Here is a 72089-nt window from a genome sequence, read left to right as displayed (position 1 = left end):
GTGTTTTGAGCTCCAGGCCAAACAAAGACAAAACAGAGCGACACGCTGAAGCAGGCCGACTAGCAGGCTATGAGGGAGCATGGACAATCATGCAGAAGAACCAGAAAGCAAATGAAAACAAGAAATAGGCTGGATGGATGTTTGCATGGCTTTCTATACTACATGAAATAAGCTACATTATGCCCACATTTGCAGAAATCAACAGTGTTGAAGGGTCCATATACTAAATTCTTCTTGTTTTTTATTTATGTTTATGCATCTGGCAGACACTCCTATCTAGAGTTATTTATAATTTAAGCACACTCTTAGAAATGAGGATACCTTGCAGGTACATTTTTCATTCATGAAGGTACAAATAGTGTAACTGTACCCACCAAACTAGAACAGCTGTTTTAAGGTCCAGTTGTGTACCCTAAAGAAGTTTTTTCCTAGTGGTATTTTTTCATTACCTCATGTTTTAAAACAGAACAATAAAATAAAGCCTGGAGACGAGACAGAGTGTGTGAAGTCAATACACCTTAAAAAATACTATTTCGATGGATTATGGTGCAATTATGTTCCCTGGCTAAAGGTACTAAGGTATCCCCTTGAGGGGGTGACAAGTGTGGTACTGCCCCAGTGATAGTTTCGTACCATTTTTGCATGTAAGAGATGAAGGAAAATTTAATGTGTTAGGAATCTTGCACAAGGACCCAGAACCCAAATCTGCTGCTTGTGGCCCATACAGGGAGCAGATCTGTAACCTACAGCCCATTTCACTACCAGTCTTAACATGACCTCACCACCTTAAGGGCTGTTCTATTACTTTACTAACTCAAATTTATTAGATGACCCATCAGAGAGTCAAAAGATTGAGTGAACAGAAATGTGAACTGCAGCAAGAGAGCTTGCCCAGAAACACTGAGACCTGATACATTTTCCTTTTCAAATTCCCCAGTAATGGCAGACACATCTTTTTATAAACCATAGCGCTAAGCTGCTTTGAAATGGTTTTTATCACAAAGCTGTAACATTTGATCTGCATAGGCTTCAGGTTGCAAACCACTACATGTCTTAGACATGAATACTGACACAGCTTCATCACTTTTCTTGATGGCTAGTTAAACTGCGCCACAGTGTACGTCAAGCTTATATCCAGGTAAAGCAATTGTTCACACATTTCTATGCAAGTTATGTTAAAAGTTCTCAAAAAAAGAAAAAAAGAAAAACAAAATAAAAAACTGGCTTAAATTAAAAGGTTTGCATGGCTAGAACTTTGGCTCCCTGAGGCTAGCCTGCGGAGGTGTGTTTCGATTGAAAAATGTTCTCCTCTATGTTCCTTCTTCCCTTTCTGCCAAGAGTGACACACATCTTAGCGATGAGTCAAAGTTGGTGAGGGCATGTTCAAAAAAAAAAAAAAGTATTTTAGCACTATACACTCTAACCAGCTGAGGTAATTGAGCTGAGCTATTCAACCCCCACCAACCCCCCCACCCCGAGGTCTTTTTAAAAGACCAACCTCACTTTATCCCTTAGAATTAAACAAGCCTCACTGTACCTTCAAGACTGATAAATATAAACGGCCTCAGTTTTGTGACTCTGTATCATGCGCTATGCAAAAAGCAGTCTGGTCTGAAATACTACTTACAACTGGAGCATGAATGGGTGAAGCCTGTTATAGCCTGAATTGGCTGATAGAGGAGTTTCAGATATTTTGGAAAACTAATAAATATTATCAATTCAAATGGCAGCTGATGGTTTATTAAACAGGGGAATTAACTAATTAATTAGTTAGGGAATTTTGCTAATTAAAAGGAGTAAAATAATGGCTTTTATTATTCAGAGCCTACAGCCTATGTGCCCCATATTACAATCTCATTTCCCAAAAAGTTGGGACGCTGTGGAAAAATGTAAATAAAATCAAAATGCAATGATGTACAAATCATTTAAACCTTATATTGTATTAAAAGTGCTTCAAAGACAAATAGTAAAACTGAGAAATTGTATTGTTTTTCAAATAATATATGCCCATTTTGATTTTGATGGCAGAAACACATTAAAAAAATGGGATAGGGCAACAAAAGGCTGGTAAAGTTGTGCAGTGCTTAAAAAAACACCTTTAATTGACAACAGATCAATAACATTATTGGGTATAAACTGAGCATCCCAGAGAGGTTGAGTCTTTCAGAAATAAAATTGAGGAGGGGTTCACCACTCTGTGAAAGACTGTGCAGGCAGATTTCATTTCTCAATGAATAATAGCAAAGGACCTTTGCTTTTCATCATCTATGGTACATAATAACATTAAAAGATTCAGAGAATCTGGAGAAATCTATGTATGTAAGGGATAAGGCCAAAAAACAGTATTTGCTGGCCATGATCTCTGGGGCCTCAGATGGCACTGCATTAAAAATGGACATGATTCTGTAGTGGAAATCACTGCATGGGCTCAGAAAAACCACTGATAAACAGGATCCAGAAACACCGCCACCTTCTCTGGGCCTGAGCTCATTTAAAATGGACTGAGACAAAGTGGAAAAGTGTTCTGAGGTCCGAAAAATCAACAAATCAAGTTCTTTTTGGTAATCATGGACACTGTGTTCTCTGGGCTAAAGGCCACTTTAGTGTACTATCAGTTCACAGTTGAAAAGCCAGTATCCATTATGGTATAGGGGTGCATTAGTGCAGATGGCATGGGTGACTGGCACATATGTGAAGGCACAATTAATACTGGATGATATATACATATTTTGGTAACATATGCTGGAATCCAGATGATTTCTTTTTTCAGGGAAGGTCTTGATTATTTCAGCAAGGCAATGTCAAACCACATTCTGCATGTATTAGAGTAGAATTGTTCCATGTTAAAATAGTCTGGGTGCTAAACTGGCCTCCCTGCAATCCAGACCTGTCACGACTGAAAACATTTGGCACACTATAAAATTAAAAATACTAGTAAGCTGTCCCTGAACTGTTAAGCAGCTGAAATCCTATGTTAAGCAAAAATAGGAAAACATTTCACTTTCAAAACTACAGTAGTCGTTCTCCTCAGTTCCCAAACGCTTAAAGAGTGTTGTGAAAAGAAGAGGTGAGCATAAGTGAAGCATAGTAGTAAACATGCCCCCATCACAACTTTTTAAAAATGTTTTGTTGGCATCTAATTCAAAATGGGCATATATTTTTTGAAAAACAATACAATTTCTCTTAGTGTTTGGAAAAACAATAAAGTTTCTCATTTGATTGTTGTCTTTGCATTATTTTCAATGAAACATAGGGTTTAAATTATTTGCACATAATTGAATTTTGTCTTATTTACAATTTGCACAGGGTCCCAACTTTTTTGAAAATGGGATTGTACCATATTTACATGCTGTGATGTTTTACCTGAACACACTCTAAAACAATGAATGGAAAATGAACAGGTTTGCACATTGCAGATAAAGTATCGACTGGAGAATGTATCATTTTCAAACCTCATTGCTCCAGGCTATAACAGTGTTCATGCAAAAATCATTCAAGGACAGAAAAGCCCCCTTGCAGAGAGCAGTTGGTGGCCATATGGAGGCCTTTGGGTGGCCTGCTGGCCCCTTAGTCCTATGAGACTCGTAATCAGTGTATTGCACCTGGCTCTGGGTCTGTCAGAGATTGGGTCAGCCGTCAGACCTCTGTCCATTCCATATGAACCAAAACACTCTTTGTCCATCTGTGCATACATTGTAATCTATCAGGATGAGTCTAGGTAACAGTTTAGATAAATGGGTGACCAAAACTAGCAATGTTGTTCAAAATGTGTTCTTGACGCTGGTGATTCAGCATCATGATTCAATTAAGGAATGCTGAAAAAATGCCAAATAAATCAGATTAAACCAGCAACTAATGATGAATATTGAAAACCTAATCAAATGCCTGTCTATTCAGAGAAGTTCTGCTTAAAGTACCTGGTAATATAGAAATAATCTACAGGCATGTGCGTTTGTGTGCCTGCACAGCATGAATTTTAAATTATATAAACTGTAATAAAGTTCTAATTGTAACTAGAACATTGTGTCTGGCTGGATGCTGAAGAGGATGTATGCAGTGAGCATGAAGCACGATGCAGCTGACCTACTTAATCATATCTTTTAGCTCTGTTCCTGCATGTACTACATAAGCAAGCAGGCTAGTGCTGTGTCATCCGTCCATTTCTATTCATCTCTGTTCCAATCTCTTAATCAGAGAGAGAGAGAGAGAGAGTGAGATAGAGAGAGAGAGAGAGAGACTTTGTATGAGTTTTTTGTCCCACTAAAGCCTCTTTCACACGTACCAAGTGAAGCATGATAGTGAATTATCAAACCAGTAAGCAATTAGGTAATTTTAATGCTGTCCTAATTAAGACAAATGGGGGTCAAACTATGTGATTCAAACTGTTCTGTCATTCTTTGACCTCAAATTGTCACATGTGAAGGCCTCTCTTTGTTTTAATTTCCTCCATCCAATCTAAACATTCCATAAATTGCTGCTTTTACCCATTAAATCCCTCAGGTGGATTTAGGACAATCAGCACTTTGGGTATTCTGGGCTGATAATAACCTATTCCTGGATTTGTTACCCTTTTCACTGAAGAGTCATTATTTCCAGGATGATTTTCCACCAGGTCTGTGTTTAAGCTATGTCTAGTTGTACCATTGCTATTTTATAGCAATAAAGTCAGTCTGTGGGGTGAGAATGTGGTTTGCACAAGAACGGATTAACTATTTCTATTTATATCTTCTCTTTGGATTATTTGGTTAAAGCGATAGTTAATTGTTGTACATATTTGGTGTATTGGAGCTACAAAGCTAATGTAGCTCATAGAAGCTTCCGGCAAAGTCTGTTCACTCGGCAGCCACATTGGCAACTTATGGCGCAGCAGCTATTTCTAGCCATACAGACCAGACTGATTTATCTTTGAATAGGGAGAACCCTAAACACTTGAAACCAAAGGTCAAATTACAGTTTCAAATACATATTTGAAATTACTGGTAAAATCTGACAAAACTCCTCATAAATCGTTTGTAATTCATGGGTTGTTCTGGCTACTGCACTTGCACAGATCTCCACGATGAGGAGGAGGCTTAACCAGCAAGATGATTGGCTCAATTTATTGAAGGATGAGACTTTTCCTGTAAACACACAGCATGTTGAGCATTATGAGCTATCCATTTATATTTCAACCAGTGACCGGTCTCCTCCTGGGGCAGTCATGGGCTGGAGGTTAGGGAACTAAACCTGTGACCAGAAGGTTGCCGGTTCAATCCCCTTGGCTGACAGTCCAAGGATAGGGCTGCCCATTGCTCCGGGCAAGTATGCTCACTGCCCCCTAGTGTGTGTGTTCACTAGTGTGCATGTATGTGGATGTTTCACTGCATGGATGGGTTAAATGCAGAGGTCTGATTTCACAGTGACAAATGGTTGTAAATTCTAATCTCCTTGTAGCTGATAGTTAGCATTGTGCAAACTGCATGACTAAACACTTCTTAGACTCCATGGAGTTATTCAGTAATCTCTAATGGACTTGCTTATAAGATTTCTGACACTACATGACATACAGTTATGTATTAAAATGGACAAACTACACACATTATAACTGATATGAGGCAGGCCAGTACCAATTTAGTCAGTTTGCATGATACCTATTCTAAACTTCCAGTATACTGGACACCTTCCCCCAGGTACTCTAGCTCTGAAAAAGCATGTATGTCACCATACTCACCTTTGTGTTTCTACAGAGCTCTGTCTTTCTATTCATTGGTCATTTATTTCATTTATCTCATAATGAGAAAACAAAACCAAACACTTTCACAACCAAATTACACACGGTTTCTAAATGATCCTGCATCTATATCAGAAATGTTTTAGTTTGTATGTCGTTCTAGATGGTTCTTCTTGTGTATAGTTCAAAAAAGAAACAGCAGATATTTATTTGTACATACACAAATTTTGAGATAGGTTTAATGTCCAATAATCTGTACATATGAAATGAGGCACAGTAACTACTTTGAAAAGCAACCACAATTTGTGCTTTATTCATCTAGAAAACAAAACAACAACAACAACAACAAAACTGTTTTTTTTTTTTATTTGCAGAGCAGGTCAGACCTGTCTGAACTGATGGGAGCACTTGATCTGCCATTATCCTAGAGGTTCACATACTTTTTGCATTAGTGACCTTGATTCTTTAAACTATTTGCTCATTTTAGAAACTGTAATGTAAATCATTGCGTATGAGGAGTTAAAAAGATAATTCTTTATTATTATGTTAAGAAACTTATTTAATATTTTAGGATCCATTCCTGCAGAGGTCCAGGTAGTTCCAAGAGTTGAGAAACTTTTTCATGCTGTACATACAGTAAATACAGGGAATGTTAAGTGTTTACTTTGTGTCTTGTTATATTGGTGATATTAATTGATGAGGTACAGGAGCACATTCAGTGCAAGACTCATTCTACCGAAATGCATCACAGAGCAGCACAGGAAGTCATTCTTACCTGTAGCCATTAAACTCTATAACTCCTCCCTCTATGTACAATAACTCAGAGGTTTTATACAGTATGTCTAATATTTATTATCACAGTCACTGCCACTTTATTGTATTTTTTGTATTGTATTGTAATTTAAACTTGTACATATTGCAAATTTCACTTGTTTGTCTTAAATTATTAAAGTCTTTATCCTTTTAAATAAATGGTTGCAACAGTAACAACTGCAATTTCTCTCTGGGATCAATAAAGTATTTGGATTATGATTTTGATTCTGATTAAACATGTTCCTTTTTTTTAACTGTATACTGGTCACTGAAAACTGAATGCTTCAGAGTAAAAAAATATTATGTTACTTAGTAAGCAGCAGTCAAAATGTTTTTACATGTTAGCTCCATTAGCCTTGACTACATTTGGATGAAAGAGAAAACTGTGTAAATTGGATTTTAAAGACTGGTTCAGACCCACATCAAAGCCACCATCAACGTCACTGTTGATCCACACCAGTATGCGTACAGGAGGAATCAATCCACAGAGGATGCCATCTCCTCTGTGGTCCACACTGCCCTCACCCACCTGGAGCAGAAGGATTCCTATGTTCGTATGCTCTTTGTGGACTTCACATCTGCTTTCAACACCATGATTCCTCAGACCCTGATAACAAAACTCTCCTCACTTGGACTGAGCTCTTCCATGTGCAACTGGGTCCTAGACTTCCTGACCAACAGGCCGCAGTCTGTGAGGATTCACAACATCTACTCCCCCACCATAATCCTCAGCACTGGCTCCCCTCAGGGCTGTGTGTTGAGCCCCCTCCTGTTTACACTGCTTACATATGACTGCTCACCTATCCATCCAGGCTGTCATATTGTGAAGTTTGCGGACGACACAGCAGTGGTTGGATGCATCACAAACAGGGATGAGTCCAACTACAGGCAGGAGGTGGAAAACCTGGAGGGCTGGTGCAGAGAGAACAACCTCTGCATCAACGTAAAGAAGACGAAGGAGATGATTGTGGACTTCAGAAGGGGCCATCATGACCACCTCCCTCTGCACATTGGAGGTTCTGAGGTGGAAGTGGTCGACAGCTACAGGTACTTGGGTGTGCACCTGAGCAGCAACCTCACCTGGAGCAACAACACTTCCACTCTGGTCAGGAAGGCACATCAGCGGCTCTACTTCCTCAGGAGGCTGAGACGAGCTGGACTCGGGAGGGCAGTCCTCACCTCCTTCTACAGATGTGTGGTAGAGAGCGTCGTGTGCTCCAGCATCAACGTGTGGCATGGAAGCTGCTCTGCTGCAGATAGGAAAGCTCTGCAGAGGGTGGTGAAGGCTGCACAGAGGATTGTTGGAGTCAGCCTCCCCAGCACCACAGACATTTACACCTCCAGATGCAGGAAAAGGGCTACCTGCATCAGGAAGGATCCCACCCACCCAGCACACACACTTTTTGTCCCGCTCCCCTCAGGCAGGAGGCTGCGGAGCATCAAGTGCAAAACAACCAGACTCAGAAACAGCTTCATACCAGAAGCTGTAAGGCTCTTAAATTCCAACTAAACACACTGCACTGACACTTACAAGAACAATTACTGTTACAAACACTGTCACTTTAAACCGCACTGAGACACTTTATCATGCTGCTATAGCAAACTTGCACTCTGGACTTCATATTGCTGCTAACTGCCTACTCTCCTACTCTCCCTCTCTTGTGTATTTACCTTATCTATTTTGTCTAGTCTTTATCTATTCTGCTCTATTCTATTTTGTGTTTTTTTGTATCTATTTTGCTTATATTTATCTATTTTAATAACAGCTCTTGGGTGTAAACTGGACCATGAGATCTTAATTTCGTTCCACCTCATGTACCATGTGATGCGAATGACAATAAAATCTCCTTGAATCCTTGAATCCTTGAATATATGTGAATATCTTTGCATTCGTTTGACATGATGGTAAGAAACATACCAATACATTAAATCCTACACATATCTGTATTGTGTCTGTGAACTTCTAGAATTTTAAATCCAGCAGGGGGGTAATTAGAGTCAGGAGGTTCAATCAATAGAATGAAAATTAAGTGTGACTTTGGGTGATCCTGCCCTGCTTAAAAGACATCAACCTCTTCACAGTCTAGTCTTTGCCAAACAGATCTGTGAGCGCACACCATTCTTCGGTCAAAGGAGATTTCTGGGGATCTCAGATAAACAGCTGTTGATACTCATCAGACTGGACGAGGTTACAAAACAATTTCTGAAGATTTTGAACTTCACCAACCCACCATTAGCCAGATAAACTACAAATGTAGAAAATTGAATGTTACTATTACTCTTCCCAGGAGTGTTCATCCAACAAAAATCACTCCAACATAATGGTGTATAATATTTCTGGACATCAGAAAGAAGCCCAGGGTATCCTCTGAGAATCTGCAGGCCCCTTTTGAACTAGCTAATGCCAGTTTTAGCGGTACATGATCAGTCAAACACTGAACAAGAATATTGTGCATGGGAGGTCAGCACAGAGAAAGCCACTTCCTATTTAAAGCTGAGCCAAAGGACTAATGTAAGAATTTTAAGTGGACGGATGAGTCAACACTGAAACTTTTTGGCTTGAATGAGAAATGTTATTTTTGTAAAAAAATGATCACCATTCCAGCACAGCAGACTCATCTCAAGTGTGGTAGTATTACAGTTTGGATCTAAGTTGCCGCCATGGTTTAAGAGCCACCTTCCATCATCAAGGGAGCTATAGATTCTGGATTGTATCAGGAAATTCTACAGGAGACTGTCAGGGCATCCATCCATGAGCTAAAGCTGATCAGAAGGTGAGTCGCGCAGCAAGACCACGATCCTAAACACACTGGTATATCTATGGAAGACTACTTGAAGAAGAAAAAAAATAGTGTTTTGGACTGACTAGACCTGAATCCAATAAATCTGTTATGGCAGGACCTGAAGTGTGGAGTTCTGTAATTCTGTAAGGAGGAACGGAACAAAATCAGGTCAATAAGTGGTACTGATTAAGCAGTTAGAGGAAATATTTGGCCGTAGTCACTGCATCTTAACGGGGTCACACAAGTTACTGTTCACATACTTTTTCCTTCAAATACATTTAATGCTGGACTTTATTCAAGAATACGATTAAAAAGTGTGCAATTGTGTGTGTTTGTTTATTGGGCTGTCTTTCTATTTTTCTAGTATTTTAGGTCACATTTATGCAGACATTCAGAGAATTATAAGGAGTTCTAGCACCACTGTAGTTGCTCTCAGTGTTTGAGAGTTGATTAATGAAGTATGAAGCACAGAGAAGTAAATAAAACTGTGTCTTTGTCCTCGGTGCTCCTTTATAATGGAATTATAATTCACTAGTAAGTAGGACAAGTCTTCAAGCTCAAATGGATAATAGGTTTAAGTTGTTTTTCACGGAAGGTCTTCTCAGATCTGAATGTTTCTTTTACATGTAAAGGTTCTGACAGTGCCATCTCTTGGAAATGGGCATTAGGGGTTTTATGCGACCGAAGAGTCACTCTTGTTCCTTGCGGGCAGCAGCGCTCTGGTGATATTTACTCCCCTCTTCATTACACCCAAAGTGGCAGTCTTTGTGTGCGTATGTGTGATTCATCTCTCACTTCTCAGTGACTGGTGGACATTCTGGCTTGGCTCTGTCACTCGGCGTCATATTGTTGAGGTCAGTCTTGCACATCCTCAGGCCCAGACTTGTACAATATCACCATGACCTTCCAATCTACACTCACCACAAACTGACCTAAGAAGGCAGGACTAAGTGGCAGTTTTAGGCCATGAGAATGATGGATGGTGATTTGGTTTCACTGGGCTACAGCCTGCACACAACACTCTTTGCCATGACACACAACACATAGGCTTGCATTATATTCTTGATCAATATCATCTTCTGTAATGTGAAAGAAATAGTTCTGTGACTCAAATCAAATGTACAAAAATTCCCTTTAATCTAAATGTAGTTGATCAGCCAAGCCATGTTTGCTTCTTTTCTTTAACACTGGAGCTACGATGCTAACTTCGCTAATGATTCAGGCATGCAGTTTGCATGATGCTTACTGGTGACTGTAGGGTATAAGGGTGTTTCAAATTGTAGGTTAACAATGAGACCATGCCTTCAACATGGTGGTAGTATGAGGGGGGAGATCTCTGAGAACTTGGGGTGGAGCTCTGGGCAGCCTCTGGCTGTAGCTAGAAGGTGAGACCCTCCCCCCAAACTTGATCTAGGCTGAGAAACTTTCAGAGCAAACTTTCACAGATTATATTTTTTACTAGCTATTCCTTTACAGTTTATTTTTAAGATACATTAGGTATAAAGGCACTTATGTCTAATTTATTGGTATTATTTTATTATTTCAGCAAATGATGCTAAAATGGATAGACCCTCAGTGATATATACATGTGGCAATTTAGATACAGTTCAAGTGGATATGTTGTAGTCGACATGGGATTCATGGTGTATAAGAAGAAATGGACTGAAAATGGGCACAGGACTGTCACTGGGTGAGAAATAAGTCTTTTCAGGAATGTCCCTGCACGCGTTGTCTCCTAGTGCAAGAGCTGTGGACGCAGCCTCTGCAGTCAGTCAGTCTACAGTCTTCAGTGCAGACTATGTGGCTATGTGTGTGTGTGTGTATGTCTCGTTCTCTCTCGCTCTCTCTCTCCCACACGCACCCATCTCTCTCTCTCTCTCTCTCTCTCTCTCTCTCTCTCTCTCTCTCTCTCTCTAACACGCACCCATCGTCACACACAGTCACTCTAATTATGGCTGTCACTCTGTTTGCCGGGGAGGGTGATGTCATTGCTAGTGGCAGGCCAGCAGTGCTGGGACAGTGATGATTTGGGACGTTCGTGTAATAGCCTGAGTCGAACACTAGGGGGGGACGCGTTTACACAATGAGTAGGAGCTCAATTATTGCCATATCATCCTACTGTCCTTGGGGAACACAGCCTTCACAGGCTTGCTTAAAAAATGGGTAAATCTGTGAATAAGTAGTGAACACATGCAAATAATAATAATAATAATAATAATAATAATAATAATAATAATAATAATACATTTGAATTTGAAGCACTTGAATTAAAACCTTCTTACATTTAAAATTAAGAACATTTTGCCTCTTCCTGTAAAGTTGCCATTATGTAGATACGTGTTTTTGCACAGGGATGTATTTGTTTCCATGCTAATAAGCCCTACAGTGCTGAAAGCCGTTAAAGCTGAAGTATAAACAGCTCAAGTAATATGAGCTCACACCTTTAAACCAATACAAGCCAATTAAACATGTTCTAATGTGCAGAACTGCCTTGTTCATCTGCAAAGTGCTTGGCGCCCCCTACAGGACCGCCGCTCTGAGAGCATTAAAACGGAAATAAGGCGAGGGACATGTTCTTTTGTTCTAGATGTAGGGTGTGTCAGGCGAAGCAGCTGTCATCTGTCAGTCTTTTCGCTTTTGGCCGTCTGTGTCTAAGGCTCAGCTGACCTTTATACGCAGGTACAGCTGCGGCTCAGACAATCGGGCAGGCGGCCTGAGGCCCAGTGACCCACAGTGACTGTCTGTTCGTGAGGACAGTCCTGTCCTTCCTTCTGACTCTCAGACATCATCCCTGTGGTGGAACCTCGGTTGCCATGTGCGTTATGTAGGACGATAGCGAATATGGCTGGACGTTACTGTGGCCTTTGCATAGTTGTACTAATGACCAAATAAAACCTAATAAAACACTTTCATTAAAGGCGTTGCTGGAATTGCACAGGATTCTAGGACGCATATCAGGCTGAGGTCAGCCTAGATATCGACTTGCCTTCAATCCAGCTCTCCGTTTTACTGCAGCGAGTGACCACTTCCAGCACCTCTGCCACCTGCCACACCCTTCTGTTTGAAGTCAGGGTGCCATTTTTGTCCTTTTTCTTGATGCTCCCTTTCTCCACCAGCAGAGGGAAACAGAAGCTCGACTGTGAGATGAGGCCAAAGGTACAGGCAGGGCTTATTAGTGTGGAGGTCTCATTTCCCTGAGCTGCTATTGTTCTTTTCTATAAAGAGTTTGTAAACACACAATACTGATCGTGACTAAAATGTATTAGTTTATCATTTTTTTAAAACTCTATCAGAATTGAGATTCTAAGTGTGAATACGGATGTCATTTTAAGCTGGTTTTGTTATAATAACTTTGATAAAGATAAGCTTTATCTCTGAAAGAGGTCTAGACTTCTAAAGGTTCTAAAGTTCAAGTTTTGTGTAGAAGCCTTAAGAGCTTGAGAGCACATTCTTGAGTCACCTCTTGCAGCAAAAATAGGCAGCTTTGCTGAAAAGTTAAAAATGAAAACAAAGCTCCAAACACCAGGATTGGCAGGAAACTTTATTTATTAAGATCATAGCTTTCCAACAAACAAGCGTTGCCCAGGCAACAACTGACCAACCCACAAAAACTCATAATCTTGCACTCTTTTCTGGGCAAGGAAGGGACCCCTCCCAGATATTTGATATGATCTTTACTCATAATTTCAACATTTTTTCTTATCAAAAATTCCAAGTAACTTATTTTTTTGGTTTAAATAATTACAGGCCAAGGCCACAATCAGCCCTAGATCTTTATACTTTAAACTTTTCTCAAAGACATTGTTATAAGGAGCAAACAGGTTCTTCTCTGTGTGTGTGCTGCTCCTAGATGAGACCTACTTGGGACCCACCATGCAATTTGCAACACATTCAGGGTCACCCACAGGCCCACACACACACACACACACACCTATACAAAGGGAGAAAGCTGCATTTACATTTAAAATGATTAGTAATTATTAAAATAATTTATTACTTTTAATTAGCCTATTCTATAATTTTTGCACACATCATTTGACATAATTCGTTTTGGGGAAGAGTTTCAGGAAAATAATTTAGATCTGGAAATTTTTGGTTTTGACGCAATTTACTTTGCTCTAATAACTGCATGTCAGTATATCACTTGGAGCAGGGATAGGAACTGACAGATGTTTAAATTATCAGGTTTATAAGGTTAGTTTTTTCACCTTTAGCCTTCTGTCTTTGAAGCTGACAATCACCAGGGTCTTTATTCAGCTTTATAGACTATATAATAGGAGACACTACTTAACTATATTATCTGTATCTCTGAGGGTTGTTGCGGAACAGTCACTCTTAATCCTGGTACTACTACTCTGCACATTTGAGATCCCCTGATCCCAACACACCTGATGCAACTAAGGAACAAATTTTCAAGCCCTTCCCAAGGTGAACTGGTTGTATTATAGTAGGGAAAATGCTACAACATGCAGGGCAGTGGTTCCAGGATTGAGAACCACTGCTCTACAGCATCCTTATCCATGAAGGACCAGTGTGGCTACAGGTTTTCAGCACTCCTGGTTCCACATGTTTAATCAGTTGTTCTGTTCATGTCTTTAAACAACTAATTAAGTGTAGAAGGTGTGCTCATGCTTGGCTGGAATGAAAACCTGCAGCCACATTAGCCCTTTGCAGATAAGAGCAGTGGACAGTAACCCTCCTTCTGGAGACTTTCAGACCACTTTCCTGAAGCGTTTGGTTTCAACCTGCACGTAACACTGATATTTCCGATCCAGCCAGTAAAGGACTTCTGAAGAGCTTTTTTCACTGGAGCAGGTGTGGCAGACTGTGGTTGAAACTAGGCTTCGCAGAAAAGCAGATCTCCAGGACCAGGGTTTGTGACAGTCCCCCAGCTTTTGCCTTCCAAAGTGTGAGCTGCTTAGATGCAAGAGGACCATTTGAGAGAAACTTTACGTTCACTTTCATTTATGGATTTCTGTCCACATCTGAGCTGTTTTGGATCACTTTATGGCCCTGATCTCCTCTAGAGAGACTGGAGTGTATGTCATTTGATCCACAGGCTGGTCAGTCACTTCATGACTTCAAAATAAACATTTATACACAACAGTGGACAAAATTATGTGATAAAGCTGCACCTCAAAAGACTATATACTGATCAGCCATAACATTAGCCATAACACCATCTCTTTGTTTCTACACTCATTGTCCATTTGATCAACTCCACTTACCATATAGATGCACTTTGTAGTTCTACAATTACAGACTGTAGTCCATCTGTTTCTCTGCATACTCTGTTAGTCCCCTTATACCCTGTTTTTCAGTGGTCAGGACCCCCATGGACCCTCACTAAGCAGGTACTATTTGGGTGGTGGAGCATTCTCAGCACTGCAGTGACAATGACGTGGTGGAGTGTGTGTGTTGTGCCAGTACGAGTAGATCAAACACAGCAGTGCTGTTGGAGTTTTTAAACACTTCAGTGTCACTGCTGGACTGAGAATAGTCCACCAACCAAAATATCCAGCCAAGTGTCCTGTGACCACTGATGAAGGACTAGAGGGGGATCAACACAAACTGTGCAACAACAGATGAACTATCATCTCTGACTTTACATCTACAAGGTGGACCAACAAGGCAGGAGTGTCTAATCAAGTGGAGAGTGAGTGGGCAGTGTTTGAAATCTCCTGTGGGTATGCAGAGCAACAGATAGACTACAGTCTGTAATTTCAGAAATATAAAGTGCACATATATAGCAAGTGCAGCTTACAGCACAATACGAATAGAAACAAGGAGGTAGTTTTAATGTTTTGGCTGATTGGTGTATATTATTGGATGGTGACCACTGCTCTAGGGTCTCTTAAGACTGATTATCTGGGTTTTAGGTTCTAAAAGGGAATATATTGGGGATCTTGTGGAGTCCTGGTGGGTTGAAGGACAAATTGCTCTAGTGCCATGTCTGGCAGCTCTTGGAACAACACAGCATCCACATCCGTGCCACCTGTTCCTGGCACAGTAGTGCCTGTGTGTGGCACTGCAAGCTGAAAGCGGGTGCCATTCTCATATATATTTTGCCACAGTGAACTATTAGACTAAATTAGACTTATCGGTTCATAAAGTGTTTGCTGTTTCAGTCCAATGCATTTTCCCTCATTTGTCAGAATGGCATATGTAGTCAAAGAGTCTGAATGGCAAAATTTCAGTTATTTTTGGTTAGATACAATAAGAATGGACTAGAAGGTGGCTAAATGTGCCACTTATAAGAAAAGAACATAGACAGTATACATTTAAGAACATTTATTTCCGCATTCAGTATACGAGTACATTTTAAGTGCAAATAGTTAAGAGTCCATGGCTAAGAAGAACTACACTCAACATAGTACAAAGATGGACAGAATCACCAAGCTGGCATTCATTCGCTTTACGCTTCCTCCTCCTCCGTCTCTCTTGTTCATGTGCATTTTACTTAAAAGAAGACTGACAACAGTACCTAAAACCATGAGTCTTGGAAGTTACTGTAACGAGTTATATATATGTATGTGTATATATATATATATATATATATATATATATATATATATATATATATATATATATGCGTGTGTGTGTGTGTGTAAAAAAAAAAAGAAACACACTACAAGTTAGTTTATCATACCTATTCAGAACATTGCTAAATATTTGCCACACAAAGAAGGTAAACCTCAGCAGGTCCACGCATCTAGCTGTTATTTAAGTAATATGTAGGTATATTAAGAGAAGAGAAACCCCACCCGAAGCCCCAGAGACAAAAAAGCTGCTTTTTTGACTTTTCTTGAAGAAGAAGAGACTATCACAGGAGAGCACTAAAGCTGAAGAGATCCTTCACACACTACAGAGAAATGTCTTCAGCATAGCCGAGAAAGCCAAGAACAAAGAAAACCAGAGGAAAAGAAGAAATGCATCAGCACTTAAGACTCTTGACTTCATGCACTTAATAAGCAACACAAAAAAACACATTTTTTGTCTTTTTTGTTTTTTTTTGTTTCAACTTGTTCCTATATTTCATTGATTGTTTTTCTCACTAGAGCTTAGTGCTTGAGTGACAATGCAATGCGTTTTGCTTTTTTTTTTTCCTCTATGGATACTGGGCAAGGGTGGGACTTCTTCTGAACGGCTTGGCTGTTGCTCTAGACACCACAGTGTGCACAAAGTAGAACTATGCTCCAGTAACTTGTACATTTGAATGTGTATATATATATATATATATATATATATATATATATATATGTGTGTGTGTGTGTGTGTGTGTGTGTGTGTGTGTGTGTGTGTGTGTGCTGGGGAACCCTCAGACCAACAGTAAGCTCTCCCTGTAATAAAGCAAGGGCTGGTCAGGGCCTCCTAGCATTCTCCAGCTGCCCTTTGGACTTTACTCAGCCTTTCGCTTGGCCCCGGGAATCTTTTCCTGGATCCTGTGGAATGCAATACACATGTAACACACACCGTAAGGTACAATTACCTTATGCAAGATATGCAAGATAAATATTTCTGGATGAATGTAGTGACACAAGCAGAAATACTTACTTTCCCACTACTGAGTTTACTTGAGTTCTTATTAGGCCCAGATACTGGTCAATCTGTGCCTAGATAAGAGAGAGGAAGATAAGGTTGATCAGAGAAGACAAACTAGAGGAGCATCTGCAGTAACAGGTAGGGTGGGGATATCGTTGTGTTTTTCTGAACTCTGCACACAGTGTTTTTAATGCCACATCTGGCTGGGCTTTTCCTTCTGATGCACAGCACTTTGTTCACAATGGATGTGCTTTTTGTTCTAGCCTACACAAACCTACACAGTCCAATGGCCCCTTCCTATTAGTAAGATAAAACTGCAAAATGCACTAGACTTTTTGATGACAGGCTTGCAAGAGTAACAACCAATATGCCTTTCTATACATTTGAATGGTCAGGACAGCAAAAATGTTCATGGCATAGACTACTTGACTGCTCTGAGGTGAACTTTATTCTAACTAAGGTCATCTGGAGTGCCCTGCACAAAACCACAGAAAAGATCACACTGTTATCCCCTTCTTTATATAGTGTAGTAATATCTGCCTTTTACCTGGTATTTCTCATAGACCACAGGCATGGAAAACATGGACACCACAGCTATAGAAAAGGAGTGAAAATGTTCAGTTCCACTAATAATTAATGGTGGATTTTGTTAATTGAATTAATGTGCATATGACTTGAGGTCTCACCCATGATGAGCAGAGTGAGGCCATTGAAGAGTGCTCCTACATAGGTCAACAGCCACATGAGCACTGCAAACTGAGCAATACAAAAACTATGTTAGATAGTGCAAGCAGTGGACTCATTTTCCTGATGAGCATTCCTTCATACTGTTGTTGTACTCAGAGCAGACACTTAGGCTATGAAAGGTTACCTTTAGTGAATCCACCAGGTCCTGCACAAGAAACAGTCGGCGCAGCTCCTTCAGAGTGCTGTTAATGTAGTGCTGGGTGTTCTCTGCATACCTCTGCATCTGATCGTGGGACAATGAAATCTCCATCTCCAGATATGACCTGCACAGGCACATAAATAGTGTTTTCAATAGTTTGAAATTGCATAAAAAATGTATTAAAGATCAATCTATGAAATGATTCTAACATGAGGTTGTGCCCAATAATCCCCATATATGCAGACCTATGCATAAGTGTGCTTACTTAAAGGGGTGTCCCTCATCAGTCTTCTGCACGGCCTGAAGCACAGACTTGTAGACTCTGAAGCTGATGGTGGCGGAGAGGGCAGCTAGGGCCAGGTAGGCTACTACACTGACCACACTGAACTGTGTCAGAGAGAAGAGCAACAACAACACACCGCCAAACACCAATCCCGTCTGCTTCAGGTCTCGCCAGTACAACAGCTCCATCGCTACAGAGAGAGAGAGAGAGAGAGAGAGAGGGAGAAGGAGTGTGTAAGTAAATCAGTTAATCATCAACTTGCAAGGCCCCCAGAACCCCTCCAAAAATAAGCGAATAAGCTCCATTGCTACATAGAGCTAGATAGAGAAAGTAATCTCTATTGAATATATACTCCACCTATACTTCAGACTGACTCATATTATTTCCAGCAATTACATAATGTTTTGCATGTCAGGTTCTTTACTGTACTTCTTGTCTCATCTTTGAGTCATGACAGCACTCACGCTGCTGATTTAGATCAGTGGTCATCAACCCTCCTTATGGATAAATACATCACCTTGCAGCTTTTTCATCTTTCATCCTAACTCTTACACCCTTGATCCAGCTAATCAATCTCTGTAGACAATGATTTGATGGATCAAGGGAGGATTAAGGTTGTAGACTCTGTAGCCAAACAGGACGGTGGTAGATGTCAAGTTAGAAGGATGATAACCTCAACCTCAGATGCTCTGTCCACAGATCTAAGATGGCGATAACTATCAGAATTTTGTCGGTTACATTTTGATTGGCTATTAGCATGAATATTTATAGAATCACCATTATTATCTAAACTCACCATAATCATCTTTATTTGTATTCACAGGTATTGTCTTAGTGCTCATATGTGATTGTTAACCCATTAAACTCCCATGCTTATGACATACTAGGGCTTATAATTCAGTAACTATTTGAACTACGATGCAAACTAGCTGACTTATTCTTAGGTTATAGAAGTATGTAGTAAACCTTTGGGCCTGTGGCATTGGCCATTCAAACGGCTAATTTATAGCTAGAAACAAATTAGTTAAAATCTTGAAACGCTGAATTGAAAATAGTCCAATTAATATTTTTCTCTGTAGTATCTAGTAGAAACAACCATGCAAATGGACCCAGTGGTTAGGCCTTCAGGAGCTGAACTAAAGGCCTTACATACTGAATTAACCTCCAACACAATTAGGAACTGTCAGTGAAATCTACCATCATCAACATGTTATGATGTGCAAGAGGATGTGCATTATACCATGAAGAAATTACTTTAAGTCTTATTACCAAGAAATATTTTTCTTTTGAGCTGCAACTAAGGCTCATATACTGGGCAGAGTCTGAACTAAAAAAAAAAAAAAAAAAAAAAGGGGAGAGCTTTACTGCCTATTTCAAGATCTAGAGCTGTATTATGAAAGACTTCAAAGGTATTTTTGTATGTCATGGGGGGAATTTATTGCACTGGTTCTGCTCACAATACGAGCCATAGTTTAACTGTCAGTCAGGTGCATCTATGAAACAGCAGTATATATATATATATATATATATATATATATATATATATATATATATATATATATATATATATATATATATGTGTGTGTGTGTGTGTGTGTGTATATATATATATATATATAAAACAGCCAAAAATGTGCACCAGCGTCAGCTTAGTGCTATCGTACTATTACAAATCCCATAAGGGGCACCAAGAACTATTGTAAAGGTGTTTTTTCGACCCAGTTTTCATTTCATGAAGGCCTTGCTCTAAAAGTCACAGTTCACCACTAGTGCAACAGGAAAAAAACATTTACAAGCTCTTGACTTCTTTCTACAACAACAAGCAAAACACAGCTTCTAGACAGAAAAAATATCAGCATAACTCTTTAAATCTTATTCAGGAGTTATCTTTAAAGCTTCTAGCAGCTAGTAAGATATCGTCACATATTTGCTTCATTGACATATACTGCTTCATTTTTACAAGTTTTTGTTGTTAATTTTGACAATCACCCTACATCACACAAAAATAGCCAGTTGTGGTTGGTCATGTCACACATCAATAAAAATGGCCCGTTCTTGTCCAAATATGCTTCTTTTGACCAGATTTAGCAGCAAAACCCACTTGACTCTGTCTGTCTTGCGTGACTATGGCTGGCAATCACTAATCTAAATCAACTTTTGAGTCAGCTCTGCCATGACTTGACCATAAAACAGGAACTGTAGTAAAGAAACTGACAGTTTATGTAAGTGCTACAAATAATATGAGTCAGTCTGGAGAATATGTTAAAATCCAAGCAGGGGGTAATTTTACTTTATATTTTCACCCTACTTCTCCATCTGTCTCTCCATTTTGTTTCCTCGCTCTCTCTCTTTGGCCTCTGCACATATTCCTCAGTCTCCCTTGGAGGAGCCTAATCCTCGCCTAAGGGCAGCACGGTGGCCATGGCAACAGACTGGCACCAGGTACTCAGAACTGAAAGCTACCATGATTTAATTTGTGCAGTCCTATATGCCAAAGGTATGGAAATACATCACTTTATTGTTAGCCAAAATAAAATTCTCTATGTATTGTCAAATGTAAAAAAAAAAAAAAAATAGATGTTCTGTTTTCATTGACTGGGCAACTGTGTAAATTTTTTGGATTTTGATGAAGTGATCAAATCAAATTGTGGTGAAATTTGAATTTTCAAGGTGCACTGAGCAATTTTCCAAAGAATCATCATTGTGAGTTATGTTTCTGCAATGGTTCGGCTGTGTGACATCATGCCTCAAAAATGACACAGAAATCTCATGTTTGATATGATAGCACATTTAATAAACTGAAGAGTAAAGATTAACAGAAAAAGTGGAAAGAATGACCACGCCTTAACACACAGCTCATTAATAGCTCCCCATATGGGACTCATCTGTTGTATCCACCTCCCATCCCAGTCTGCTCCCTTTTTCTTTGTTACTATTATGTCATTATGCAGCCTAAAGAACAAATCTTCCTATAGAGTAGTCAAAAGTGAAAACAGCATCCTATCAAAAATTCACAACATCATAATCAATACTGTGGTCGATAATGATCCATTAGTACTGATAACCATTTAGGTGCAGCAATGATTAAATCACAGTCACTGACCACACATTTCATATTCATTATCTACACACAGATCTGTGTCAATTTTCTCTCTCTTCTAGCCAGCTGAAAACTGGAGCATTATTTTGGGCGATACTAAGCTACTGGCTAATGCAGCTAATGCTCCAGAAACCTCCACAATGGTACCACCTGGGTTTCCACAAGCTTGTCGTGGTCCTTTGTGAGTGTGGAACAACAGGGTGTGGTCAATACCCCATTATACATTATGAACACAGAGCTAGAGCATTTATTATTTATACAGGATGGTTTATTTTAGCCAATAATAACTTGAAACGTGTTTCATTACAATTCATAAACTACACCCATGCACATAACATTCAGTTCATACTGTGCATGTCCATCTTGTAGTTCAGTGCATGATGCATTAGGAGACAAATGCACATACATGTCCAAACCCACACATCCTCAATCCCAAACATCAATGGTTCTCCAGTGTTCACAGCATTTCACATAATTTCGCATTAAAGTGCGCATGGTGAAAATATGTTGAGGAGGAGGAGGCTCTCCTCTGAATGGCGCTCCGTCGCCACAGAAACGGGAGGTGGGTGCAGTGGAGCGCCGATGCAGTTGCCATAGTGACCGCGCTCCATCCCTCTCTCCATACCTCTCTCTCTCTCTGTCTCTCTCTCAGTCACACAGAAAGATCTGCCTGCCAGACGGAGTAACGAGGTGCTGATGAAGTGAGGGGGAAGGGAAGGATCAGGCAGGATGGAGGATAGAGTAGGGAAGCACAGGGATATGGATGCTAATGCAGCTCCCAATCAGTCAGACAGTGTGGCATTACTAAAACTCTCTTAGGGCATCACAACCACTGACAGTATAGCCCCGAACTGTCAAAAGCTAAACACGAAATTAGCTTATTACAGCTAATCTAGAGCAATTAAAAATGCCCCACATGAAAGATGAAAAGCATTAGTATGTAACCTGGTACTGACACTAATGAGGTGCTAAAGGTGAAGCAATTATAAAAAATTAGAGCTAAAAGCGAAGGTTTAAAGACTTCAACATTACACAACATAATAACCCCAGAATAAAATATGTGCATCCCCAGAAAATGTACTAAACTCTCACACACAATAAATCTACGCAGGAATACTGGCCTTTTGTATTAATGTTGCTTCCATGTTTATTCATAAAAACACACACAACAGTATGAACCAAAAATTCGTCTGGATGCTTGATTAACAGAACATTAAACTCTGGTTAAAAACAATTCATTTTAATTATTGGTAAAATATGCTTGATAGATAAGTCACTTGAAAATTGACATTGTGACATGGTTTTCTCAAGAAAAATGATACACCAGCTTATGCATTTTGAACTGGGCACCCCTTTGAAGAGTTTAAACAGAAATTGTCCACATACGCTTTCACATATCATAACAGCTATTGCAAGACTGTTCCTTTTGGAATCACGAGGACTGCATGCATGCATGCTATAGTCCTGATCTTCCAGTGAAAAGCATTTCTACCTTTGTGTTGATGTTTATGAAGCCAAGTAAATGGAGCACAGACAATTTTCCTTATTTATGTTGCAATATGGCAACAGCATAATCAATGGAATTGCAATTTGCAATGCATTTAATGGGAGCAAACCAATACACTGCCACTGAACACTGCCATATTCATTATTCCAGCCTGAAAAACATGGTCATGCATATAATGGCCATATATGCATAAATTAATTAAGAATATAAAAAATATATTTAAAAACTGCATCGAAAAATATGTAAAATAATGTAAAATAGTAGCAGAAATGACATATTGCAGTTTTATGATGGAACAATTACATTTTATCAGTTTATATGAAATTGACAGCATCTAAACTAGTTTATTTATGAAAAATAAGACTTCCAGCACTAAACCTCACCATGTAATGTGTGCATGAAAAAAGAAGCACAAAATGCAACAGAGATATAAGGTCACAAAATAAAGTATACATTATAATTTATAAAGTTAACTTTAAAATGTAGCCAAGTAAAAATAAATAACTAAATAAGGAAACAAACAAACAAAAAAAAAACAACAAAAAAAACAATTGCCATATAACAATACCATGCAATGAAGGGGTAAAAAGCCCTTACCACCATTATCACTGTCAGATCCAGTCATAAAAAAACAAGTCTAACACAAGTACTACAGCTTCTGACACAACCCAGGCCACCCTAGGTTTGCCTGGGTCACAATACTTTTACAATGTGTTCTCACAGAGCCTGAAGCACTGCTTCACATTATAGAAGCATAACAGCCCAATTTCCTTGTCAGCTGAGGAGAAATACTAACCCTTTCAATAGAGCACCAGATAACTCCATCCTTGACTAACATAATTACACCCAACTAATTTGAATGACAACAGCCTTGGCAGGAGACAGAAGGGCTGTAGAGGAACACTCAGAAAACAGCAAGGCTCAGCTGCCAGGGATGACATGCTGCTTTAGAGAACCATACCACGTGCTGCAATATCAGATTATAGATTAACAGAGCAAAACAAAGACAATAGCATCTAGCAACAGAGCATCTAAATATGACATGGCATATTTCTGTCTTGCAGCACAAAAATGAACCACCTTTCATTTCTACACTCCACTCCACAGCAGAAACACACATCAATGCTCGTAAAATTGATAAATTAAACTGTTTTGTGGCTCTAAATTGGGTGTCAATGGTATTAGAAAAAGATTTTAAATAAGCATCAAAATGTACAAAAGTGGTATAGTAGTAAGTTTTTTTTTGTCTTGCTATGTGAAGCAACCTTGGGTTTGTGAAAGGTGCTATATAAATGTAATTTATTATTATATTATTATTATATTTCCTGAATAGGTACCACAGAAATGAGCAAAACACACAATGCACAAAACACAGTACACCAGCACCTACTCTTTATAAATAATTTAGCCAAAAGCAGCGTAAGTGGTAACGCTACAACATACTCCATAGCTGGGCTTAACTGTAACAGATGTAGGGACCTCGTTGTAACTGTGGCTAAAAATTTAAAACATTTCAAAATGCAAAACACCATTATTTAAAAATAATTCTGTGATGCTTGAGCCAGATGAGTGGTGCAACCAAAATACGTAAAAATACATTAATCAATATGAATTGATCAATGAAAAGAGAGCATGTCAAACATGATAAATGTATGATTAAATAACAAAAAATGAAATAATAAATAATAAAATTTTACTATTTTTTACTTGCATTATGTATATAATAAGCTTTTGATTACACTGACTGTTTTGAATTCATATGGGGGCAAATAGACTTGTCCAGTTGATGTGTCCAGTGTAACACTGCACTACAACTAACCCCACCATGTGGAGGCTGTACTTTAGCCTGGCTAGCTTGTGCTATGAGTTATAAGGTAACTTTGTGATCGATATATATATTTTTATAGTACAAATATAGAGTGCTTCACAAAATACCGATATGAAAGCTATAAAAATATCACCAAAAGCATGTACTTGAACCTGTTTAAATACATAAATATCCATGTTGTATTTCACCCAGTATTAGTTTGTGCCCCACTCTCCTAATACACACAATTTATCATATACAGTAATATCAAAGGATACAATATACAGTTTGAATACACTGATTAGATGACATAACATTTACTGTATCTTATAGATCCTTGTTTTTAACTTGTATGTTTGGACTTCAGTTTGATGGTGAGTGTACAGAGCTGCCGATCCTGTGATCGAATACCCATTAGAACGAGGTCAGTTACATCACCTGTAATTAAATGCCCAGTTTAATCACTACTCCAACCACACATGGGGTTTGAGCTTCGTGCCCTCTATGGGACTGAAGATACTTACTTCTTTCCTATGGTTCCCTATAGTTGCAGAGGAAGACTAGCATAGGCATACCATGCATATCATGCAAAAAGCAATACTGTCCAATAAGGAAAACAAGTTCTGGCTTTCAGAGCCTGCGGCCAGACACTGCAGCTTTAGTGCTGTATGATTCAGCATGGCATGTTCTGAGCTATGTGTTATGAAATATGAATAGTGCCAATGTTTGCATGGGGGCTGGGAGACATAACTTTTGCATTGGTGTCATGAGGTTCTGCTGTGTCTTGTGCTATGTTATCATCTTAGGAAGGAGCCTACACCCTTAACTGATGGTTCCTCTTTGATCTTGAAAAAACGGTTAGTGACTTAAATTGATTTATGGCCAAACATTTCAAACACTATCATTGCTAAGTTCTCCTAAAAATGGAGCTATCTTAAAAATAGTAGCTCACAGCTTGTGTTCTGACCCACCTAACTCTACCACTGGAACTGAGCGCAAAACAATTAATCACACCAATGTTGTAATAAATGTCCTTACCAAGTATTTAGTGTTTAAATTGGTGTTGTGGTTGGTGAGCTCTGCTGACAAACATTAAAACTGGTGCAAGTTGTTCTGCCTCTCTGGATTAAAACTAGCAGTCAGAGGGTTCCTCCACTTGAATTCTAGGTTAGCTGCTCCCAGTGGAGATCTACATTTAACTGAATTGGGTGAAATCAAAGTCAGTGTGTGCTTCAACACAGCAGTGTGGAGTGGCTGATGTTTTCTCCTTCTGTTGACAGGAGAGGGATCTCTCAGTGTTTGATGCGATCTCCCCTGACGCAGTCTCATCTGTTCTACTTTGGTCACTCTCAGTAAGAATTGATCTATGGGCACTGGGCTCTAAAAAGGTCCAGGGTAAAGGTCCACTTATGTTCATAAATAGTGAGAAAATCATCTTTTAACACCACATTGTAGAGATGCACTGATTTAAAATTTTTAGACTGATGAAGGCAACTGATAATTTACACATTGTTGTAGTTCACATCAGTACTAATAACTACTGATTGCTCTTTTCATATATAAGGGATATTTAGTGTATGACAGGTTAAGCTTATACAGATGCTTAATGTATTTTTCCTCCAAGAGAATCAATCCTCTGATTTTCCCCTTCTGGGGTAAATTGTGTCACTGAGTCAGTTTCAAGGTAGTTAGCAAGCTTGAAAATAACGGGAAAGTCTATTCCCTAATGAGAATATACGTGTCATTGTATGAGGAAAAAAGTTTTATAGTTTTTATAGTTTGTTATAGTTTTTATACACTGATACCTTAATTTTGATACCAAAATCCTGAATGCTGATACTTTTTCTAATACATTCCTTTTTAAATACAAATAGAAAGTTGGAATGAATGAAATTAATCTGAGGTGCAGGAATTGGGTGTATTTACTGACCATGAAAGATTACACACCAAGAAACGCTGACCTTAGTAAAATGTGTACAGAATGTAAACCAGATACTTAGATCAGCAGTCTAGATTTTGAAAAATGCCTATTGGCTCACAGATGGCAAGAGTGACTATTACGTAATAAAATTTGAATGATACATTTTGAATTTTGCCACCCAGCCCTATATATCATGTATCCCTACTGCATTGTGTTTGGATTCAAAATGATTTGTGTCACAAACACATGGATGAAGACCTGGTTTCAGTGGTTAGTGTCTTGAATTCTACTAAAAGGATTTTGTGTCCTTTATGAACAGACATAACTCCATTTGTGCCTGGCACCACTAGAATGGCAGTTTGTGATAGAGCCAAGTTCTAAGCTCATAGCCCAGGTTTTTTTGGACAGCTTTCCTGAAAATTAAAAGAGGCAGAAACTGCAGATCTACGATCCAGCTTGATCTCTCCGCTGAGGTGTGTCTCTCTGAGGCACAGAATCAATACACAGAGGACAGTGACATCACACGATTAGGCTGATATGTAAAGCTATGGTAAGCTTCATGCATACGGAAAGGCTTCTATAAAATGCTACATCTTTCCTGCTAGGTAGATTACATAAGAAATAGGGTTTGGTTTTATTGGGTGTTATGTTTATTAATGTCATTAATGTCTCAGTTCTCTAGTGTCAAACTAAAGAAAGTGAGAAACTAAAATATTTTGACATCTTGACAGATACATGTCAAAAGGGTGTCAGAGATTAACCACTTAGTATGGCAGCATTGTTGAAAAACTTTTGCGAAAGTATGGAGAGGACACTAACATCCAAACCTGCAAAATAGGTCAGGATTTAAAACTTATGTTTGTGAAATATGAAAGACTGTCATAGTGTTCACATAAAGCACTACTGATTACTTACATTCATCTTCTATAATCATGAACAAACTCCCAATCACAATCGATACTACACCTATTCCAGACTCTATAAATACGCAGGACCTGCAGAGGCCCAAAATTGCAAGCAGACAGCAACCTGACCATAAATCCAGACAATTCTGATCCTCCTTGAATGACACAAATGAGAAATTAGGTGAGGCCAGCTGAGGAGCAGAACAAGCCACAGCAGTGACAACTGTCAAAAGCCTCTTCCACAGAACATTCTCAGATGGCTGCCTGTCTACTCCAGGATAGTTTTCTTCCATAGGCAGCCAGGTAAATAAACGACAGCTATTAATAGCTCTGTATACACACATGCTTAGAAACATGCCTGGAAAAGCCGTCTACACAATAACATTAGGCTGACAAATATGCTGATGGCACTGAAGCTGAGTGTAAATGAAGATAGCCCTGCTATAGGTAGCCACACCCCAAACTCCTCTGGATCACAGCTGCTCGGTCGCCATGGCGTCAGATATGACAGGCAGCCAGACACAAAGCGGGAGGGGTACAGCTAGACAGCCTAGGACAGCTTGATTTAATGAACAACCCTCTAATACAAATCCACCAGCACACCTAGCAGAATAATTACACAGCAGAAAATGATTTCACTGTGACAGATGGGAATGTAGAGTCAGGAGAAAATGTGTCATGAAAGGATGGATACAGAGATATACTGTGAAAAGAGTGGATGAGTGGGGGGATGAGAAAGGGCGTGCCTGGCTGTTCCAGACCCCCCTCGTTCAGGCCGCCTGTATTTTCATCATGGCGCAGACACCATGCCAAATGGCAACATGCGATGCTGCAACACACCCTGTACCCTGTTCCACACCTATCTAGCTGTATAACCGCAAGCACCTCTCCACAAACGCACTCGTCTTTCTTTTCTTCTTGTGGTTACATCAGCCAATGAAGACATGCTCATGCATCCTCATCCTTTCCATCTCTATAGACACCCCCAAGCAGGACCAACCCAATATCTGCCCCTCCCCGCACACCAAACACGAACACACAGTACCCTGGCACTTCCAACTGCTCCAGAAGCCCTCCATCTTGGTCGAGTCGGCAGCTGCCGTGGTGCTGGTCTGCATGCTGGGCTGGGTAAGGGAACGAATGGCACTAGGCTATTGCTAACACGCTAGTGTTGCTGCTTCTGCTGCTGCTCCACTGCACTGCTCTCCCTCACTATCTCTCCCTCTCTCTTTCTCCCCACCCTATACCGGTGCATGAATGACCCACAGGAGGAGGAGACAGAGAGGGGAGGGGGGCAGGGATGGCTTGAAAGGACAACAGTGCTGCCGACTGGTGGAGAAGAAATGGGGATGCGAGAAAGAAAGAGAAAAGGAGAAATTAAATGTTTGGGGAGGGCCTTAAAAGATAAGTTAACGCACTGTAAATCATTGATACTGGGGTGCAAATGTTGCTGTCTAAAATCCTGCTGGTTAGATTTCGACAACATCTGCAGTGAAGGATTCTTTCTGCAGCTTGGGTTAATGAGGGCAATGTAAGAAAACAGTTACACTCATTCTTTTAGCATTCAACCTACAGGCAAAAGTAAGCAAGAACAAAATTTCCAGTTTTAGTCTCTCTCTCTCTCTCTCTCTCTCTCTCTCTCTTATTAGGATTATAATTAATCCTAGAGGGGATGCATGTATGTGTGCCCTAATGGCAAACTCCAAAGCACAGATTTCTGCTAATATTTGCACCTAACTTTGCCCACAAACAGCCATTCTGTCTGGCCATGGCTCTAATTTCTTTCTTTCCAATCCAACCCAGACATATTCTGTTTTAGATGACTATCCAAGGAACTGTGGACAATGACCAATCAAAATAGTCCATATAAGTGTGAATGTGTATCACGGTATGTGTAAGGTGACATCATATGGGGTACAGTGAATGATTCAGCAGTCTTGGATAAAGGAAACAGAGCTCACAGCTGCTCCTCTTTTCAAATAAGCAGTTTAGTGGCACTACTCCATGAGCAAATATAGCAGACAGCACCGAAGGACAGATAATAGATTTCACCTTCTTGTCTAATTCCTATACACAGAGCAGATCAATCAAATTATGCTGATCTTATAGACTGAAATGCAATCAACTGCAGCTTGATGTAGGGCAAATAAACACATCAACAATCAACCTGTCATGACCACAAAGATCTTACATCAGAGTCAAAGACAAAGAGGGTTGTGATGACAGTTAGGACTCCGATTATAACCACTGAGGAATTTATGATGCAGACCAGGGGTCACCAACTGTATGCACAAAGGGCTTATGTGGCTGTAGCTTTTCATTCTAACAGAGCAGGAGCTCTCCTTACAAAAAAGTAATCGGTTGTTCTGTTTTTTAAGTTCTGAAACCTGCTTTTTGTGGACAAGATTGATAACCCTTGATGCAGACAATGAAAAAAAGGGCAGCAAGCAAGACTTGTAGCAGTTTTACTCCAATTAAGTCAATTCTAGAAAGATCACACCACGTGCCTCTTGCACACCACCCTCTAATGGACATTACAGACTATCTTAACTAACTCTGCGATAACAGAATCACAACACTTCAATACTTAATGTCTATTTCACCACACAACATATGCATCTCAATATGTTTCTGAAGTTTGTGAAAAAGCTGGAAAGGATAAAATGGACCAGCAAACAGAAGGGCAACATCTGTAAAAGACTGAATATAATAATGTTTTTTCTTATCAAAAATGGTATAACAGGCAATTACATCCAATCAGTTTCATGTATACAGTTTATATAGTTAATACATGACAATTCAGAGTTACAACAGCAAATAATGTACTGTGTCCACTAGTGCTGTAATCAAGACCGCTAGAGGCGAATCAAGAACAAGACCTGAACACTTCAATTCCAAGTCAAGACCGAGACCAGGAGTGGCTGAGATTGAGTCAAGAATAACAACAGAATCAGATTTATTCAAAATATAAAATAAAAAGAAAAAATGAAATTCATATGTGCTTCAATGTAAAACAACCATTGCATCTGAGATATGTATTCATAAATAATAGTGTATTTTATAACATATTTTGTAAAGTATATCTGAATATAAACCAAACAAAATACAAAATACATCCATTTTATTATTAAATGAAAACTTGATGTGCCAAGTCGTCATGGAAAGGATCAGGAAGATCCTTAACTGGCAGCGCACAGATTTTAATGAAATGTAGAGCAGGGGTCTCTAACTCAAATTTGATAATCAAATCAAAGAGATGCTGGCAGACAGTAGGGAAAACAAACAACTATGTACTCATTAAATCGTATTTCAGCAAATTGTCCGTCACCGTAACTGATTATGATGATCATGATTATTATTTTGGTTTATCTACAGATACTTAATAAAGATATAATAAAGATACAGATACTTAAATCATTAACACATCTTCTGGTGATGTTCAGTTGATTATCAATAACATTCACGTTGAACTTGAAATCCAGTTGCATTTAGTGGACATTTACTGAGCATATACAAAGCATCTACAGTGGACCACGCAAATAACACTCAACTTCAAGTTCAGTTGAATTTAATGGATATTTAGTTGAATATTCCTTAAAAATATATCGAGCATTTACAAAGCATCTACAGTGGACCATCCAAATAAAGTGTTACCATTACTTTCAGTATCATCATTATTATTACTATAACTTTAGTCTAAAACGATTTAATAAACATTTTAGCATTCGCTTGAATTAAACTAACATTAAAACTAACAGTTAACTGAAGAATTACTTGAGAATTGCACTGGCCTTTCTGCTTAACACAAGTGAAGTTTTTGCGAGTGAAGTGCTGGGAATGATGTTGGGACTGAGACAAGACAGTCCTAATGATACCGAGATACCGAGCAGAACAAGACCATTAAGTTACAGTGTTGAGACCCAGACCAAACTCGAGTATTACAACACTAGTGTGCACTGCAATGTTTAAGACCTTAAATCAGTAACTAAAGGGAACTACATATGAATCAAGACCAATTATTCTTTTGTTCTTGAACATATTGATTCTTTTTCAGTCTTGGCATTCATTTTTCTTTTAATTCTCCATTAAGGCTCCAACTGAGAGATAACAGGAGATGGTCTTTTTTACTGCAATGAAATTAAGACAGGCGACTAAAAACAAATGAATACACTGATTGTTGTTATTTATACTACATGCAGTAATTCGGTGTTCTGTATACTATAACATAATTTATCATGATAAAGATGGCATACTGTAATATTGCCCACTCATAACCAGAGAGAGGCAAATACATTCTTATATGTCCCCAAATCAACTTTAAATACAGAGAAATGTTTCTTTAACAGCATCCAGCCTATTCTTGGTCTCTGTTGGTGGTGAGGTGATAGACTGAGATGAAATAGGTTTGTGGCCAGAGATTCCCTCCACCATCTGTTACTGGACACATTTCTCTTTATATTTGACACCACATTTGTGTTTAGTAGCACAACATGCTTATTGACCTGAAATTAATTCAAAGTCAAAAGCTAAGACTGCAGGAAATTAGCATCCGAATAATAAGATACTGATTTATATCTTTTAAAATTATAATACAGAGTTATGTATAACGTGGGCATATTGTGTACTGTCTAGTAGGTACCTGCAGAGAGATGGGGATGAAAGTATGGACATTAAATAGTGTGCCAGAACCTTAGTCATGGCAGTAAATATCCACTGAAAGTGCTTACAAGAGCAGAGATACTGATGAACTCAGCGGGATTGGAAAGATCGGCCTCCATCAGGATAAATGGCAAGAAAAGCGCTTTTAAACATGAGCAGGTCACAGGCACTCCAGCAATGTTCAAGGAGACAGATGACAGAAACCATTCAAATGAGATTAGATAATGGATTTTCATACCTAAGCAATTACACACCTGGCAGTAATTTGTTTGGCTATTGTGTAACTAGAGGCACTAGAGATGTGGGCTAATGCTGCAACTTTTATTTAAATGCTTTAATTAGAAAAATCCTTTATTTTGTCCTTTTCACATGGTTAATATTCTGCATGAATGAAACCTCAGAGGCAAAAATCTACACATGCAAAAAGTGGCTGAGAAAAAGGAATGAAAGGTGCGCACATAATTTTATCCATTTTCATCAAAGAGCAACTGAATCTAGACAGCCAAAAAGTCATTAAAATAAAAGAAAGCAATGTGTGTGCACAAATTCATCCAAGACCAACTGAAATTTAAGTTGCTGTGTTCAGATACCTGGGATGTTTCCATTTTTGTGGCCTTTTGATTTCTCTTGACTATGGCCGCAGCCATAGAGTGAAAGAGAGAGAAAGAGAGAAACAGAGAGAGAATTTAATTTCCTGTTCAAATCTCTCATTCTTGTAAAATGAAAGTGAGATGAAAACAAGGAGATGGTTTCCTTACAGGATTCCTCGGTTGTCACTGATTTTTGTTTCTGTCATAACACTGTTCAGCTCTGTAGCTTCAGAAGCTTGCTGCAACCTTTTCTCCACTAAAAATATCCTCTTGTTACTAGGGCTTGACTGATATGCTTTTTCAGGGCTGATACCAATATTGATACTTGATTACTGATACCAACATCAGTAATCAAGTACACTTATAAAAGATATTTGATATTCATTTACCATAAATTGTGATGATCACAGTGTGAAAACTGACAAGAAGGCTAATCTTATTCACAATTTACATTAAATGAACATTTGAATATTATAAAAAACAAAGTGCTTTGAACTTTGATCTTATACAGTATAGGCTGCATAAATAGTAACTTCTTTAAGATAAGAGATAAAAAATGTGACATTTGTAAGAAAAAACTTTAAATGCAAAAACGTATACAAATATATCATATTTACAGCATTTTCATATAAAATAGATATGTAGTATGACTTACTGACAGTGTTAAAAGTGCATACATCAGGAGCAGAGCTTGCCTTTTCAGTATATGGATGCAAGCAAGAAAACCTAGATAGACACTAAACCCTGCATAAAGCCTCCACTAATCAAATACATAGAACTGTAATATAATAATATTCAGAGACAAACTGTGAGTTTGAATTTTTACTGAAGTCAACATCCAAACTGTAATATCCAATGTAAAGCATATCTTACTTCATATCTATTATGAGCTCCAAATATCTGTATATAATCAGCAATAACATATTAAATATTCAGCTGTTGGCTTACCTAGCAATGATTACCCCATTAGTGGAATTTACCATTGTTTTTTGTGGCAGGAAAATTTTCTGTATGACACATTCCTCTCATGTAATGACATTTGGTTGGCACATGATTTTGTGGCTAGATACCTCTATACTGTACCCAGCTGCAGCATTTAAGAGTTCTCCACCACCATACAATGGCCACACCCCCAAATCCTCCAATCCACTGAAACAGCCAATGAGAGCAGTGGGTATTAGTATATAATAACAACACCCTGAAAATGATCGTTTCTTCACAGAGGAGTAAATTACAGTGTAAAATACATCACACAAAGACTCAAGGTATAATTTGTTTTTCTCCAGTTGTCTTTCAAAGACCAGAGAATTAAAAAGAAGTGAAATATATTTATGTGTCTCAAGTAAAAATAGCTCCCTTAAGGGTTTACTAAATTTGAAAAAAGAAAAAAAAAGACAAACCTCAGATTGTTCTTGGCTGATACTCAATGTTTCAGTGTTGGTATCAGTAATGGAAAACGTACTGTGCCATCTCTATCGGACAGAAATGACACTGTGGTGTACTATGCACTGATATTCAAAGATGTGGTGCTATAGAAGTCTGCACTGGTGGAGTGCTGAGCCCTCTGCTGGCAGGAACTGAGGATATAATCCTCAGCTCAGTCAATACAGTTTCTCCAGTCTTCCTCTGCCTTCTAGAGTGTTCTAGGGCACACCGAGTTCTGGACAGGAGGTACAGTCTGACTCCAGCCTGCTGCACCACACTGCATAGCACAACCCCCACGCACAAATACTATGACGCAAAAGGGAAATGCCACAGACATCAACAAGATAACTTGCCTATTCTTTACTTGTGTCCAAACAAGAAAGATAACCATACCCCATAGTAGGTTGAGCTGATACAGCATTATGTCTGGCACATGACTGATGTTAGGCCTTATAACATGATGACACACTAGAGCAGAAAACAATAAAAAAGGAAAAAGGGCAGAAATCCTCCTCATCCACTGACTGCGTGTTTCAGGATGAGAGAAAGGTCGGTGTATGGCAGAAGACTACTGTACAGTACAGTAGTCTTATAAGAAAGAGAAAAGCAAAAAAGCAAGCAATAACATGACCAGCCCAGCCCAGCTCTTACAACCAACACCTAAATAGGATTATGAACTTACTGCAAAGAGATTTTTGGAGAAAAAAAACAAAAGGCTCTCAACAGCTCAAAGCAAGGTTGTGGCACATCACCAGCAACATTGAGAAAAAAAATTACTACAGATCAATTGTTATGTTCTTTGAAAGTGCTATTACTATTGTGTTACTTTCTCTCTTTGCTTGATTTACATCTTTAAAGGGGTTTCAAAAACAGTGAGAACAGTTTGTAGAGCATAATGCACTTAAAATTATAATTTTGGTTTGCGGTTTTAGCAAATAGGTGAAAAATAATTTCAGCATAATGTATATGGCCTACTTTAAGTGTTATAACCTCTTACCTTATGCAAGTGTATGATGATGTAACCAAAACTCAGGTCAAAGATCTTTTATAGACAGGACAAAGTCACTAAACATCAATAAAAGACAATGAGAAAACAATGGTTTTCTTTTAGATGATATGATGTACCATGCTTAACACGAACAGGGACATGTGACTTTAATGGCCAAATCAACAATCAACTTAAGTGATACTTTGCTTTTTTTCTTCTATTAACTTGTAACTTCTATTATCCTCTTAAAATCCCAGCCCTATTACATACCCAGGTTTATTATTCAGTTACTATAAGGACTTCAATACAAACTGAATGAGCTATTCTTAGGTTATAGAAGCATGTAATAAAACTTTGGGCCAACTGCTGAGCCCTGGGCACTTAAGAGGTTCAAGGCAGATTTTGGAAAATATATCAGGCTAAGCCAGAATAGACCCAGAAAAAAGTATGTTATTCTTCCATTACCATCCAAGAACACAACATCCACAAGCTCTGTTCTACTTTCAGTTTGAGCCCCAGAAAAGGGAAAATCGGTTTTCTCTAATTCTGCAGTCTCACATCCAAGTGTTCCAAATGCAACAGTAGCTGTACAGTTATTGCCTCTACTGCTTTAAGAATCATATGTTGATCATGTTGTGGTGACTGTTGTACTGTAATCTGATCTTGAGTTATCCAATCCTTCTGACCTAATCATAAGAATTCCTCTCCATAATAGGTGCATTGTGTCAGTATCTCTTTTGGCCTTCCAACCCAAAGGATAATTGTGTATTCTAGCACAGAATGCTCACTGTATGATATTTTAATGCAATCTGCACTTCCGTCTTTTCACTCTCTTCTCACTCAACCTGTTTAATAAGGCCGTACAAGAGCATAATCACAATTTTGCTATTAATGTCCAGGTCATGTTTTTTGAGAGCTTAATCACCTGATCTAAAGACCTTCTGGTCTTACAGATGAAAGAGGAAACAGCCCAAAATAAAATGTCTATTTGAGTATCATTATGACACAGTGCTTGTGCAAGCAATGTACCCAGTTTCCTCTGAAAATTGACTGTTCAGCTGTCCTAACCATAGATAGCCTCTATCTGCAAATAAAAAATGAGCAAAAGCTTGGAAATGGGGGAAATGGGTTTGTCCATTTCTTTGTAAGAAGTATATTGAAACCTTAAAAAAGCAAGCATTTGTTACAATGTGGTAACAAACAGTATGTAACACAGTATGTACCTGGAAACTCTGAGGAGTTTGGAAATTCTAGTCTTGGCTGATGTTACGTAACTGTGACCAAGACTGTAGATTTATGATCAGTTAACTTGTGTGATTTCTAATATTGTAATTAATACAAATTGGACAAAAGTGCCTTGCATGGCTAAAAAAAGTAATCATGCAGAACGCTACATTTTGTTACAGTGTTACAGATTTATAGTCAATTTAGTGACATTTTCCTGTGTGAATTGCAAAAAAAGAGTAATAATAAAAAAGCTACATTTTGTATATTCTATTTACTCATTTTCCTCAATTCATAAATATAATAAATAAAAATAAATCCTTCTTAGTCATAAATATCTAAAAGTAGGACCATTAATCGCATTACCACCCATATTAAAAGTGTCCACTGTCTAACCAACACTGGAAATCTCAATCTACACATTTCTAAATGTCTAACTTCATAACAGCATCAACAGTGGAGCCTCTCAACTTTAATAATGAGAAGAAAGATTTCTCTCACCTTCATTCCTCTCTTACAAGTACACCGGGAGAGACAGAGCAGTGAGGAAGCTGAAAGCTGAAACTCTAATTGTGTTAGTGCTAAATGCCATCATTTAGAGCTCTCTCAACTCTCTGGCAGCCTCAAGCACTGAGAGAGACTCCATATGCACATCACTGATACCAAACCACTCTCAAAGAGAGACAGAAATGGCAGCCTGAGCAGAATTAGTCTAGTACAAAATTAAAATGTTATCATCACCTGCCTGGCTCCTATCTGCTCTTCACTGGATGTGTGATTTCAACTCTTGCAGCTGCAGTGTGTCTGTCCTAACACATGAGGGCAGCACTCATTGGTGAGGCCTTGGAAAGGAAGTATTGCATTTGGCCTGAGTCATATGGAGATGCTCCAAGCATAACCCCCACACAGCACACGCGCAGACACATATAAATACACTCACTAATATATTTACGTGTAATAAACCTTCCACCAGAATTACGAATAAATATTTACATACCAGCTACTAACATTTATGACAAACAGAGCAGATGGGTACATATCCAGCTCCGATGTCTAAACCCAGGCAAATATTCATCCTTTGGTTTTAAAGGAATACTACCGTCTGTCGATTATTTTGGATGGATGGATGGAGGGACAGATAGATAGATAGACAGACAGACAGTCAGACAGACAGACAGATACTACAGTGTTATTTTGATTATTTTGAATGGATGGATGGAGGGACAGATAGACAGACAGACAGACAGACAGACAGATAGATAGATAGATAGATAGATAGATAGATAGATAGATAGATAGATAGATAGATAGACAGACAGACAGACAGGTACTACAGTGTTATTCAGATTATTTTGAATGGATGGATGGAGGGACAAATAGATAGACAAGACAGTCAGACAGACAGACAGATACTACAGTGTTATTTTGATTATTTTGAATGGATGGATGGAGGGACAGACAGACAGACAGACAGACAGACAGACAGACAGACAGACAGACAGACAGACAGACAGACAGATAGATAGATAGATAGATAGATAGATAGATAGATAGATAGATAGACTTTCAAGTTGACAGTTTTTCTGGGTTTTTTTTGTACAGGGAAACATATTGTAATTATCGTCCATGTCCAAACCTCATGTTACACTCGGGACTTTCTCAGCTCAGAACAGAATTCACTACTGCTTACATACCAACTCCAGCACCTGTAATTATAAGTCAGAGACATGTTGGATGTTTTTCTTTTTTCGCACGTTGCATTCCCTCTGGAACACACTCAGCAACGCACAAACCCCTATAGCACTGCATGAGGACATACAGAGGTGACCTCTGGTGTTCATGATCTAAGAGCTAGTTTTCATTTCACTGGGTCTTTTCAAGCTTTCAACAATCTGTTTTATCACTGACTGTTGTGTGATTTAAAAATCTTAAAACCTATGAATCAGATGTGCTTTTTGTAATGACACATATCCGAAAAAAGTACCCAAGTCAAGAAGCAGTGATTTAAAGTAGCTACATGGTACTGTAATGTAAATATTAGAAATAGTAGTTCAGAGTAGTAACAAGTCAATTCCAGATACAGTACTTAAGAATAATAAAGTGGTACAGCAATGTTAGGACACTAAATAAATATTACAAATAGTAATTTAGAGTAGTACAGAGGCCTAGTTGCAGTTTCAGGAGAATGTGTAAACATTATAAACAGTAATTAAATAATAAGTAAATAAGAGAAATATTAATTCAGAGTAATAAAGTGGAATAGGAATGTAATGAAACTATGAGAACGTTTATGTACATAGTACACAGACACACACACACACACACACACACACACACACACACACACACACACACACACACACACACACAAACACACACACACCTTCTAAGCTGCTTATCCCTCTGGGTCGTGGGGGGAGCTGGAGCCTATCCCAGCAAAGGCAGGATACACCCTGGACAGGTCACCAGTCCATCACAGGGCGTACATAGTATGCACTGCGTAAACATTAAGATGCCATGTCTTCCTACTTTAACTACTTAAGCACTATTTTCTGTCTTAACAGGTATAGAGATGAGCTGCTGTCATACATGATTAACAGTGACGCATGCTGCTGACTGCTGGGAAAAGAATGCCTCACTGAAATTTGGACCCTATGTATGCATATGCGCGTGTGTGTGTGTGTGAAAGTGTAAAGCTGTACAGAACCTTTGAGTCACACAGAGCACAAGGTCCACACCCTAACTCTATACTCGCTCCTTTGTCCTACCCTTATATCCTACCTCAAACAGATGATCTAAGATCTATGATTATCTCTCCTTTTGCTACAATGTTCTAGAATCACATAGCGAATTATCCTGAAACCAACTGCTAAACACCTTCCATTACACAAAACAGCATACAAAATAAGACTGAGAGTAAAGATATGTTTTTTTTTTTTTTTTTTTTTATAACAGCCTGTACACTAGTAAAAACAACCTTGGAAAAAAAACTCTATTCTGAGGTAAGCAGTTCCTATTTGAGGTTCTAAAATTCTTGTTTCTGTTCAACAAACAGATCTAACACTTAAACATCATGATACATGCAACTAAACTAATATTGAGGAGGCAACAAAACACTGATTAAAAGAATTTAGTTGCAAATGCAGCATTGTTCATTTCATGCATTCCCGATGTCTATTTAACGATAAGCGACGACTAATGATAAGCAAGGTTAGACCAGGACAGGACACAGCAGGATGGGTTTGCCTGTAAGGGCCTGGAGCATTCAAAGGTTCCTTCCTGTTCTCCTTGTCAAATTCACTTCTTTCCCTTGAGCAAGGAGTGGCCACTTTGCCACAGTCACTCCAAATTTATTTTTAGGGTATTGCAGACCTCTCAGCCTTAGGCGCTACATACCCATGACTAAGAAACAATAAGGGGATGAAATGTTGGGCAGTAATTCAGTTCACCAAAGTAAACACGCACAGGAGTGTACTTAAAATATACACATTAACCCCTTAAATGGGAGAATATTTAATCAGTTGCTGACCTCAAGATATTATTTGGTGACTACGGTAAGATACTATATACTGTTATGAATATACCATAAACTGGTACGATATTATAATGTGAAGTATTGTGCAAAAGTCAGAGACCAACCTTCATTTATTGAATTTCTTTCCAAAATGGAAATTATATAGAATATATAATTTACAAATTATAATACCAAGTATCATTTATTTTAATTCACTGTGCCCACTCTTTAGCTTTATTATACCTTTTTCTTATTTTCAAAGAAATCCACAGGAATTTTTTTTTCTGTACATCCAAATTTTAGAAAATAGTTGCATTTTCTGCTTCTTACAATCCAAATAATCCCAAAGACATAAAGTTATGCTGAGCTCTCGATTTAAAGGGTCCATTTTTCTAAGAACACCATCAGCCTCTTTTTTGATTTGCAAGTTTATCTACTATTTTTATCTATTTCTTTGCCTCAGTAATGGCTTCCATAGTGTTGAGTTGTCTTCTGACACGGGAAGGATGGCCAAAACGCCTGTAGACCTTCTCTGAAGCAAAAGTGGAGCCAGATTTTCTTCTTTCTCTCAAAGATGAAAACTTTTAAGTACTGTTTATCTGATTTTTCCTCCCATCCAATTTTGGTTGTCTACCAGGTCTCAAATAATAATTAAGGATCCCATTTTCTCACTTTAAATAACGTTTTCAGTCGTTTTGTAAGTTTCTGTTTTTTCTCTTATTTTCCTTTGACTTTCCCCATCCTTATGCAGGTAGACTCTCATATATCTAATCTCATCAGAAATATTGGCTGAAAATTTAAACTTGTATATAGTAGTCATATGAGTGGAAATTAAATCAATGAAGGGTGATACAGGCCTGCATATGCATCATTACAGTTTAAGGCTCTATAGTGCACTGAATTTAGTTGATTAAAATGTATGTCATTTATTATGCCACATAAATACAATGTATTAAATCAACACAATTTTGTTTTTCAGTTTACTTTTGGCAGTATTTGTGTTGATATAACATATTCTATCGTCTTATTATATATTGCATTATTGTGGAAATTATGAATCCATGTTTCACGTGTATTGTTTCAAACAAGGTAAGTTCACGAACTGTATAATAAATTCTATTCTCATAATGCCTTACCTTTCTCTCTGGTCAGGCCCTGGAACAAAGCAGGGGGCGTGGCATGTCTTTCGGAGCCGCGGCGGCTCTGGCTTGATCGTCTCCTCTCCCCAAGTCTCTCCCCAGCAGGCTGTTCCACCTTCAGCTCCGGCAGGCTTGGGCTGGGGGCTGAGGGACTACTGCTAGGCTTGGGCTTCTCCTCCACACTCGGGCTCTTCTCTTTTGGAGTGATGCTTGGGGCAGGAGCAGAGGGAGGAGGAGTGGGACTCACTGTGGGAGCAGCAGTGGCTGTGGCTGAGGGGGAAGGAGGCTCAGGCAGATGTGAGTCGGTCTTGCCTGGCTTGGTGATGGTGGAGTCCAGCAGGAATCTCTTGGGGCTTTCTTCCCCACAGGATTCCAAGGCCAGCTCACTGTCAAGTTCAGCCTCACGCTCCTCCCGCAGGATGCTGTACTGCATGGTTGGGCTGGGGACTGTCACAGGGACCGCAGTAGGAGCAAGGACATGAGCTGGAGGGGCAGATGGGGCAGAAGCAGGGGCTGGAGCAGGGACTTGAGTAGGAGCAGGGGGAGATGGAGTCGTGGTGGGACTTTTACTGAAGCTCATGTAGCCAGAGCTGGGAGCCTGTGGGCTAGGCTCTTCAGACACAAGCTCAATCTCAGAGTCGCCAGATTCTCCACCGCTGATATCAGCATCCTTGGCATACAAGGAAAGAGAAGGGCTGCTCTTACGCTCTTCTGAGGAACTCTGCTTCAGGGTGGTCTGAGAGGGTGGTAAAGAAGACTCCACAACCTTCTCCTGAGTGGAGCTTACAGTTTTCACTTCGCTGGCCTGAATCACAGGATCAGATGGAGAGTCAGACTCTTCTGTAACGAAAGAGAGACAAAGAATGTAGAGACAGAGGTCAGTTTTTGCTGCAGGTACAGAACAGTGTCTGCCTGGCTATAGCCATCTGCTGCACTAAGACATCCCACTGAGTGAGCATGTGTGGAACCAGTCATTCAAAGAGACAGTGCTTGGCTTCAGCCCAACAGCACATAGAACTGCTTCATCATTAGAATCTATAAAAACTATAAACCTTGCTATCCCTCACCTTCTTTTTCTGATTATAGTTCAAACTACTCTAGCCCTAAAAACACAAAAAACAAAATGAATCATATTAGTAATGGCCTGCAAAAAGCTTTTAACTGATGTGTTAAAAACAGGCATAGCCTCAAACTTGCTCTCATCAGGCAGGCAAAGGGTTTTTAACCATTATTTTCTCTTTAATATACAATAACCTATTTATTTTATTTAACATCACATTTTGTGTGCTTGTATTTGTCAGGTTGTCAGACATAATTAACTATTTGCAAAATTCTAACTTACATGTCTTTCAGCCAATCACAATTGTGTCTAAACGTTATTTCCTACATGACAGAACTCCTGCAGTGCGAATAATGATGGCAGTAAATTAGTCAGAATTAACAGACTGAGAAATGATGGAAATGTGTTACTGAGGAATATGCAATGCCTGACGCACGATCTTGATCATCTTGAGGGTGCTGCTGTTTTTATTTTGTTTCTGAAGCTGAAAAGGTTTTGGATTTATCTGTGTGGAAGACTCCACTCGCAGCTCAGTGACAGAACTAAAACAGATTTATGCTGGTTCTAATGTAAGCTAAACAGTCTCTGTATTGTTTTATTAGTTTGCTAAAGGACCTTGTGTAAAAGGTAATGAGTACTCCTTAGCATCTAATGTAACTTCCTTCATTAAAATCTCCTGCTTATAAAGCTTCCCTTTTTTGACTCATGTAAAAATGGTTACCAGAATTCTTTTGTTCACTTTAAATTGGCCTACAAGTAAGGGAGGCAGGACTTTATTTGCGGAAGTGGGAGGTACTCACCAGTGAGAGGTGGTGTGGAGGATCCAGGACTTTCATCCTCTGGCTCGGACAGAGTGACAATGGGCACTCCCTGTAGCCCCAGGCTCAGGATGCTCTCTTTCTCTGACACTGTGACTGGTGTGGTGCGCTGTGTGGCAGTGGGCGACACTGATGGCATCTCAGTCAGGGTGATCCTGACTGGGCTGGCATTGCCTTCGGCCCCTGGAGAGCGGTAGGGCTGGTAGTCACTCAGCTCGTCGTCTGAAGGCTCCTCGACGTAGGGCATGTTCTGTGAGTCCAGTGCTGCCGCAGGGCCCAGGGTCTCCACCTCCACTGGAGAGGGGCTCTTCTCCAGGTAGCGCTCTCCGCCTAGGCTGGGCAGCGGGGCAGAGACGTTTCTTATCCCCCAGTCCTCCAGGGGCCGCTGTGGCTCCTCCCTGCTGCTAATGTCCATGTAGCTATAGGTGGAATCTGAAGGCTTATCTGAGTCACGCAACTTGTGGGAACTGTAGCCAAGCTCGGCACTTGGGGTCATCTCAATGCCCGAATCTGAGCTGAACATAGCAGACTGGGACTCCAGGCCAGGAATGAGGTCATCAGTGCCCTCTGGGTACTTCTGTTCCCCTCTGCCCCGGTCACCCGAGAAATAGGAGGTGTCTTGCTGGTAGGTGTAACTCTGACTGGACAGGAGAGATGTGTAAGGGTCACCCAGGTCACCGATGGATTTCTTCAGCAGGTCTCTATCCAATTTATCTGTGAGAGAAAAGAGACAGAAAAGCTACTGTGAACAAATTCAGACATGACTGAGAGGAAAAGTTCGTCAATGATACAGACTTTAAGGAGCTAAAAAATCCAGTCACGACAACATCAATCTACAACATTTTTACCTTTATGGTCCAAAATTAGACATACTCTAATGATTTTAGTTAAACAAACTTTAGTTTAACTATAATGATTTATGTTGACATTGATCATTTCAGCCTGTACTAGTGTAATAAAGGTTGAGCGCCATCTTAACAATTCATGTAGAGGTATAAGAACATTCAGTTCTTATAGGTATTCAGAACATTCATTCAAATCCTCTGCATTTAGTAATTCTCATCAGATTAGAGATGTGCATTCATTTATTAATTAAACAAGCAACTTCTAAATGTTAAAAGTTTATGACAGTTTAAAATTTATAACAAGCTGTGTCGAAAGTGCAAATTCTACCACACATGCATTTATATTATCAATTATGTAATCATATATAAGTAAGAAGAGATACAAATATGAGTTGAATATCATGGAAATGTATTGCTGTGTGCACAGTGTTTTTTGTCATTTTTTGACATTGGAATCAATTGAATTTGCAGTGTCACATAACTATGTAGTTAAGTATATAATACTATATTAATAATAACTATGCATTAAAAATTATCATAGAAAAAAACAAAAATAATTCTACACCACTAACTGTTGAAATCACAAGTACAAACACTGCACTTGAAGCATGTCATGGCCAATCATGGAATACAAATCCTCGATGAGCGTGTAAGCAGTGCACTGTGTTTACTTCAGTTTGCATACATGTGTTTGGGTAAGTGTGAGAAACAAACACAGAAAGACAGTATGAAGAGAAGGGGACCTGCTCATCCATGCAGTGCTAACACAGGCCGCATGTGGCTGTGGGAAGACAGACAAGCTTTGTTCCAAACAGATCCCACACAAAACCCACACACAGCCATCCAAACACATCCAGTGCGGAGGACATGCACTGATACCATACCCACTCCATATTCATTTCGGAAACATCATAGACCTTATCTTTGGTGACCTTATCTTTGGTGAACAGGTTGACTTTTGTCTTTCAGAGCAGGACACACTTTTTTAGAGGATGTTTACTTAAAGCACTAAATCTAAGTTTCCTCTATATGGGAGTACAGTAAGGACGGCAAGAAAAATCAAACGCTAGAGTAGTCTAATAGTATGCAGAGGTTGACCACTGTGGAGCTGGATAACATTGTTAATGTTAATGGTATTTTAATAGAATCTCTGTTTGAATTTGAATTTTGTTGAATTAAAATTTGTCTTTATTTGAAATTCCAGAGAATTTTGAATGGTACTAAAGAACATGGCACCAAACATCAAGTAATACTTGCGAAGTTGTTGTGCTTCCGCTGTGTTTCCGAGGTCAAGATTTGATTTTTGAAACTTTATATTTTACACATATGGCCCAGCTTGTTTCGGCTGCATCAGCCCTCGACCCTTAGCATTTATAAGCAACTTCTGAAATGATGGCCATTTGAGGCCAGATGCCTGGGCAGTAAATGAGAAATACTTGCTACCTTTTCTTCTCAGTTTTTACATGTAATGCTGATGATGGTAAAAATCTGAAAAAAAAAAGTTTTCTTTAGGGACTCATACAAAAAAAAGTTTTCTTTAGGGACTCATACAACATACAAAGATACATTCTGAGCTAAAATGTTGCCACAAGAATGATCATTAAACAATATCTCAGTCATCAGGAAGCGTATGCATAGCCATTTTTCGCAAAAACTTTCTGTAATGTAGCTATGGCTTTAAACTTTTTAAACACCTGGTTACTATCACCACTACTGTGAACAAATCTGACTGTGCATCTTTCTCTAAAGTGGATTGTTTCACACCAAACAAGTCTGCATGGCTTTGTTTATACTTCAAACATTTAATAATAAACATTTTTTTAAAAATTGGTGTTCCCCTTTAAATTTAGAAAATTAACAATAATTATACATTAAATGCAGAATTTACATATTGTTATTGACCTTTGTTGGTTGAACTGAATTAATGCTTGACAATTCAAATTATAATTACTTATGGTTTGAGCACTGATGAATATTAAAAATGCCCATCCTTAATAAAAAGCATACAGCAATCAACCAGATTACATGTTGAAATACATTTACATTAACCTGAAATAGTGTTACAGTAACAATGTAACCATATTGAAACACTTATGGAAACACTTAGGCTTCTTTCCCTCGAGCGTGTAACATGATCCTTATGCTCTTTGCTCATTGATTGTGCAAATGCATCATTCCAAGCATAGGCATGGCACTTTGACCTCTGCTGGCGACTGCATATAGATAACACATTTGTCATCTGCCTCACAAAGCCCCCCCACTGAAAGTGTCCTTGAGCACATGCTAGTGAGTTTGACCTGTGTGGGTGTGTGTGAGACAGAGACAGATTGTATGTGAATGTGTGTGTTTGTGCTTCAGGTGGCCCCTGGGCTTGAGTGCTCTCCAGTGTGGTTTGGCTGGGGCGTGGCAGTGACAGCTCCTGGCAGCAGTTAGTGACGGCACCATCGCCCTCTGTCCTCTGTCCCTCCCCCATCACACTCTTCCTGCTCTCCTCATTTCATCAGCTTCCTTTCTCTCTCTCTCTCTCTCTCTCTCTCTGTCAATGTGGCTATTTTTGGCAGATGCACATTTCCCCCGCTCACGTTTGTCTGCAGGTTGACTGCAGTGGTGTCACACGAGGGCTGGGCAAAGTGCTACCTCAGTGTCCTCACATGCAAATCCAAAAACTGACAAAATCAGGGAGAAATTTACAAATCAGCTTTTCCATCAGGAGCCTGGATCCTCAGTTTATCGGCAGACTGTGGCCTGAGTTTCTGATAATAATAGGCAGATCTGCTGAGACATCAGCTCATTTCCCCACGTATGTCTAAATGACACACACCAAGAGCCAACATAGTAATTACACTGCAGTAGGATATCCAAAGGCATTGTGACCTTTTAAGTAAACAGGCAGTCCTTTTGGATCACAGTTACACTCAATTAATCTAACACAGATCCTCAAACTTAAAGCAATAAATATTATGTTTTGCCTGTTTACTGAGAAATCTTAAAATGACAGGTATGCATTGATGGAGTTGCAGGTTAATGCTGCTATCCAACATTTTCCATGTATATATTTGCTGATGCCAATGCTGATAAATAAGTATTTAGAAGAAACAGAAGTTGGGACTACATCTACAGTCGAATACAAACTTTTTTCCTAGTCAAATTACATGTTTTAATTTACTAAGTGGCCCTGCGATGACCTGATGACCTGTCTAGGGTGTTCCTGCCTTCCATTCAATAACAGCTGAAATAGGCTCCAGTGTGTGTGTGCGTGTGTGTGTGTATGTGTGTGTGTGTGAGAGATTTTTTTTTAAGTGAAAATAAGTTAACACATCCTCTACAGAGAACAAACTTATATACAGCATTTTTCTGCATTAGTTGCATGATTCTTATTTATTTGCATCTTGGAAAAAAATAAAACAACACATGAAATGTGCCATAACCTTTGCATAGGCCACAATTTACATTTATTTCTCCCTGATATGTAAAACTGAGTAAACTAACAGTAAATGTGCTTTAAAATAAGCATGAGTTTGCTCTGTCTAGAGGATGTATCAACTTATTTTCAGTTATAAAATTTAAAAAAAAAAAAAAAAAAACATAATTTGACCAGTGTCATCCAAACTTTTGCATACAGTCATACCTGGATTAGCATTACAGACTAATATATAGACTAATAGCGGCATAGACAAATAGACTAACGGCGGCACGGTGGCGTGGTGGGTAGCGCTGTCGCCTCACAGCAAGGAGGGCCTGGGTTCGATTCCCTGGCTGGGCGACCGGGGTCCTCTCTGTGTGGAGTTTGCATGTTCTCCCTGTGTCTGCATGGGTTTCCTCTGGGTTCTCCGGTTTCCTCCCACAGTCCAAAAAGACATGCAGTCAGGCCGATTTTGTGAAATGATCAAATTGTAAGTCGCTCTGGATAAGAGCGTCAGCCAAATGCCGTAAATGTAATATATAAAATTATTTCTATAGTGTTACAACAAAGTAAAATGAATAAAGTGCAAATATTTTAGCAAAGCAGCCCAGTGCTGCCTAAACATTCAACTATCAGTCTCTTTTTCCCAATAACATTGTGCATCCCTAGTGATAGTTCATTGAAAATTCAGAATGACCCAGTTCTCCCCTTGCCTCAAAAGTCGTTGATAAGCTAAGACACTTGTCTGAAGTTTGCGTCTTTAGTTTTGCTCTGGAGCTTCAAGGCTAATGTAGCAAAAAAGTAACTGAAACCTATGTACAGTAACTAGCATCACAGAAACTGGTTTCTGACGATGTATGGCATACTGTTATATATTAAAATGGATGAAAGTATGCTGGATTCCTTTTTCATACCACAGTATGTCACTGTGCATCAGATGCTAATTGGTATACAGTTTTACTAGCTACGTTAGCCTCATATCACTAACACAAAAATGAAGAGTAAATGTGATTCTCTGCTGATCTGTTGCTTTAAATCTATCACAGTCATGGCTGACTGTACATGTTGACATTACTGTTCTTGAACCTGATCATGTGGCAAGTAAACAGATGGGGAGGAGGATAGAAATGAGATGCATAGATGAGGAGGGTGAGAGCAATGCCTGTATGAGAGTGTGAAGGTGTACTGGAGATGTTCTGGTTGAGTGTGGGCTACCTAAAAAGCCCTGTGATGCAACAAGGTGCATGCTCAGCCTTGCCAAGAGCTAGGTAACAGGCATGTGCTCTCACTGACTTTATATGATCAGTACCTTGTCACAGTAATGATGTATCACTCTAGACCAGTGTTTTCTTTGTGTGAAGCTTGCTGCTGAGCCCTACTACACTCCAGCAGCCAGTCTGCTCCTCCAGCTCACCACTGCCCTACATACACTGGGTAAAGTAGCACCACTGGGATGCTATTTTTAAACCTTCAGTAGCTGAGAGGTACATGGATCCAGTGGAGAGAATTAGAGGGTGTGAACCAACCACAACATGCTGAGTTTAGGCAACCCCTGCCTGAAGGATATGTGACCAAGGAGGGCGTTGCCTGGGAAGACGTCTCAGAAAGTGGACGTCATAGACCACATCAGTGTGTGTAAAAGTCACAGTATAGAGATATTTCAAACATTTAAAGGACTGGTTTGATTGAAAAAAAAATCTAATGCACACTTTCCACAGATGTAGCCCATCAAGACATTTTTGGTATCCAATGGAAACTATGTGTCTAACATTGCTAGCAAATACTAGAAATCAACAGACACCCAAATGCTTTGGGTAAAAAAGGCTGGGGAACTGATGTCACATTGTGCTGCAGCAGATCGACCTGCTATTTTTACAGGTCTCATTCTTTGTTTACATTTCAAAAACATACAGTTTAAAAGCTTACTGCCAGATTGAACTTGGCTAACTTACTGGCGTATTTCACTCATTAATTGGCGTATTTCACTCAGTCACTTTAGGTCTTATCGCCAACACTGCACACTAGATAGCAAACTAATGACACTATTACTGTACTTTGCTATATTATCCCCCGCAAAACAGTAGATCACTGAAGAGCAGGCAATCTAAAATCTTTAAGAAAAACAGAAAAATGCTAATCCTCTGGTTCCTTAGAACTTCACCTTGTATCGTTTAGCTGGACAACAGTAAGTTTGTGCAGTTTCCTATCTGATGAATCCATAGAAAATACTGCTGAAAGTTTTATTCAATTAATTCTATGTGCCTAGATCTGCTTTCCTTGCTCTTTGAACTGGAAGTCATGTATATCCACATGCCAGTCAGCTCTCCCAACATATTGGCTTCATGGGCTACAGATTATGACAAATCAAGGAAACCAGTTATGTAAGGAAGAAGGAAGATTCAACTATTCAGATCCAGTATAACCAGTGTCGATCAACTCTGATCCTGGAGATCCACTGTCCTGCATATTTTAGTGCTTTTCCTGCTTTAACCCATTTTAACTCAGTTAGCTGTTAATGAGCTGATTAGATGTATCAGGTGCGTTGGAGTGAGGATAACACTAAAAAGTGCAAATTTTACCAAAATTACTGCTAAAGTAGCTTCATTAACACAATTGGACTGTATGCCTGAGAAAATATGTTTGAACAAAGTGAAGTCTGGGATGGACTCCAAGATGTTTATGATTACCTCCTGTCAATTTTGTTTAGACGTTCACCAATGCCCTTTATCTCCACCCTCACCTTGGTCCTCAAAAAAGCAAGCACGGTGGAAAAACACATGCATTATATATATATATATATATAAATAAGGGCTGAAACGATTATTCAAGTAACTCGAATAATTTGATTGGCAAATTCTTTGCCTCGAGGTTTCGTTTAATTCATGTCACCAAAGTCCATTTATTTTAAATGTCTCTGCTATCGTATCACTCCCACTTTGTAGACTACTGCGCAGCATCCATATCATTGTTTTACATGGACTGTTATAACTGACGCACTTTTCAAAGATTTATAAGGCGGGCAGATTTATTTTGCTCTGTGTGGCAATGGCGGAAAATAAAGATACCAGTGTGCGTAAAAGGCCGAAAATGTCTAAAGTGTGGGGCCATTTTACGCTGCATAAGGTGGACAATGTAGTGCAGTCTATACACTGTATAACGGACCTGACCCACCATAATAGTACTTCATCAATGCTGCAGCACCTGAACTGAAAGCATCCTCACGTGAGCTGCACTTCTCCAGGTGGACTCAGAGCCCCTACAGTGTGTGTTTACGACTGCTAACTGATATGAACACCAGCGCTTGGTAGAACGTACAGTATTAATTATTTGTAGCCCGTGTTATGAGTCGAGTGACCAGGCATAATAAGTAGCAAGACAGCAAAAGCACCAAGATCTCACTCATGTAATTTATCTCTCCTTATCTGTCCCTCCCGCACACACACACACACATACACACACACACACACACACACACACACACACACACACACACACACTCTCTCTCTCTCTCTCTCTGATCTCCATCTCAAAACACTCCTTCCCTATACATAAGGTAGTAATAATAAATACAACAGATGGACAAATTAATTTATGACTACATTCACTATACCTATTTATTAAGATAAAACTAAGGACAAATAGGCTAACCTATGTTTGTGAAGTTGTATTTCATAGTTTTTTTCATGTACATCATAAAAGTTTCACAGAAAAGTTGAATAAATGGGCTTAGTACTGGAGCCAATAAGCCAAAGGTTAAGCTTTGATCTAGTAAAAGTTTTGAGTTTGAATAAAGACCTTTTGTGAGGAATAACAGCCAATTGCTTGCTCATTTTTAAGAGGCCAATGTTGCCTGTTGCTAGTGAAAGAGATGCACCATTGGTGGAGTTACTGACAATCCCTCTAAACAGGTAATGTAATCAGTATAAAGTGTTAACTGTTCAAATTGGAACAGCAGGTTGGAACAGCTTTATCGGTTAGATGTTCATAAGCTAGCTAGGTATACATGGCTCAGACGTGACACCATTTAAGTCATAAATCCCTATGCATACAAGTACATACATTTTCTGATGTTACTGCATATCACCCTACAAACACTTGAGCTCAAATTTTGAGTAATGCCCATTTAAAGTAATTTAAAAATAGTAAGAAGTCCACTAAAATTCTGCTGATGTTGAATGCTGATCAAAGTGATGCTCAGTGAAATAATCTGACCAAATTCAGAAAAAGAACAGGGATATCAACAACAAGCCAGTGTGGTGTGTAAGTGTGAGAACCTGCAAATCTGACTGTGAACAAAAATGAAACAAGGGAGAATGTGACACGGCCAGCCGCCCGCTCTGGTCCGGGAACTGAGGATATTAGTGTGTAACTGCTATAGATGTTATTGCATTTGCATTCATTCCCTTTACTCTCACACCACACACTCTTAAACCCACAACCCACCTTCAGCATCAACCCACACTGAGGAGGAACTCATGACTCATCCACATCATTAGAGAGAGAAGCTTAGAAAATGGATGGATGGATGGATGGAGAGAGAAAGAGTGAGAGGGAGAGAGATGGTATCAATGGTGATTGGTTGATTTCTCATGTTTCCCCTCAATTTCAAAGAAGAGAATTAAGACTTTAAATTAAAAAGAGGTACATGCTTAAATAGCTTTTTAGGGTTCTTGAGTTAAGACAGTGGTTATATATTGAACTGTGACAACGCAAAGAACCTTTTCTTTGACATCTTCTTTCAAAATTTCTGCTACAAATCAAAGAACACTTTTTGCAGCTTGGATTAATAAATTAATAAATATGCGTATGTAGTTTATGTCTTGTTGCAACAACCATTCTGAAAATAGGTGTGGTTGTAATGACAAAGCTGGTATTGCCTACAGTTCTATGGTGGACCATGCATTTTTTTTTTCTACTGAGCCAACACTGCTTTGTAGAGGAGAGTGGAGTACATTTGACCCAGACTCCTTTCATTATATTTATTTTCATATATATTTTTATGCATTTAGCTTGTAAAGTTTGTCTGGTTCAAACATCATAGACCTGTATTCAATTGTATTTGTATCAGTTTTAACAGACTTTTGAGCAATTAGTCACTCATCTATACCAATTAACACAATATCAACTGATATCGGTGAAGATTTCTATCTTTAATCTTCTATTTTACATACACAAATACACAATGTTAGAAAAAAAAAACAGTGTCATGCAGGTATTTTTTTCATTCATCAAGGTACAAACATTGTAAATGTACCTTCAAAGGTACAACAATGGTTTTACATATTGTGTAGGGTATTTTGTAGAAACCAAAAAGTGTAAGCTAGTTTTTGAAAATATCCATCTGAAAATATTCCACCCATTCAGCTCTTCGCCACTCCCCCAAAACACATGAATGCACACAAAAGTGAGTAATACATAGCTTTGGACTAATACATAATGTAGCTATGCTGGCTGCATAATTCAGGAAAATACAGAAATAGCCTTTTTTTCACTTTTCAGGCCTTACAATTCCTCAGGTTTTGACACCGCTGGACAGCCACATCAATGTGTGTGTGTATATATATATATATATATATATATATATATATATGTGTGTGTGTGTGTGTGTGTGTGTATACAGCATAAAAGTTAGGATCGTTTTTCCTTTAGAGATTCAAGGTTTTGGTCTGACATTGACAATATATTTGTAAAAACAGGGTGCAAAGTTATCAGTTAGCTGTTGGACCAATATAAATAAATCAATTTTCCCATTATCAGCAAATAATATAGTACATTGTGTGCCCCACAGCATACGAGAAAGCCAAGATCTGTGACACAGGTGCATGAAGAAAGAAGCCAATCAATCCTGCTTTTTCATCTCTGAGTTTACTAGAAAAAAAGTTACTGGCTTGTAAATGAAATATGCCCTCTAATGGAAAAGGTTATTCCATTGAGATGGCTTAGATGTCTGAATGACACTGTTGCCTGGAAATTAAGGATATGCACAAAGAACTCAGTGTGATAGGTGTCCTTGGCTGCATTATCAGAGTGACCTGGTGTCAACAGCAGATCAGATAACAACAAAGAAGATGCCATCGGTGCATATGAGACTCAGGTGGGTGAGTGATGTGGTCAGACCTTTGTACATACAGCAGCAGGGGACATATGTGTGAAAACACACACACACACACACACACACACACACACACACACACGCACACACACACACACACACACACACACACAAAAACACTTTCCAATCAACACTACAAAGAGTTATAAAACCATGAAGCACAGACTAACAATGTCTTGCACTGTGCAGCTTCAGCTCAGACACTGCATTAGTTGAGAGTCAGACTTTAGTCACTGCTCTAATGCTAATGCGCTCTGGCTAATCACTCTTCCCCTAAAGTCTGAAGGACTTAGAGGGGAATTACAGTAAGAGGATCCATGAATTACATGAATGAAAAATGCAAGATGTAGAGCAAAACATGACTTCACTGCTGCTTACAAAATTTCACTGTCTGTTCTGATCTTTCAGTGTGGGTGGCCAGATAGAATTTGGAGTTGTGCTCTGCTGACTTTCAATCTTAGACATAAAAGGCGAAGAGATGCCGAGGTGAGAAAGATACAGAAAAAGAGATGTCTGTGCCTGACAGCAATAAAAAGAGAAAGATCAGGGTTGGAAAGAACAGCGACACAGCTGAAGGCTCTAGAAACTAAGGGCACATTTAAAGCACCAGTGTGGTCAGAGGGGCCGTGGTGGAGAGATGATACAGATTATCCATAACAAAGCCGTGGGTTAAGAACATAGCAGGAAGGATGTAAGATAACACCCTTTCACCAGATCCAGGAGAAAAGCTGATGTGGCCTCTCAGCATAGTGCTCCCATCGGGGGGTAAAGTGACTAATGCGTTTTCCTCAAGAGATGTGCTATTGTGAGCCTGCTAGCCATTCAGCATTGTGGCTATGCAGATTAGATTAGCTTCATACACTGCCATTGCTATGCCCAACAGCTGCACAGTTCTGCAGTGCAGAGTATCAAACGAAGAACAATGGACCAGGGACCTTATGGAGAACACAATGGTGGGAGGACCAGCCAGGGCCTGCAGCTCCCACAAGACTCTCTTGGTTCAGTTTTCCCTACTATAGTTTTTTTCTCAATCTTTTTTCTCAGTCTGATCTATAATCACTAGCAGAGGTAAACGATATTTTAAAAAATATAATATTGTGATACTTCAAGAAATTTTCACAATACATATTTATTTTGTCAGACATCTGATCAGTTATAACAGAAAGAAAAGTACATTTAAAAAGTACTGTCAAAAACTATAATTATTTTCATCCAATATTTGTGTCACGCATTCCACGGACAACATTTCCCAGCAGCCTTTGGGAGATCACGTGACGGCTCAGTCACAACCAAAGTCCGACACGGACTCCATTTCCCAGGAGTCACAGGGGGCACACGTGACCAATGACTCAGTTCAATGCTCCTATCAGCGTTCACAATCCCCAGACGTGGAACACCTGTGGATTATGTCATATGACCTCTTTTACTTAGTATATAAGCCTGGGCTTAGAATAGTACGGTTGTGAAGTATTGTAGCCCTGTGATCTACTGAGTGTTTTTTTTTGGAATGTTTGCCTCTTTGTGTTTTTCGACCTTTGCACTGCCTTTACGTTTCTTGAGTTTTTGCCTTGTCCTTATGGTACTATCGCCTATATTGCTTGATCAGTGTTTAGACTTCCTGGACTGTGTATTGACTACAATTCTGGTTTTCCCTCTGGTTAAGACTAAATCCGGCATTTCAAGATCTGCATTCGTCTGAACTCTGTTCCCATGTAACAATTTGGCATACTGCGTTGCGCTAAATCTAGTTAAAAGGGAGTAATCCTGCTCTCTTTATAATGAAACATGCAGTTGGTCAACGTTTTGCGAGTACTGATGATATCCATGATATGTTCAGAAAACCATATTGTGTTGTATTGTGATATAATGTATCATGATAACAATATTTCTTGCCATAGTGTTCAGCCCTAATAACTAGCCTGATCTAAATGATCAAAACAGTCAAAACATCAGAATGACACCTAATAACTAATTTTGTTTATTATTCTTTTTTTCTACAATTAATGTTTATTTTTAAGATTAGTGTTTAGTGTTTTTTCAGTGTTTATTTAAATTCACACTTTTCCTGTTTACTGTCTATTTAATGTTATTGCTACACCATGAGGTCTGAGAGTAATGCAATTTTAGTACACTGTATGTCCTGTACATTGACTATAAAGCTGACTTGACTAACTGCTTTTTTCCCCATTTTATTTATTTTTTGGTCAACTAGTAAACATGGGGCAAACATTTCACTCTGGATGGATCAACAGAAATACTGGATCAATAGCAGCAACATTAGGGACACAATTTTTGAGTTTCCCCTGATATAACAGATTAAAAAAGGTATGATCTGCTGAATTAAATTTGATGTGCTACAACATGAAAATTAATGTCCAGGGATGTCCCCAAAACTTGGAATAAGAACTAAGTATCACTACACTACACTACGCTAGGCAGGTTTCTGCACGAGCTTCTGATTTCAGGAGATCAAATCCTACAATTTCATGTTGACAAATGCAGAAGCTGTGTTGGATCTTACTACACAAATAGCTTGGCCAAATCTTTTCAACTCATTTTGGGTCAGTTTTCCAGACAGGAATTGAGACTAGCCCTCAAAAGGATTTTAGTTTTAAAGGAGGATTTCCATTAGAATGTTGTGTAGTCCAGGACTAGATCCTTTTCTGGGAAATTGATCTTTTAATAATTTTCCCATATTCAATTTTTCCTTTCTAGATGCATGTTTTTGGACCAAAACCCTGGCTGGACTCATCAGACAGCCTATTGAGAAGGTATATGCTTACATTTCCGACAGCATTAGAATATCAAACGGAAACTTTTTGTTAACATTCCTTCCCACAAGGAGCAACAGAGCACAAGGACTTCCTTCCTACAGTCTGTGTTATTTTTGGTTAGCGCTATGCTGGTCTTATAGGAGCACAGAAAGTAGGAGGAAAGGAGGCTGCCTTACTAGCAAAAAGGGTTCTATACAGTACCAACAAGGGTATTTTGGCTTGTAACAGTAGTGGAACCCTTTTGGTGCTATATAGAACCCTTTTCAAAAAGATTCTATATAGAACCATCTACAGCACACTTTCCATCAATCTGAAGAAGGCTTTTATGATGCAAAGAGCCCTTAAATTAGGTAAAGAGTTCTTTGAGTGTTCATGGTCCTATATAGAACCATTTTCTTGACTGAAGAACCCTTGAGGAACCATCTTTTTTAAGAGTGTAGTTTCGGTTTTCCACAAAGTGCTAGGCTTAGAGATATGTCAATCAAAATTTTACTCTCTCAATACACATCTGAGCTCAATGTTGAGTACCAATTTAACATTCTGCATACATGCAGTGTCTGAATACCTTTTCCACAATCAGTTTTGTTTTTAGAATGTTTATAAATTCAAACTTTTTGCTCATATTTATAAGTACAAATGACAAATGTGGATATATGCATTGGAGGTATATTAAATAACATATACAAAAGCGTCTACATGCTACACATAATACATCACAATTTTATAATGACCTGAAATAAGTAAGACTCACGCCTGAACCAATTAATAAGGTTAGTATTGTTGTCGATCCAGCATACTGGAGCAGTCTGTCTCTAGTCTATTGGTGTGTGAAAGAGAAAAAGAAAGAAATAGGGCTTCAAGGCTAATTTGACATGGTCCACAGAACTACCTTATATATTCTCCTTTGAGAAGCCTCTGCTCAGTCATTTCAACTGGTATCAGCTCATCCTTTCAGCAGCCTGGCTGTTCATCCAATGTACGCACTTCTCTGGGAAATACAGCTTTCTGCATGGAATACTGTGAGCAGTAAGACGCGACAGGCCGGCTGTGACAGGGTCAGCCTACATGACCCTGCAGCAGCAGCCCAGAGGAGACGGCGCCAAGCTGACGGCAAGTTATGAGCCTTTTCTCATTCTACACAAGCATAAAAGTGTGTGTCTGTGTGAGCGCAGTTCTTCATTACAAAGGATGCAGATGCAGGTAAAAGGCTATACATAAGAACTGCAGTGGAATATGCTCCAATGTCTTCACAGTATGATAAGCCAGTTTATCATGGTTTCACTGCATTATGGTATTAAGCAACCATTTAGCTGGTATTAAGCAACCTTTTAACCATCAGCTGAGGTAGCAGTGTAAAAAATGGACTGCAGAGCCAGTCTCACAGTCCTTTGAAGTCAGTGTCTATTAAGAGATGCACTGAAAGGGAGTGAGTTCCATCTTAAATTGGTTCAGAAACACTGGTTTAAGGAAGTTGCAGGAAAATACATAGATGGCAAAAGACGGAAACGCATTTTAAGTGGTATTCTGAAAAAGTAAACAATGTAATAACCATCCGGTCATACATGGTGACTAACCGTGAAACCATGAAACCATAACAAGCTGACAAGCCTTATAATCCAAATCTGATACAGTTTTATCATTTCACTGTGACAATAAATTCCATATTTGACTACATGCCCAAGCACTGTGATAGCATCAGTAATTCAACAACTCACCTCCATACTGCAATTTAGAGTTAAAATAAATATGTCTACAATCACTTGACCAAAAATCAATAACAACAAAAAAGTCTTTTTTTTTTGTTTTTCCTTTCACATAGGCGAGGGATTACACTAGCACTGGGGCACCATCTGCTAGCCAGCAGAGATTGTGCTAATCTGTATGTGTTTGTACATGACTGGGACAAATGAACAGCACATGGACTACTGTGCAAACATTTTGGTGGGTAGAACTAGTGGCCACAAATAGCTTTAATTCAGCAGCTCCACTTTACTGTAACACATAGTTCAGGGAGGGACATGTTTAAGCATTTGGGTCAATTCAAATGCTTTGGCTAAATGAAAGCATACAGATAGGCAAAATACTATGGTAATTTCTGATAGCATCACAGACAATGCAACTTTAGGAAGAAGAAAGTGTTTGTGTCAGCAGTGTTTGGCTGAGAGCAACAGAGCTAACCACTCATTGTAGCGGTAACTAAGGCAGCAGCTGGAAATGGCAGGACGGTTGTTCATTAGATTAAGCCCTGCGCCGCTGGGCTAATTGGGCTACTAAGTAATGAGGCTGCACAGTAGGCTCGTCTCTGACGTTTGGTTTTAATTTATTGTCCTATAACGTGTGATCTTGTTTCTCTCAACACAGTTTTTTTAAGTTAATCTCTCAGAGACAATTCTGATTGCCAAGTCTTGCCTTTTTTTTCTTTTGACAAGAAATAAAGTATACCACCACAATAAAAAGGAAGGGTGCATACATAGCATTATTAGCTGAAAATGAAAAAAGAATTATCACACTGATATTGGAATTGCAGCTTATAATTACTTTTCTACTCATATATGCACGGACACTTGTGTGGGCACTAGTGGTGCTCCTTTCCACACTTTTCAACTCATTCAAATACAGTGTGGTGTATTACAGCTTTGCCCTATATATTGAAGATAAGGGGTTCAAGTCCCTGCAGGATAACCACTTCTACACAAGGGTCATTGGGCTAGACTCCTAATGTTACATTCATCTACCATTGTAAGTGGTTCTGATAAGATTGCCTATAAAATATTTACATACAAGAATGTAAAGGCGCTCACTTCATACATGGATTATAGTGTGAGCTGTTTTAAATTGGAAAAAAATAAAGTTATCTGTCAGTAATATCAGTATCGCATACAACATGGTGTTAATTACTGGGTATGGGACTAGCCCAGATAATCCAAATCAGTGCATGCCAGCTAAAAATTCTAACTTATTTGTAATGTTGTTGTTGATTCCATTTGCTCTCCCTAGGTGGGCTTATGCTGTTTTCCAGCACGGCGCTCATTTACTTGAGTTTCAAAAGTTTCCAGGGTCCTGCATGTTATACAAAATGAACTATTTCCCGAAGCCTTAAAAGCTTTTGAAAAGCCAGTCACTTTCAGTCAGACCTAATGGTTGTTTTGGAGGCATTTCAAAATCAGTAAGGGAAATTCATTTTTTCCTCATATCGTATAGTGCCTGCTCAATTATTTTTATGCTTTACAGTGTACTGCACATATCAGTATGTGTGTTAGATGGCACACATATTTGTGAAATTAGGTGACTGTGATCACAATGTACTTCAATACAGCCTGTATTCAAAACCACTGCAGCCTCTCTAATGAATGCAGCTCAATGAAGCAAAGATTCTCAAAACAAAATGATTCCTCTGTGTAGATTATGATTCATGGGATGAGAGTTTGACTGACAACAAGCGCCCACATTAATGGTTGTTTTGGAGCGAAAACAATTACAGGAACGCCCTGGGGGATTACCTCTGCATTTTTAACAGCAGTACCTAAGAAAGAAACCTTTCTAATAAGGGAACTTTGAAAATGGTAGGCTCATTCTCAAAGGTCTAACAACGTTTGCATAATGTACACTAACTGGATGTATTTCCAGTAACTCCTACATCAAGGGACAGAGACTCTGAGATTGCTGTGAACACAGCTTCTTTATCACACTGTCAAAAAACAAACGCTGCCAGAAAATACAGCAAAGTAGAAGGAAATCTTTACTTACTGAAGAGCTGCACTGTTTTCTTCTGTGGGCCACTAATCTAAGATCTTGGATTTTGTTTGCTTGAAACTGAAAAAAATTGTGGAAGAACTGAAGGAAGAAGGAAAGTGTTGTAACATTTCAGGCCTACTTGGGAATAAATAAAGAGATGCCACTTACACGTTCATTCAAAAGTTTGAACTGCTGTTCAACAACGACAATGACAAATGTGTAAAATAAAATCATATCAGCTAGTCCTGTGCAACTTCACAGGTTTTAAATAAGTAGTAAGACAAAGGGAATTTGTAAAATAAATAAATAAATAAATAAAATTTTAAATGCCTTAAGAAAAATGATCAGACCTGTAGAAGAAAAAAGTTATAATCAAATCAATATCCAGAATTCATTCTATCACAAGTGGAGATCATAATTCCAGGCATATAATTTGCATTAATATAAATATAATATGCATTGTTTATCATTTAATCACTCCTTCATAAAATTCCTGAAATACTAAAAATTTTTAGATCCGATCTGTCAAGAACACTTGTTGCCAGGAAACACAAAGTAATAAGCCACACATTAGATTATTATTACATATAAAAAATATTGGTAACCAAGTTGATAATGTTTTAACATGATTAATGATCAATGCCAAATTTTTCCCCCAGTTTGACCTTTTAATCCATCCATAGTTCCAGCCTTAAGCTCTTTTCATGCAGTTACTAAGACAAAGCAACAATAACCCTCTCAATCAAATACAAGTTTTTAAACTGTTTTTTAAACAAGTTTTATTAATGGCTTCCTTGATTTCCAGCTACTTATAAAACCAACAGGAAAGTCGAAAGCTTCACTTCTAAAAAAATCTTTGGCAGTTTAACTACAAAGCTAACTAATGCTAAGTTTATCAGTGGAAAACAACTAACGTCAATGAGTGGTTAAACTACAGCATTTAACTTATTCTGCCTAAATGACGAAGCTGAAATTGGGTTTTTATTTACCAGCTTCTTGTTAGAATTTTCCTGTTTCACCTTATATGGCATAGCAGCTGCACCACTTAAGTTGGAACAGGAAAATTCAACCAAGAAGTAAATAAAGTAATGGTCAATATACCCGTGACTTGCATGTCTGGTACAGTCGATGCAGTCAAAATTATTAAAACATAATGGAGCTGTAAATAAATAAATATAATTATTTTTAACCTGTATTATATCATGTTATCTTGGTGAGACTGGGCAAATCTTTGATTATGTTATGTATTTCAATAGAACATAAAAAGAATATTGGTTGATAAATCAATGTACTGAATTTTAAAATCCTGTTGAAATCAGTATCAAACTTAAATATCCTTCATCAGCCAGGTTCTTTTCAGTTCTGTTTACAGAATAAAAATAATGTCACAGTAATAAATACATTCTATTGCAGCTCATTTTGTCCAAGAAATGTACTATTTGTACTCCTTTTAAAATAGAAACATATCTATGTTTAGAGCTTTTAAGCAAAATTTGGCAATATTTATCACTTGATAGCTCTAACTGGCAAAATGATTAAAAATATGGCAAAGTGATTCCTAAGGTAGTACATGACTCTTAGTCTTGAGAGAAAGCGCCAAACAATGAGAAGATAAGGTACTGAACTAGGTACACCTGATCAACAAGTTTTGTTGCACGATTACGAGATCCCTTAATGGCGGTCAGTTAATAGCAGCAATAACTAAAGCATGATGTAATTTCAGGTTAATTATTCCTCACTCATAGGTCACTGAAGCAGAGAAATTCTGTCAAAAGTGCAGATTCTTTCAGTCCATACCAACATTTGTGTTGAAGACATGTTTTATCATTGAAATCTGGGCGTTTGCTTGTGTCACACTGAACAAACTGTTTAAGGTGAAACCTGTAAATGTAAATCATATTGTAGCTTTATAAATAGTGCAATTCCATAACATTTCAATATTATAGCAAAACAAGAGCAATAACTCTAGAATTCTAAGGGTTAAAAGCCTCAAAACACAGCACTCCTAAGTGATGCATCTGCCTAAGAGGATTGCATCAGTGCTCTCCTTCAAGTGCACACTATGACGCTGCATGAGCAGCGGCTTGAAAAGAAGCTGTGATGTGGTGGCTGGCCTCATGTGTCTTGAAGGAAGAATATGCTTGCCTTCAAACTCCCAGACTGGTTGGTGTGTGTACATTAGGAAACAAGCATGTGAGAACTGTGACAACTAATGTTAGTGAGACAAATACATAAAAAATGAATCAATGTTTTCTTGCATGCACATTTTACCACACTTGTAACCTGTGTCCTTGAAGAGTATAAGCAAAAACTGGATGAACTGCTTTATGCAGGTCCATTCTGGTTCACTGCCCCTCTCCTCTCTGTCTGTGCACTCCATTATTCATGCATAAATGGAGGGGCTTACTAACAGTGGGGGTTAGAGTAGTCCCACAGCTGTCAGTCATCTTTCATATATCCAATAACTGCATCTTCTACAGCTAAGCAGCTCTGGTGCACTTAAGTGATTTCAGAATCAGAATCGTGTGTCATATTTTTCCCCTGAGCTCCAATGTTAGTGTGGTTTATATGCAAAAACCAGTCATGATTCAGTTTGAGAGACTGATACATGTAAATAACCTCATTTCTGATTGGCTGCCCTGTACTGTGAGCTGAAACACTTCTTATAACTTCAATGTGAAAGTGTGGGACTAAACTGCTGTAGACTGAATCAGCATATAAACATGCATTTGTTGGTTTTCATGACATCACAAAAACGAATTGCTTCAAAACATGATGTCTTTGCTGCTTAATTTCCATATGAATGTGTGCAAAAGTATCCAGACACCCTTATAATTAGTGAATTCAGCAAATTTAAAGTGCACTCACTGCTGACTCAGGCGTTCCAACTGCACTCACACAGTTTGCATAATCTTCGTAGTGAAGCACTGCCAACAGAATGGGACAATCTGAAACAGCTGCACGTGAGCCTAAGTTCACAAGGCTCAATGCCAAGCATTGGCTCAAGTGGTGTAAAGCTCTCCAGCACTGGGCTGTGGTGTAATAGAACTGCATTCTATGGAACAACGGAGCACCGTCTAGTACATCTGGAATGAGCTGGAGTGGTATTATGGTCCAGAACCAACATAACTTTACAACTTCACTTATCCTCTTGTTTCTGAATGCAATCTAATCCTTACAGCACTGTTACAACATCTAGTTTAAAGCCCTCCCAGAAGAGGCTGATATTGCTGCAAAAGTGGTGATCTTAATTACTAACATTCTTGATTTCAGAATAAGTGCTGGAACAGCTGGTGTCTACAAACTTTTGGACACTTAGTCTATGATCCGTGGACTGAATGGCTTGTTCTGAAACTTTTACCTGATACAGACCCTTTACAATCAGTGTGAAAATGTACATGAATGCAAGCTAAGTGCTGCCTGAAGATTTTCAAAGCAAATATGAAGAACAAGGCCCCAGTCGATAGGTATCTGTACATCTGTGCTCCAGGCATGACCTCACATCTCTAAATCAATAGGCTTGGCTTAACCCTTAATTTTCTGCAAAGGATTCTGCGCAGTCGATAGTTACGAGACAGAACAAGCCTTCTGAGTGAACTTCTCTCTGAGGTTTTACAGCTCCATCTACTTTTGTGTCAGTCAGGCAGTAACTCAGGAACAGGGAAATAATGCAGATTCAAGCTGGCTGCTGTCACTCAGTAAACAGTCTGTCTGTCCCGTGAGCTGTGGTGAAGCTGGAAACTGTCACTGACATTAAACCCCTTACTAACTGTACAAAGTGTGGTTATTTTTTGTTTGTGCAGATGAAACTGCAGTTATGAATAGTCTAATAACGTTTCTGTTCTCTGCGTGTGTCATCTGAAGACCGGTGGCCTGTTTGCATAAAACATCTTAAGCATTTATCTTCACTTATCACTTAGGATGTCTTATGCAAGTGACCACAACACTATTTTCTCTTTGGCAATATCACTAAAGCTACAAATTATCCACAATTCAATTATCTGGATAAGTGGCTCTCAACAGAAAATAAGGTTCAATTCATTTTAGGACAATTAGCAAATGTGTTTTTGTCACAGTAGTTCTGTCATATGCATCTGCACTCAAAACAACTGGAATGTTATTATTCTGAAAGATTCCTATCCAGGCATGTGTACCATATTATACCAGTAGGAGTCCTTGGGCAAGACTCAAATGCTACCTTTGCCTACTTCAGCAGATTGATTAAATAATATGTCGCTCTGGATAAGAGCCTCTGCCAAATTCATTAATATAAAGGTTTGATTGCTTTGGTATGGTTTGTTAAGTCTATTTGAATTGTTTGGTCTTCTTTTATGTGTATATGTATATAAACAAAAACCTCACATTATTTGATTAATCGCCAAATAAATGTTAGATCTTCAGCATCTAATACTGTTATTTCTCTGCCTCTTGTTTCTGAAAAAAAAGGTTTTATTTTGGATAAGCAGCATTGTGAGCAAAAAAAGGACTTTAACTTATTAATGGAGGTCTCGTGAGTTCAGGATAGGATTTAAGACAAATGTGAGTTTAACAGTGATGTATATGTAGAGTACTAAACTCATCAAGCCAGACATTTCACTGTATCCCATCTGACCAGGGTCCACAGAATCATTATCATCTTTCTATATGCCTCAATTAAAATAACAACATAACCAGTACATGACAAACACTTATCAAGAATATACTTAAAACTCTTCTAGAACAGTGTTGTGCTGCTCACTAATCATGACTAATTCTCTAACAGTTGATGAGGAACTAGTGCATCACCCGCAGCTCTTTCAGGACTAAAAATAGATGGAATCTTAAAAAACACGAAGGCCCTCACAGATAAGGAGACTGTAACTGACTGGAAATAAATTGCAAATGGTTATGAATTCAACACAAACTCAAAATGCATCCTCATCCTTAATGTTTAATGTGATTGGCTATTCAAGTACTTCACTTTACATAGAAAGTATCTTGTTACTGTAAGCTCCTCTAGGAAGTCACAGAGGGCTTATAGACAGTTGAAGGAGAAGGTGAGAAAATGCTCTAGGATATTGAGTGTACTGTCACTGTAAGATGTCTTTTGGTAACTGCAGCCATAGTGAAGGTGCTTACCCACACACTGTCATTGTAACTACAGCCAAAGCCAGTGTCACATTTCACAGCATTGCTATAACCCGAAGAACTGCAGTGAAGCTCTGACCAGTTTATTCACTACTGGGCCTACACAACCCCCTTTGATGTATACTGTATAATGGGGAGACATAATCAGTATAATTCTTCCATAAAATATTAAAACAATATATAACAATATGCAAAAGCAGTAGCTGGGACTACTGATGTTTAGGAACCATAACTGTGGAGCTGTGCTATAATGTAAACTATAATCAGTACACTGTTAGCAAACTGATGAAGGTTGACAGAACCATAGTAGGACTGGGTGATATGGGAAATATGAATGTAGCTTGTAGAAAACATGATCCATCTTTTACCTTTTTCCTTATTCATTTCATTCACTTTCTTTACTTGCTTTCCTTTTTCATTTTCTTAGATTTTCAGGAAAGTTTATGAGGGGCTACAATCCAGCCAAGAATGTAACCCCTCCTTATAAAACATTAGGCATACCACTGACATAATCTCTAAAAATATATAATCTTTCTGCTTCTTTTTAATAAAACCAAAAGAATAAAGACCATCACACACCAGATGCATGGTGTCTCATAGCAGAGTGCTGCTATAGAATGCAGGGAGAGCCTACAAACAGCAGGTTCAAGCTCAATTATACACTCAACCCATGTAAACTGAGTGAAATAAAGTGTTCAGCATCACTTAACACTGGCATCCATTTACTACCTCTCCACAGACTGGCTATTTCTGAGCTGAAAAACACGAGCTGAAAGCCTAACCTAGCAATGTTATTGGGGTGACTTACTTTTAGGATTTGTCTGTTTATGCAAAAGACTGATTGTCTTTCTCTGTGTACACTGCAAGCCACAAGTGACCTATTGTGGCTTTCTGTGGTCTCAATACGGCTTCAAATGAATATAGTAATGGCAAAATACTGCATGGCGTGCTGTTGCACGCTGAGAAATTGAACAGTGCTCGGAGTCAAGGAGTGCCGGTGAGCGTTGATGCGCTGTCTCAACACTAGCACGCATACCTCCATTAAAAACACTGGTTTCCAATTTTTGGATGCTACACAGTGCTGTGTGATGCATCACATCCAGTGTGCAACGGCCTAAAGGAAGCCCAATCCCATTTTACCTCTTGCCCTTACCCCTCCATGTTGCATGCTCACACATGCGGGTGTCAGGGTGTCCTGATTTTTGTTAAGGTAGAGAGGTAGGGCGAAGTGTCAGGGCTACGTGGCCCTCCAAGCAGAGGTTTTTCTGAGGCACGCTCCAAACTGTTATTAAAAAAAGAAACACTGGGAAGATGGCTGCGCAAGCGGCCAAAGTAACCCACAAAGTTCCTATCAGTTACCACTGCAGTCCGACCGGGTTGCCGACAGAGCACTGCTAGTAGCCTGTTACATAGAGTAATCTTTGTTTTTATTTGAGAGTTGTTTTCAACCACCTCAATACCTTGGTACCTCAATACCAAGGGGTATGGTGACACTTGAAAACAAGGGATAGGGGTAAAACTAAGAAATGGGATTGGGCCTTAGAATAAGCTATACAGCTAATAGACGCAGTAACCTTTCACTAGCTGTACTCTTTACACAGCAACTACACTACAAATCTGAGAGCTGATTAATACAGTTATGAAATAGGACATTTGGGCAACACACTGAGGTGTTAATAACAAAAAGAATTTTATCATGACATTAAAGTACTCACTATATACACATAGCCTAGTAAATGCAAGACTGAAAAGGCTTAAGCATCATTTATGCTGTACTCAAAGAGCTTTTTTTCTTTTTCATTCAGAATGATATTCAATTCAATTTCACAGACATTCAGTAACGCATGAGTTATATATGCTCATTAACACCACTGACTGACTTATTCAAATCATACCACTTTTGTGCCTTTTCAACTATGTTAAATGAATTTAGCTTGACCCTTGGTATTACTGCCACTTTATCTTCTTCACCCATTTCAGAACAAGCGCTTTCTGAAGAGCATTTTCCTGCAGTGCCAATACAGAAACAACCTTGAGTACAACTGTATTTTAATAGATATTATGCTCCTTTATAATATGAAATACATATAGTGTAATACAAAAATTTGATAAATACAATATTTATTGTTATCGTGACAATTTACATCATTTCACAATATAGCCTACTTTTGTGAGCATGTGGACATGATTTGAGTACCTAAAGCAGAAATTCCAGCTGTGGTGATAGGAGCAAGACTCCTGAAGAGTTCAAAGTATCTTAAAGCTCACAGAAAGTAACTGCATTAATTGGTTATGAATATGTTGCTTGATGCCCAGGGCCTTCATTTATGATATTTTGAGGTTTTGACCTCAAATATATTTCTTCAAATACATTAATGGCAGAGGTGTATTAAATAGAACTATAGAAACCATTTTTATAGCATAAAATCTAATTGTATTTGATTCACAGTGTGCATAGTGTACAAACACTAAGACGTCAATGTTCAGAATGTTTTTAAATGCAATTTTCAAAAAAAACAAAAAAAAAACAAAAAAAAACGAATTTCTTAAGCATTCTCTGAAAATAATGTTAATTATTTTCTTAAGATTTAGATTTTTCTTAAGATTCAGGTGCTGTGATGTTATATTTGTTCTATTTCATCCACCCCTAATGTAAACCTGATCTGAATTCAAAACGAAAAAAAAAAAAACTCTTGATAGCATAAATCATAACATAATGGTCATGTCAGTCGAGTAAATGCTATGAAATGCCAATAACACATTAAGTCTGGTCTTTATGGGAATACATATAAGCACTGCACCCGCATGGGTAAAAAAAGGGCTACAGAGAGAGAGAAAAAATTATGACTGAGGCTACGGCCAAAGTGCTTTAAGTACACAGAGCTACTGATTAATATATGTGCTGATCAGAAGCATTTAAAATTGGTGCTGAAGCACAGATTCTTCTGCTTGTGGTGTAAACTGAGCTTTATAGAGGTTTTACAGTGGCTCAGCACAAACAGTTCACTTAGGGTAAAGCCATTTACATGTAAGACCCCAACTTGAAAGAGCATTACATAACCCTTCCTGCACTGGGAGAATGGGCCACTTTTCTATTCTTTTTCATTTCACCTCTATGCTCACTTTGTGCATTAGTATATGATATGTAGCCAAAGTAAGTGAACATGTCCACATTTCCAATAAACTCATCAGTTTCCTGTTGAATTGAATCAAAGATGAGGTTAGACTGTTTAAATTGTCTTTGAAATTCCATGTTATTATTACACAGCAGCTTTATTTTTCAGTAACGTAACTGTGCATTAAACATGTGGTCTAGGAGTAATACGCAATGCACTGTCACAAAATAAAAATATCTAAGTGAAAAGTATTGAGCATTATCTAGTACAGCTCAAAACACTATGCAGAATGCTATAAAGTGTTATTTTTTAGAATACAAGTCAATAAAAGGAAAACAGGAAATAATGTATATCAGGGCAGGAAAGTGGGCTTATTCACAGATGGAGAAAATGCTATAAAAGACAAATAAAATGTAAGGTCAGCAAGCTACAAATTGTCATGGTTCAGTAAAGAGCCAAACACTGTGATCAGTTTCAGTTATGGGCTGTTTGTTAAAACCAACCGAAAGACTAAGGCGAACGGAAATGAGTTCTCACATTAAAACATCAGGATTGTGTCATTGGTCCATTTCAGTCACACATGGTCACATCAGACAAACCCATGCAGTCAAGACTATGATGTAATCTTATGAAACACCACATAGACAAGCTGCACATAGACAGCACCAGAAACAAGAAACACACAATCACAGTTAAGGCTATGGATGCTGGAATGTTCTAATGTCAAGTCTACATATGACGGCCTTACGGGCAATGAGCTAACTAGCACTGGCTACCTTCAGCATGGGATTTTCCCTAGCACTCACTAGTATGTCTTACCATATTTTACTTGGATTGTATTTAGTCAATCTAAAGTTACAATTCAGTTTTGGGTGGACAAAGGCACAGCATCTTTTAGCACAGCATCATTTCCAGTGCTGACCACAACATTGTATAGCTTTTTTTCTTGCTAAAACACACCTGATCGAACATATAAAGGGCCTGATATTGAGGGTGTAATATGCTGCAACCAATATTGGTCAATATGCATGTAGCCTAATAATGTAGCTTCTGAAAAAAACTGAATATCTCTTTAAAGCAGTGGTTGTCAAATACAGAACATGCTGATAAATTATGATGTAGGATGTAATTAAGTGAAAAAGACATCATCAGGATCTACTGGTCTGACTTATTATGTACTGTCATGAAGGATCTATGGAGCTTTGTTGTTCATTAGCCTCCCTCCGTAAGAAATACGCTATATTGCCAAAAGTATTCACTCACCCATCCAAATCAACGAATTCAGGAGTTCCAATCACTTCAAGGGTGACATGTGTATAAAACCAATCACCTAGGCATGCAGACTGCTTCTACAAACATTTGTGAAAGAATGAGTCATTCTCAGAAGTTCAGTGAATTCCAGCGTGGTAATGTGATAGGATGCCCCCTGTGCAACAATTCCAGTCATGAAACTTCCTCGCTACTAAACATTTTAGAGTCAACTGTCAATGGTATTATAACAAAGTGTAAGCGATTGAGAACGACAGAAACTCAGCCACGAAGTGGTAGGCATGTAAAATGACAGAGTGGGGTCAGCGGATGCTGAGGCGCATAGTGCACAGAGGTTGCCAACCTCCAAACTTCATGTGACCTTCAGATTAGCTCAAGAACAGTGCATAGAGAGCATCATGGAATTGGGTTTCCAAAGCTGAGCAGCTGCATCCAAGCCTTACATCACCAAGTGCAATGCAAAGCGTCAAATGCAGTGGTGTAAAGTGCTGCCACTGGACTCTAGAGCAGCGGAAACGTGCCAAGTATAAAGTTTGATGGAGAGGGGATTATGGTGTGGGGTTGTTTTTCACAAGTTGGGCTCGGACCCTTAGTTCCAGTGAAAGGAACTCTTAATGATTCAGCAGACCAAGAGATTTGGACAATTTCATGCTCCCAACTTTGTGGGAACAGTTCGAGGATGGCCCCTTCCTGTTCTAACATGACTGTGCACCAGCGCACAAAGTAAGGTCCACAAAGACATGGATGAACGAGTTTGGTGTGGAAGAACTTGACTGGCCTGCACAGAGTCCTGACCTCCACCTGATAGAACACCTTTGGGATGAATTAGAGCAGAGACTGAGAGCCAGGCCTTCTCATCCAACATAAATGTCTGACCTCACAAATGCACTTCTGGAAAAATGGTAAAAAATTCCCATAAACACATTCCTAACCCTTGTGGAAAGCCTTTCCAGAAGAGTTGAAATTGTTATAGCTGCAAAGGGTGGGCCGACATCATATTAAACCCTATGGATTAAGAATGGGATCTCACTCAAGTTCATATGCGTGTGAAGGCAGATGAGCGAATACTTTTCGCAATATAGTGTATATGTAGTAGCTCAGCAGGCCTGAGAGCATGGAGTAGCAGACAAGCAGATGGTGAAGTGTCTTGGCAGGACACAGTGGCTTATGTATTAGGACTACAAGGATTGTGAGTAATAATAACTTTGTGACTTTTCTGCTTGAGAAAATCCATCAGCAGCAGAAGGATGATTCTGTGATTCTGCACCACTATTTTGCTTGTTAATAAGGAGATACAACATTTTTAATATGTGTAAGTTGTTATAAAACTGAATTAACATAGTCATTATAGTTAATCACACAAAAGTAGGCAAAATGGTGTGATGACCCTCACATATCACACATTTTAAAACATCTTTCTAAATCGTAACAATATACCAAGCACTGGAGCAGGTGTCTAGGGGTTATTATTTCCTGATGTGTATGTGACTGAATGTAAAAGTGAACAAGGCCGACAAAACGCAGGTGGAAAAGCAGAAACATGATCCGAGCGCCATGACAGGACAGAATGAAGCACTAATGTTATCCTCTTAATGAATTCTTAGGTTAAAAAAATGTTAATAAAAAGCTAAAGGCACACAAAATTCTGAAATTAACAGCTCTGCAGCTTTAAGAATTCGAGTGAGAAGAGTTTATGCTTAAACGTTGCTTAAATGTACCGGGCTGATGCAGATTACAAGTAAGCACTGTAGGCTAAATGAAGGCTAACGTTAACCTCGTAGCACATGAACTGTGTTAATTACTCAAAACAGCATCAGCGGACAGTCTGACCTGCAGACTAGCAGGCGTGTATCTTTGGCTAAATAGTTCGGCTCTAACAGGCTCGAACATGAACTAAACTGGCAGCTAACTTATACTTTCACAGGACAGAACATGCCTACCAGCTTTCCGAAACTACAGCCGAGTTATGACGACGAATAGACTCAAAAAAATAGAATAAAATAGTTTACAATTAGCGAGCTAAGCTACCTTGCTAACTAATGCTTTTTCCATCCAAGGGCCTAAGAGGAAGACGAAGGGTAAAGTTAGCAAGCTAACTACAAAGCAGTCCAACAGAACTGCTGAAGTGGGACGCTGTTTAGTAAATACATCAGCTAGCCAGATAAAAGAGTCATGTCACCTGGTGTTTTAAGAGTTACAGAGCCTACACCAGCCAGCTTGTAAAAGAATAACAGAACTTAGCCTGTTAACCAAATGACCTGTAGATGCAGTTTCCATGACAACAGGGAGCGGCTGCCGGTCGCTCTCGGCATGGCTGAAGAGCTGCCCGTCTTCACTCGGCTCGTCTCGCAGCTGCCGCCCATCCTCCGAGTCGTCAAACCGGGCCGCGGCGTTCCCAAACCGATCCATCTTCTCGAAACCGTCTCCGTACCACCCGCCCTCTGAACTTGGCTCCTCGCTGGGCTTCGCGGACATGCTCGTCGCGGAGATCTCTTCAATGCGCGATGCGTCCCGGACCGGACCGGACCGAGAGGGTTTTATTTAGAGCACGACAGTGAAGGCAGTGTTAAAGAGGGTCAGCTCCGTTCGAAGGACAGGCTGCTGTGTCGCAGGTCTGTTCAGACTGAGCAGACTCGCCCTCCCTGCTAGAGGCTCACGCATGTGTGAAAACGGCTTGTTTAGTTCGGTGTTTCGACGCTGACGTAATGGTGTCCGAGGCTCATGATGGGCGCGGATTTGGGATGGAAACACAGTCTGTTAACCGTTTACTGCCAGGACACCGTTAGTTACATCTCCCTTTCTATTTAAAGGACTCTATATGTATAGATAGATAGATAGATAGATAGATAGATAGATAGAAACAAACACCTGAAAATATGTAATTAAAGAAGTTCAACAGAGTATTGCGAAGTAATGAGAATTGGATAAAATGGCAAAACATATTAGAAATATTATAGAAATATGAATCATTTCATTTGTTTGTATCACGTACAGCTCTAACAACCAACTAAGTTGTGCCATTACGACACTAAAA

General features: G+C 38.9%; 1 protein-coding gene across 2 annotated transcripts; it reads right to left on the bottom strand.

Annotated features, from left to right (window-relative positions):
- Nucleotides 1-15582: 15582 nt before the first annotated feature.
- On the bottom strand, nucleotides 15583-71530 carry rtn1b (reticulon 1b). 2 transcript variants are annotated; one of them, XM_017710480.2, is made up of 9 exons: nucleotides 71314-71530; nucleotides 42657-43388; nucleotides 40794-41636; nucleotides 18000-18207; nucleotides 17720-17858; nucleotides 17535-17604; nucleotides 17396-17442; nucleotides 16861-16919; nucleotides 15583-16748 (listed from the first exon to the last, which is right to left on the bottom strand). In XM_017710480.2, exons 1-9 carry the CDS (start codon nucleotides 71528-71530, stop codon nucleotides 16706-16708), a joined length of 2358 nt encoding a protein of 785 aa, XP_017565969.1. In that variant the 3' UTR covers nucleotides 15583-16705. The 2 variants fall into 2 exon arrangements, with proteins under 2 accessions (XP_017565969.1, XP_017565970.1); XM_017710481.2 differs by lacking the exons at nucleotides 40794-41636; nucleotides 42657-43388; nucleotides 71314-71530 and adding an exon at nucleotides 28303-28496 and having other exon boundaries at nucleotides 16665-16748.
- Nucleotides 71531-72089: the final 559 nt, after the last annotated feature.

The sequence above is a fragment of the Pygocentrus nattereri genome, chromosome 4, assembly GCF_015220715.1.
Source record: "Pygocentrus nattereri isolate fPygNat1 chromosome 4, fPygNat1.pri, whole genome shotgun sequence".
In the NCBI taxonomy this organism is placed as follows: domain Eukaryota; kingdom Metazoa; phylum Chordata; class Actinopteri; order Characiformes; family Serrasalmidae; genus Pygocentrus; species Pygocentrus nattereri.
This window is presented reverse-complemented; position numbering and strand designations above follow the sequence as displayed.

Bases quoted from the DNA above. Each gene is read 5' to 3' on its own strand.
- rtn1b (XM_017710480.2), bottom strand. From the start codon at position 71,530: ATGTCCGCGAAGCCCAGCGAGGAGCCAAGTTCAGAGGGCGGGTGGTAC. The intron at 18,208-40,793 runs GTAAGGCATTAT...CTCTCTCTGTAG, and splicing joins GGGCCTGACCAGAGAGAAAG to CGATGGAGCTGTTGTACTGG. The intron at 17,859-17,999 runs GTAAGCACACTT...GTGCCTGTGCAG, and splicing joins GATGAGGGACACCCCTTTAA to GTCATATCTGGAGATGGAGA.